Below are 72,089 nucleotides of genomic sequence, written 5' to 3'. Positions count from 1 at the left end.
AGGAGGTAATGCATATTGAAGAATTAGAACAGGTCGAGAAGCCTGGATGGAAACTGTTCTTTGATGGAGCTGCCAATGCCAAGGGTGTCGGAATAGGAGCTGTACTGATTTCTGAGACAGGGCAACACTACCCTGTCACTGCTCAACTCCGTTTCTATTGCACCAACAACATGGCTGAGTACGAAGCCTGTATCCTGGGACTGAGACTGGCTATGGGTGTTCAAGAAATCTTGGTCATGGGTGACTCGGATCTTCTTGTACACCAGATTCAGGGAGAGTGGGAAACACGGGACTTGAAGCTCATACCATACCGGCAGTGCTTGTATGAACTTTGTCAACGGTTTCAGTCAATAGATTTCAAACACATTCCAAGGATGCACAATGAGGTTGCTGACGCTTTGGCCACCTTGGCATCAATGTTGCATCATCCGGACAAGGCTTACGTGGATCCATTACATATTCAGGTTCGAGATCAGCATGCCTATTGTAACGTGGTGGAGGAAGAATTTTATGGTGAGCCATGGTTCCATGACATAAAAGAGTATCTTCGGATGGGAATATACCCGACACAGGCTACAGGGGATCAAAAGAGAGCAATTCGACGCTTGGCAAGCGGGTTTTTCTTCAGTGGAGGAGTGTTGTACAAGAGAACTCCAGATCTGGGGTTATTGAGATGCATAGATGCCAGACAGGCTACAGTTATCATGGCTGAGGTACATGCGGGAGTTTGCGGACCTCATATGAGTGGATACATATTGGCAAAGAAGATCCTCCGATCAGGGTATTATTGGCTTACCATGGAACAGGATTGCATCAGTTTCGTGCGCAAATGTCATCAATGTCAGATACACGGAGATTTGATTCATTCTCCGCCCTCGGAATTGCATACAATGTCGGCACCATGGCCCTTCGTTGCTTGGGGAATGGACGTTATTGGACCGATTGAGCCAGCAGCATCAAATGGACATAGATTCATTTTGGTAGCCATTGATTATTTCACTAAATGGGTGGAGGCAAAAACCTTCAAATCTGTGACCAAGAAGGCAGTTGTCGATTTCGTGCATTCAAATATCATATGCCGGTTTGGGATCCCGAAAGTAATCATCACAGATAATGGTGCAAATCTCAATAGTCATTTGATGGCCGAGACATGTCAGCAGTTTAAGATCATGCACCGCAATTCCACTCCATATCGTCCTAAGGCAAATGGAGCAGTTGAAGCAGCTAACAAGAATATCAAGAAAATGCTTCGGAAAATGGTCGAAGGGTCAAGGCAATGGCATGAAAAACTACCTTTTGCATTGTTGGGTTATCGCACTACTGTCCGCACTTCAGTAGGAGCGACTCCTTATTCCTTGGTGTATGGAACCGAAGCAGTAATACCCGCAGAGGTTGAGATCCCGTCCCTCCGGATCATTGCTGAGGCAGAAATTGATGATGATGAATGGGTTAAAACCCGCTTGGAACAATTAAGTCTGATGGACGAAAAACGACTGGCAGCGGTATGTCATGGTCAGTTATACCAACAGAGAATGGCAAGAGCATATAACAAGAAGGTGCGTCCACATAAGTTTGAAGTAGGGCAGTTAGTGCTGAGACGTATCCTACCTCATTGGGCTGAGGCAAAAGGAAAGTTCGCCCCAAACTGGCAGGGGCCATTTGTTGTAACCAGAGTGTTGTCCAATGGCGCTTTATATTTGACAGATGTGGAAGGAAAATGTGTAGAAATGGCTATCAATTCGGATGCAGTCAAAAGATATTATGTATGATTTCTTTATCTTTGTGTACCTGATTGTATACGGCATATTTTTGAGATTGAAATGATGAAGGCATTTTGTTCTGCTATCTAAACACTTTATCCCTTATTACCCCTTTTGAGCCTTAGTTACTTTCTTGCATACCCCTCTTTCGGAATCAATAATCAAGCTCGTAAGCCCGAGCAAGGAAAGAGAATGGAGAAACAAGAGAAAAACAGTTAAAAACAAAAAAAACAAAAAAAAAAGAAAAAAAAAGAGAAAGAAAAAAAAAGCGAAGAAAAAGAACAGTGAATAAAACAGAAAATAAGAAAGAAAAGAAAAGGCAAAGAAAGTGAAAGGAAAGAAAATAACAGTGGAAGAAAAGGAAAGATCGCAACAATGAACGTAGTCGTTTGAACTACGTTTGACTTGATCCCGAAAGGGTACGTAGGCAGCCTCACTGAGGTTCAGTCATAACAAAAGAAAAATCCAAATAATCCCCGGAAGGGAAACTGGGGCAGAAGTTATGGTTGTTGCATGAGATATGATTCCGAAAGTTGTAATTTTGGACCCACGTTCGAATTATTTTGAGCTTCTATACCTTTCTTTCTAAACCCATCCAAACACATTACGGACCAAAGAAAGACCTTCCGATCAATCTTAACAAATGTCAATACAAGCAGGTAAAGCGATTTTGTTGGGGACAACACTCCGGTGCCAGAAGGAAAATGATGAAATGAGAGAGTCTTATTGGTGAAAACCCTCACGGGCACCGTAAGGCGAAGTGAGTTCGAGAGATATTAGAAATGAGAGAGTCTTATTGGTGAAAACCCTCACGGGCACTGTAAGGCGAAGTGAGTTTGAGAGATATTATTGGTGAAAACCCTCATGGGCATCGTAAGGCGAACATGAGTCTTCAGATGTGCAAATAAGGAAGTCTGTGGTTGAAAGGTGTTTGGAACATGGTGAAGGAAGCAAGGTTTGGGTTTTGTTAAAAGTCGGGCGTGAAAGTGTGAGGCAATGAATGTGGTAAGTAACAATTGATTGGTTGGACATACTAGGTTGGGACCTGAAGTGCATGGCACGATCAACGGAGTCAGCCTTTCCGCTCAGATAAGTCTTGTCTTTTCTCTTCATTACCACTCATGCATTTCCAAAGTTTTCTATCCTCAAAACCCCTGAGGTCATTGCATTTTATCCTCTTGAGATCTGTCTATAAAACGTTTTAGTGTCAGTTCTATTCAAAAACAAAAGAAGGGTGTCAAAGCTAACTACCAGCTTCCCAGTTGGGTGGCACAACAAGTTGGAGACATGTCAAAGGAAGTAAAACATGAAGGATCAATAAAATCAGTGGAATAATCAGACATTTGCGAGGAAAGGGCAAGGTTCAAAGGAAAGGAACAAGAACACCAAACAGTAATATGAAGTAAACATGGGGGTCATCGAGATTTAAGGGTTGAAAGTCAACTGGGAAATCGGGGCAAGTCAAGGCAAGTCCAGGAAGCAAGTCAGGGTGGATGTCAGAAGCGGGAGCATGGCCAACAAGAATGCCAGCAGCTAGTCACCATTTTACATTAACAAAGTTTTCTTTGATTGGAACAGGGGCAGAAATTTTCTTCGTATTTTGTTGCAATCAGGCGCCCACCTGAAGAACAAGGGAATACATTTCAAGTTTTAGCAATCAGGCGCCCACCTGGAGAACAAGGGAATACTTTTCAAGTTTTAGCAATCAGGCGCCCACCTGGAGAACAAGGGAATACATTTCAAGTTTTCGCAATCAGGCGCCCACCTGGAGAACAAGGGAATACTTTTCAAGTTTTCGCAATCAGGCGCCCACCTGGAGAACAAGGGAATACTTTTCAAGTTTTCGCAATCAGGCGCCCACCTGGAGAACAAGGGAATATATTTCAAGTTTTAGCAATCAGGCGCCCACCTGGAGAACAAGGGAATACTTTTCAAAATTTAGCAATCAGGCGCCCACCTGGAGAACAAGGGAATACTTTTCAAGTTTTAGCAATCAGGCGCCCACCTGGAGAACAAGGGAATACTTTTCAAGTTTTCGCAATCAGGCGCCCACCTGGAGAATAAGGGAATACTTTTTCAAGTTTTAGCAATCAGGCGCCCACCTGGAGAACAAGGGAATACATTTCAAGTTTTAGCAATCAGGCGCCCACCTGGAAAACAAGGGAATACTTTTCAAGTTCAGCAATCAGGAGCTCCTGGAGAATAGAGGCACATATTGCAAATTGCAGCAGTCAAACATCACCCGGAGGAATGCGTGAAACATCTACAATCAATGCAAGCAAACAACGCAAGAATTCCGGTGGAAAGATACAAGTTCAAGGCAACACAAAGAGCAAGTTAGAAGACATAGATAGAACTCTTTGTAATTCATAGATCATAGCTTAGTCCAGCTTCTTTTATTTTTTAGTACGTTAATAAGGAGGTCAGCGAGCAGTAGCAGCAACAACAGCAGTGAAATCACAGGCTCTTGGTAGTTCCCAGCTACCAGACCTTCCCGAACTACACTGACCTGATTCCTGTTTAGCCCAGGATATGTAGGCAACCTCTGAAGCAGGGTGCGGTCAAGCTTTTTCAAAAATTGCTTCACACGGATATGCAGAAGGGCCAAAAATCATTCATTTCTGCTCACTTGTCTTTGCACGAAAACTCTTCGCGTTTCCGGGAAAGAGGCAGCTGTGAGCACGTGATTTTTGACCCTAAGTAATGGTTCCCAAAATTTCAAACAAAACAATTTTTTCTAGTATTGTATAAATTTTTTGTGAATTTTGTGGCATTTTTGGTAAATTGTTGCATTATTTTGTGCATTTAATTCATGTAAAATACAAAAATTATGCATTTATACTTAGGTTTTAATCTCATGGTTAGTATTAGTTAGGGATTATTTAGTTTTAGAACAACATTTAAAGAAAATGCACGAAAATAGTTCTTTGCATCGTTAATTATTGCATTTATCTTTAAATAGAGTTTTAAATAATTTTGGGAGTTCAATAGTTTATTAGGTTTTTGCTTTGTTTTAGCATTTTTATAAAATCAGAAAAAATAAATAAATACAAAATATAAAGAAATAATAACAAATAAAAAGAAAGAAAACAATGAAAAACAAAAGAGGTCTTTTTACACAATTGGGCCAATCAATTCATTAGCCCAAAAACGTGTTCCCCCCTGAAACCCAAACATAACACACCCAGGTCCAGCCCAAACCCGCGTTCCAACCCGGTCCGTTTCCCCCCACCCCACCAAACGATGCCGTTTAGGCAGCCATTAATCCCAGCCGTCCATTTTCCCAATCCGACGGTCAAAATGAGTTATAGCATTTTAGATATAACTGTAATAATCCTTCATAAAATGAAAGAACAAAGCCTCCCTTCCTCGTACCCCCTGATAACCCTACCTTATCTCCGCCGGCCGCCATGTCCCCACCGTCCACCACCGTCCCTCCGCAGTCCGCCGCCGGCCGGAAATCGCGCCGCCGGCGGCGATGCTCCGATCAACCCCAAAATTACACCACTGGTTCTCCTCTTTCCCCTCTTCCAACGCCCAAAATATCCTCTTTCGAATGGTAGCCCAATCTGCTCGAATATCCGAAAGCAGGGACGCCGCCTCCGCCGCCACGGCGGCGCCACATCAAACAACTCCATTTTTACATCATATGTTCTCCCCAAGATCCTCTTTCCAAACCCCTGACCAGCTTCATTTCAAATCCTCGTGCATGTTCTCGAATTTCAAATTCATTAATCGGTCTAAAACCCTAAAATACCCCAAATCTCATCAAATCGACATCACATGATCTCCTCCCTCCCCTCATGAAGAATCCACCGTCAGTAGTGTTCGAATATTACTGGAGTTGTTTCGAATTTTAAATCTAGAGACGCAGAACCCTTGGACTCCATAAGTAAGTTTTTCCTTGTTCTTTCTCGTTAGTCTCTTCTTGACTGATATTTCCTCTTGATCAATCAATTTAGGGCTTGAGTTTATTTCTCCTCATTTTTCGGTGAACCAGTGTTCAAATAGGTTAGCCTGTTTCTTATTTGTTATTCTTCATTGTTTTTAAATCAAAGTGAGAATTGGGTCGTTTTCAATTTAGTTGTGACTGAGTTCTTTAGAATTAGGATTGATCATGTTAGGATTTAGTTAAGTTTTGAGTTGCTTAAATCTTCTCCAGGCTTCATGTATGGTTGTTTTTCTATTAGTTGTGTGTGTCGAATCTGTTTGCTTACAGTTTTGATCGATACTATTTGGGCACTGTTTTGACTTTGACTTGTTATTAGTAGTTGTTAATCCGAAAATCAGTAGTTATTTGTAATTTAGGGTTTGCGATTGGATTGGTGGGCTGGGTTAATTTGCCAGAAATAGTTATTTGGCCAGCGGTAGTTAGGAAAGGTTAGTGTAGTTAACGTAGGCTAGTAATTTTCAGGAGGTTCAAAAGGTAGTTTAGGCATGGGAAAAAGGGTACTTTTCATCAGATTGGTAATTTTTAAAGGGGGTAAGGATAGAATAGGGATTGTAATAAGCATAGAACTTTCTAGGAGGGACTATAGTGTAGTCTAATTAAACTTAAGTTAGTTACTTGTGTAACAAGTCAGAAATAATGGGGTAAACACTGAAATTAGATAGGGACTAAGGGCGTAAAAGAAAAATCTGAAATTGGACCCTAAGTTCATCTATAAATAGGCATTCATTTCCTTGATGAAAAAGTTTTTTGGACAGTCCTCTAAACCCCTTCCACAAAGGCATAAAACAGAGTTTCTAAAAATCATTAAAATTCCTTCAAAACAATACTGATCTCAGCATTGAGATCAAGAAATAAGCTGGTTGTGCGAGTATACTGTTCTATATGTGAAAGTAGCTGCAAAAGAGTTGTTAAGGTCTATTTGAATTGCTATAAATTGAATCTGAGTAGTCGATTTGGTTTTGGACTGCATTTGGTGCTTGAAATTGTTGATGTTTTGGTTCATTGCTGGAGTTTCAAACCTATTCCTGAACTTGCTGTGTCGATGAGTTATTACTGGATTTCAACTTCTTCCTGGGCTGCTGTTTGCAAACTGTCACTGCTACTGATCTTTTCCTTTTTCTTTATTTGACATTACCAGGTACACATTTGAATCTACCCTGCTGTAACATTAAGCTTGAAATGGAATACAAATGTTCATCTGTTTGATCTTGAAGTGTGCTGCTTGGACTGTGGTGTACTGATAGTTAAATAGGCGTTAGATTTAATCAGCACAGTGTCGAATCAATTTTGTATGTGTGTAAATACTGGACTGTTAACTGGACTGTATAACTGGACTATATGTATGGACTGTGCAATGAGATTTAGTTCTGAGTATAGCAGTTCACATGTTAGAATCTAATGTCTACTTTCTGCAGTTAATGATAGGATTAGACTGTTTCGATTTTTATTTCATGTCAATAGGACTGCCTATTGCAGTTATTTGTATGAACAAGTGCAATAAGGTAATGTAACACATTAGCCTGATAAGTTGAAGTCAATAAGGATTTGAACCTCTTAAGTTTGATACCTCCATATTATTAGTAATCACCTTAGTCTAGTTATCCCGTATATATTTCTGAAATTAGTTGCAGCCAGTAGTGGATACAATTGAACAACTTGAAATAGGTTCATTAGTATTTTTCCAATGTGAATTCGCTTAAGTTCCAGTACTAATAGTTGCTAACAGACATTAGCTTAAATAGTCACCATCAAACATGCATGAAATAAATAATGAGTTAAATGAAGTAAGTATAAAACCAGCAAAATAATTGCCTGATTTACTGATGCATTGGTATAATTCTCTAGTATACATATAAATTGCATTCTAACGTGATCCAGAGCTGCTCGATAAGCTGAACTGGACGGGCCATCTGGGCTTGTTCTCATTGGATGAAGCCCATGTCCAGGCAGCCTTTCCCGTTATCACAAGCAGCACTGAAATGGCATTGGGCCGAAACTAAAGCCCAATTTTATCCAGAAAATTTACTGACCCTTGAACAATAATGCTGAAAGGTCATTTATTGTCGGCAAAGAATATAGAAAGGTTATAGCCACTTTAGGGTTCCCTTTAAAATAAATGATAGACGAGACGAGACGAGCCTCGCCAAATAAAACACACAAATTGCGGGGCCCTCATTAATTGCTTATATCAAAATATTTAGACTTTGGGATGGGCCATTTAGCGAATTTCATGGCCCCCCACACAGTTAATAAACGCGTAGCTACTTTAGGCGTGCATTTTAAATAAAGTCACCTTCCTAAACACGGGTGCACATTTATGTGACCCAAATCCCAATCTCAACGAAGTCGAAATGTGTTAACAATCACGGGTGCACTGGTGCGACGTGGTTTGAGGCGCATTTCCACGACGTTGCAATTCGTTTAAAAATCGAATAAATAAAATAAAAGCGGTTTACTAATAAAAGCACATAAGCTAGAACGTATTTCGAAATCAGATAAAATCAAATACAACAGTTGAGCGACCGTGCTAGAACCACGGAACCCGGGAATGCCCAACACCTTCTCCCGGGTTAACAGAATTCCTTACTCGGATTTCTGGTTTGCTGACTATTAACAGAGTCATAATTCCCTCGGTTCGGGATTCAACTGGTGACTTGGGGCACCCTTAATCTCCCAAGTGGCGACTCTGAAATCTTAATAATAAGTCATGTTCCGATTGTCACTTCAAGGTGGAAATAAATCCCTTTATTATACCCTTCCGGGGTGTAGTAAATAAAAAGGAGGTGTGACACCGCCAACTCAACAGTATGTGAAACAGTCAGATCCTCTCCCCCTTCGGGTGCTATCAAGGGATCGTATTTCTTCTCGCCCCCAGTTCGGGGGCTCCCTGACGCTTCTGAAATTAAAGCTATTGGATCATCCTTAGGATCTTCCACTCTGGTTCTCTTGGATTTCGGAGGATAAGTCGAAAACCTCCCTCGTTTCTTCCTCTCTTCGTCAGGCTTTGAGGCATCCGCTTCACCGGGCAGAATTTCTCTCATCAAGAACACCTCCCCCAGACCTGCCCGAATACAAAAACAAGCACGAAGAATGAGAATGCAGTTAGCAGTAACTTTGGTAAAATTGAAACTACAGCTGAAAACAAAGTCCCACCGTGATCATTGGCTTCCCATTGAGCCCTGGATAGATCGCGCCACACGCGCTCAGCATATGGGCAAATCGAGTCCAGTTTAGCTACCCAGCCTGAAAGATTCCTAACCGCATCAGGGTACACCCCAGTAGCTGTATCAATGGAGGAGGTCAGTTCATGAGGAAATGCATCCGAAAGAAAGAAATGGGCAGTTAGTTAAGTATGCCTACTTACGCTTCATGTTTCATCTTTCGGGGAACGACATCCTCTCTGCGGGGATCAAGTCCGAAGGCCTAACTCGAACGAAGCGCTCATCCACCCCCCGCTCCTAACCTCGTCACTACAAGCGAAGAGGGCCCTCGAGGCCCGGCAGCGGAGCTTAATTAGGCCCCCACGAAAAAGTCGGGATCTATACATTCTGATCAAATGGTCAAGGGTGAAGGGCATCCCCTTATCATATTCGCATAATACCTGGTCATGTAAACAATACGCCAGAATGACTGATGAATTTGGCCGAGTGTCACTTGATATCGTTCGCAGAAATCGAGGATTATGCTGTCTATCGAAGGCATGGATGGCACCGCGGGGCCAAGGGTAAATGGATCGGTATACACACTGAGAAAGTCGGCCTTATACGTCGTTACATTCTCGCCCCGAGAAGGAACCTCCACCAATACCGCATCTCCCCAGCGGCAGCCGATTTTCACCCTTTCGAGGTCCGTTATTAAACTAATATATCGAGACGCAGGCTTGAACTGCCCCGGCTTCGAGGAAGATCTTTCGACCTTAAAATCAGAGGTCGTCTCAAAGGCCTCCGGAACGCATTCCCCGGCACTAGGAGATGCCACTACTTTACCCTCTGAAGGGAGCGCGAAAGAAAAAGGCTCATCTTCCTAAGGGATAGAGATGGAGGTGTTCGCCATTTTTGCCGGAGGGTTACAAAGAAGCAACAAAAAACTACACTTCAGGAAAGAACACAAGAGAAAGGTAAGAAGGAAGAAAAACTCTGTGGGGAGCCTTATCATGCAGTGGAAAGAAAAGGGCGAAGAAATGAGTATTTATAGAAGCCTAAGCAATTGGAGCAGACCAAAGGACATCCAACCACTATAATTAAATCGAAGACTCCGAGGATTGTATGGACGTGACCTTTAGAAGCCTGTTTGTTGCATCAGTCACTTGGCGGGACGTAACCATTTGCTTCGATGGAAGCACCAGAGGGGTAAGATCTCAAGAACACATTACATTCAATACAAGAACATTCTCTTGGTTTCATTATTTACATTTATTGTTTATATTCATTGTGTTCTATTAATTGTTCATTATTTATTGCTCATTATTGATCATAAAGAGCCGCCATCGCAGCTTTCATAACTGTTAATCCTCCATCGACTGCCCTTAACCGGGCATCCGATTCGACCTCGAGGCCCCGCATACGCAAGCTCTAGGCCTCGATTCCCAGCCATTTCAGTTTGATTATTAAGCCATATACAAACTCTTATTTTATTTTCTAACCTTTTACTTAGCATCTATTGCCTAACAACTAGCATAAAAATAGATCACATATTTTTAGAACCACAAAATCAAATCTAATTGTTATTACCATCTTCAAAGTAAAGACAAATGTTTGCTTTTTAACTCATTCAACCCATTTTAGAGGAAAATTTAAAGTGTTTGAATCCGTTATTAGCCTTCTTCATTCATGTTCTGCTTATATTTGTCTGTATAAAATGGTGTATCAGACAACTAAAAAGCACATTTTTAAACTGTATATATTCATGATTACTTCCAAACTCTAAAGCTCATAGCTGCCACTATCAAACTGTTTAGAAATTCTCAAGAACTACGCTAATAATAGATATTATGGTAATTTAATTTTATAAATTTTCTTTAAATTAATTTGGTAGATCACACACTAAAATTATTTTATGTGGTGATTCATTCTTTACTTGAAATTGTGATGCACAAAAAGTTATACTAGATGTTAATTTATTTCAACAGAGACTTTTTTTTTAAATTAAATCAAATTATTTTACAGGAAAAGATTTATCGAATCATCTTGTAATACCTTTTACTATGGTTAACTTTGGTAATTTTAGTTCTAAAAGCTCTTGATATGGCGACGGTATCAAATGCTACTTGGGTTAGTACAATACGTGGACAATGTTTTATGAAATAGTTTGGTAAATTCGAGTTGAAGAAAAATATTTTGCAAAAGACATATTTTATTTTTGGGTCATATTTTAGTTTAATTGTCTATTATAAAGTTAGATTTCATTTGAAGGTATTTTTATCTATTCAAAATTTTCTCAAAAGATTTCCAAATAAATCTGTAAGTAAGCTCTGAAGAATTCATAAGTTTTTTAAAGTTTTGTTTACTTCGCAATTACTAACTTGTATTAACTAAGAGTGTACTTTATAAATAATCCATATGAAAATGAGATAAATAGAGCACACAAAAAGGTATTAAAGGTTCATAGTTTGTAACTTTGCAAAGGTAAGCAAGATAAAGCTAATGGAAAAAACAACTTTTTAAATACATAGAAATGAGAGTGAATCTTCCAAATATCTAAGGTTGAAACTTTTATAACATCTATCAAGCAACAAAGTACAAACTGAAATTAAAAAAAAATTATTATCATAATTAAATTAGGTATCTAAAAGAAAGAGAGCTAGATTATATTTGAAAGACATGTTTATTTCCTCACTTTCAAGTATTCTTATCTTATCTTAATGTTCTAAAAAGTTGACAATAGAAATACATATATGTTCTTACGATTATTTTTATTCCTCTAGTAGTAAAAAGATAAAAACAATTAGTTAGGTTAATTGAATTTAAAATATAACAGTAAATTATAACAAAGAACAAATTAACAAGTGGAAAAAAAACTTCGCCAAAGTTTAGATTGTTGGGCCTGTGCGTAAGCACGGGCAAAGTAATCTAGTTTAGTCATAACCATTTTAGCTACATGTCGGATAAATTTAACAATGATTATATAACTATGATTTTTTTTTCATCAAAGTCATATAACTATATTTTCTCACACAAAAATCATAAAACTTTCATTAAATCATACAAAAATCATAGTGACAGGAAATACAATTTTCCTGTAGTATTTTCTTATTCTATATTTTATCATTTATTATATTTAGTCTAACAAATAATAATCAAATTAAAATAAGAATGATCCAACCCAACCCGACCCGGTCCAATCCAATCCAATACCCATATTGTGTATTTTGAGGGAATGATTCACTTTTGGTATTATTTTAATTTATGTATAACGAGTCGGCTTGGATCCGGTTGGGTCATTCCTATTTTAATACTGAAAATAAAAAATAAAAAACGTGAAATAAGAAAATACTACCGAAAAATTATGTTTTCCAATCACTATGATTTTTCTGTGAATTATTGAAAGTTAATAATTTTTGTGGGAAAAATATAATTATATGACTTTGATAAAAAAAAATCATAGTTATATAAATATTTATGAAATTTACCCGTTACATGTTTGATATGGCCGTTATCATGGACGTGCAATTTCTCCTCTTTCTCTTATCAGTTCTCCTGAAAACCGTGGAATTTAGTTAACGGCTATTTTGGGAGCAAAATAGAACAATAAACTTTCACATCCAACTCTTATAAGGAAATAAAGAGAATTAGAAAGATGATAATAATTCATACTTCATCTATTCACATTTAATTGTCAAGTTTGGCCTTTTGCAATAAGAAGAGTAACTGGCTAATCTGACCTTATTATTTCTTTAATCTCTGACCATATTAATCTATTTCAATTAATAACTTAACTCTATTTACGTGTCTCTTCTTTTAAGTCAGATTTTATATAAGAGATGAAAGACTCGTGATAAAGCGGTTCTTGCATAGTAAACTCAAATTTAGACCAAGAATTTTTGCACAATGTAAGACCAATAATTAATCATTTTTTAACTTTCTTAAATAACTAAGGGTAAAGTTCGAAAAAAATTAATTTGTTCTTGATTTTCTATAATTAAAAAAAGTATTCTTGAATAACTATTTTCAGTAAACATGACAATTAAACGGGAACAAAGGGAGTACTAATGTATGATTAGGAGATTAATAGGAAATAATTAGGAGCGGATCAATAGTCCATATTAGTGAACCTATGGCCCCTCCGCCAAATTAGGTATTTTATGTACGTATTTTCTAGAATTGGTCCAGTATTATGTATTGGTACCCATACTCCATAAAAGTTGAATGGTGCACTTGGTTCAATAGTTAATTATTTACTCAAAGAAATAGGGATCAATTTCCACTTAGCACTTTTTTTTCTTTTTTTTTTTTTTGTGGTGCACCCATTTTGTAGAAATCCTAGATCCGCCTATAGAAATATAATTAAGGGAAATGTGCACCTAAGCATATACTTTTAAGCTAATAATGTCAGTAAACAAGCAACCATAGACGCTTAATCATCCACTAAAGAAATGACAGCAAAATGGAAGTGGGAGTCATCTTGTCCCTCTGAGCATTTTTAAACTATTTTTAAGAATATATTGAGGAAGTAATTTGGTTTAATATTAATTAACCTGATTTTCAGGGACCATGCCTTATTGTCTTTCTTAGGAGCTTTCTATCAGATCCTTCTGTATTAATCCATTAGACAAGTTTAATCCATTTTAAGTATTATATAATCCAATTTATTTTGTTGGCCAGTAACATTAAAAAAATAGAAGAATAAACCCAAATAGTTAATCATCCAACTGTTTAAACTAAAAATAGCAAGCGGATGCATAAGAGGTGTATAATAAATGGAGTATATAATATGTCATGTACACAGATACAGAGGGTAATAAAATTTGCAACTAGGAGTTAGTTATTTACTTCTAACTTTCTCAGCTTTTCTGCGTCTAGTTTCGAAGATATGAAAGTAATGACGACTTTCCCGACTTATTTATATCAGCTCTCCATCATTTCTCGCTTCACTTACAAGAAATATTAGAATATAAATGCACTTTCTGTGAAAATCGAAGTGAAATCACATGGCTGCGGAGGGGGATTCAAGACTTAAATTATATGGAAGATTCTTAGCATTGCATTCGTTGTATTTTTAAAGTCATGAGTTCAACCTACCATTAGTTGCATTTTACATATACATTTATGTTTCGCGATGAAAATACTAGGTTCAGATAAACTCTACAGCCGCCCCAAACTCTTGGGGAGACTTACTATGAATTCCTAAGAAGATGCTTTAAAAAATTGCTGTAACATTATTTTGTGATTCTTGCATTTTGAATTGGAAATAAGGTGACCCCTGAGGTGTTGAATGGCTATAACTAAGGGGTATACAAATCGAACCGGAAAATCGCACCAAACCGAAAAGTCAAATCAAACCGATTAAAAAATCCGACTAAGTTTGGTTTGATTTGGTTTGGTATTGAGTAAAAAAACCCAAACCAAACCGACATACATATATATATATATATATATGTATATACACTTTGAAGATTTTATTTAAAAAATGTTTAGAAATATTTGGGATTCTCTTGCGGGATATAATATTTAATAGTATATGAAATGCTCAATATGTATTATCCTTAAATAGTGGGTTGTATGATCACTTTCTCATCAAATGTTACTAAAATAGTAAAATGCGCCAATCCCTTTGTTCTTCCATATTCATATCCTATGTTAAAATCTAATAAATTCTTATATCTTTTTCGAATGTGAAGTGATTATTATTATTATTTCGGTATCATATTGACTTTTATGTTTAATTACTAAATTCGGTTAACCTTGAAAGTTTACTTCAACGAAAAATTATTGTCAGGCGACTAAAAAAATAACTATTATGTGTTACTAAGAAAATTCTCCCATAAGAATATTTTAATAGATACTATGTTTGTCAATTTTTGATATTTTTACTAAACATATATTTACTTATAAAAAATTTAATAGAGTAAGATTGAAATAATATTTAAATAACAAAAAAACCCGATAAACTGAACCAATCCGATTTGCGTACACCCCTACCTATAACTAGTTTTAGTAGATTCGTATCATTAATGTAACTGAAAGTCTGAATCTGCTGACAACCTACATTTCACTTTACTTTTCTATTTTCTTTCATTAGCCATTTCCCTCTATATTTGCCCTACTTTTTTCTTTTTTTACCTTTCTCACATAGTTATTGGAATTGATCTTGAGAGACATTCGAAATGTTTGTTTTAACTTTTAACCACTAAGCTTTCTTATTGTACCAACATTCTTCCCCTCCATTGCTGTTTCTGATTGTAATATTCTTGGGCCGGCATTGGAAAAATAGGACAACATAAAGGTCTTAATCTTTTGGCCCAGCTAAACAAAACCTTCAAAAGTTAACCTTTGTTGCCCATCGGGCATACATTTTATAGTCAAACTTCTCTATAACAGTCATTATTTATAACAACACTTCACAATAATTGTCAAGTTTTCTTTGGAACAAATTTCTCATGTTATGTTAAAAAAATGTTCTTTATAACAACACTTCGCTGTAGCAATCAAAAATTATCGGAACAAGCGAGGTTGTTATAGAGAACTTCGATTATAGTTGCAGTGTGAGTAGAAGTTAGTTTTGCCTTTGAGGCAGGATACTGGGACATTTCAACAAGTTACAGACCATTTGAGCGGGGTAAAAATTCATGACCATCCCTTATAAGGGGAGAATTTGCATCTATACCCGCTTTTTGGGTCACGTTTTAACGTATGCCCACTTGCAAAAAAAAATGCAAGCGTACCCACTTTTCGCGTAAACTTCAGGCATACGGGCCTGAAGTAGCAAATGCAATCACGCAAACTTCAGCATTCTAGTAGACGGGCCTGAAGTTGTTTGTAATTGCTGAATTTAAGCATTCTACTAGCTAAAGTTTTGTTCTCTATTTGCTGAACTTCAGCATGTTTTAGCTGAAGTTTTGTCCTGGATTCATTAGTTTTGTCGTAAAGCTTTTTCAAAAACTTCAGCAGAAGATGCTGAAGTTATTTAGTTCATTTGTAAAAACTTCAGCACTAAATAAGCTGAAGTTTTTTGTCCTGGATTCATTAGTTTTGTCGTAAAGCTTTTTCAAAAACCTCAGCAGAAGATGTTGAAGTTATTTAGTTCATTTGTAAAAACTTCAGCACTAAATAAGCTGAAATTTTTTTGTCCTGGATTCATTAGTTTTGTCATAAAAGCTTTTTCAAAAACTTCAGCAGAACATACTGAAACTATTTAGTTCATTTGTAAAAACTTCAGCACTAAATAAGCTGAAATTTTTTTTGTCCTGGATTCATTAGTTTTGTCATAAAAGCTTTTTCAAAAACTTCAACAGAAGATGCTGAAGTTATTTAGTTCATTTGTAAAAATTTCAGCACTATATAAGCTGAAGTTTTTGAAAAAGCTTTCTAACATACTAAATAAATAATCACCTTATTCTTTCATAGTGTATTACTACTATAAAATAATCAGATTGCCAACAGTATCTAAATCATAAATTTTGGAAACAATAAACGTGAAAGCACAGAGAAAAGCAGTTCACCCCAAGCATTTTGATGTAAGCATGTGCACAAATACAAATGATGAAGTGAAGTATCACATTATTAAAAACAAGATGTTCTAAGAGACTGAGAAAGAAAGGAACGCACATGTAGCAGGAAGAAGGAGGAGCCTGAAGTTGTAAAAATTAGGGTATATTTTAAATAATTTTTAAAATGTGGGTATAGATTAAATGGGGGCGACCAAATAGAATGCAATTTTTAATTATAAGGGTCATTCTTGCAAATATCCCGATGAAGACTATTGGTTGAATACCAAACTGTTGAACTTCCATGGAAGAAGCCCAGTCCATGAAAACATGAGCTGTTAGACCATATAGGAGCAAAATGGGCCAAGAAAGCAGAACACTTGGGTTTACATTTTAAAAGGAAATTTTACCTCCTATAGCAGAGGTATACACCTTATTTATTAAAAACCAAAATTATTTTAAATTATTATTTTCTATAGCTACCTTTTATATTTTATAGCAAAATAAGTATTTATGATATATACTACCATTGAGGCATGAAATACGTTATTTATGGTTTTCCTCTCTCTTAGACAGCTGGACATACCTATTTCTAAGGTGATTATCATTACTGTATTCATGAATACATGGCGCGAATACATGTGAATACATGCGCGTACAGCTGGACTGCCCTGATTTTAGACACTTTTTGCTGTTGTATTCATGAATACAGCAACGCGAATACATGTGAATACATGCCCGTACAGCTGGACTGCCCTGATTTTAGGCGCTTTTTGTTGTTGTATTCATGAATACAGCAGCACGAATACATGTGAATACATGCGCGTACAGCTAGACTGCCCTGATTTTTAGGCGCTTTTTGCTGCAGTATTCATGAATACAGCAGCACGAATGCAGCGAATACACTACCGTAACAACTGAATAGTAACGATAGGAAGTAATTATGTATATGATAGTTATAGGAAGTTAATAGCCACTAAAAAAAGTGGTTACTGAAAATTCCTCATTTTAAAATGGGGTAATTATCATTTAGACCTCCTTAATTTTGGAATGTCACTTGAACCTCTGTAATTCGAGTATATGGTGTATATGCCAATTCTTTTGCCAAGAAACCATATAAGACAATAGCAAAAAGACTACCAACTTATGACATTTTGGCCCTTCCTACTGAAAACGTAAAAGATAATCATGAAATTGGAAGTCATTTGGAAAAGGGTTAAGAAATCAACATATACTTTAATAGTACAATTCAGCTCTAACTTTTACGACAAATGTTTGATCATGGTTTCGCATATGCGGTGCAGAAACATAAATTATGAACCAAATGGTAAATGAAAGCATACATCTGGTCGTCAAAAGTACAGTGTTAGATTTTGTCATCGTGCTCCAACAAGCTTTTCCTGGGTCAAAACTTTAACCACACAATCTGAGTTGGTGTAAATACCTGGTTCGAGTAAGTTTTTACATCAGTTCAGCTATGCCATTACAACTGAAAAGCAGCGCCTCTCTTTAATTGGTTTTGTGGACCTTTCCTTCAATTGTTTGTTATTGCTTTCCTATGTATTGTTCCCTGTTTTAGACGGCTGTTTGTTTCTAAATCAAACCAGTCTATATTGCTCCAATATGAGAGCTTGTCAAAACAAACAGCCACCAAATATGACCAGAAATACAAATAGCAGAAACTCCTGGAAGAAAAGTCTAATTAATTGGTTTCTTTCAAAGATCAATTTGCACATACAAACTTTTAAGAGCAGCGTCCATGATTTTCCTTTCCTCTTAAGACATGGACTCCATGTTACAACTCAAACAACAGATTAGTACATTGAATGTAAATAGTGAAGTATCTGAAAGTAAAATGCCCTTGACCCCATGATACACAGGTATGTTTAGCCCATGGCATACTTCTGGGTCCAGCTCCTTGCAGTTGTCTCATACTTGTTCCTGTCTGTCTTGTACATGTGTGCAATCTCCGGGACCAACGGATCATCAGGATTGGCGTCCGTCAAAAGAGAACATATTGAAAGCAACACCTAAAATTTGAAACAAACAGTAAATAAGTGGTGAGGCACATAACAGACATAATTCATGATCAAATGCCCTGCAGATATTTAAAGCTTCAGTAGTGCAAGACATCCTGGTGAAGCAAATGTATCGGCTGATCTTCCTTAGAATTTTTAAGGTATCTGATCAACATTAAATTTGTTTTGAAGGTCCTCTTCCCTTTTTCTAGATCCACCAATAGTGTCAAAGGCAGAACTAGGAGGAGGATTCCCAACAGTTGACACGACTTTGTATGTTGCATCAATGAAGTTTATCCTTCTTATCTAAGATAGAAGGCAGAGGAATTAAATTAAGCATATGTGAAAGATATTTGAATTGGTATTCAAATAGCAAGGTTAAAGGGCAAAGCCAGGCCAACAATTCCAAAAACCTAAACAACTCTAGTTGATTATATGTTTCCAACTCCATTATGGAACTTGAAAAGAAATCCCATAGATTGGTATTGAGAAACTCCCTATAAATTAGTTCCACGATTGTGTGCTACCCATGGCATTAAATGGAACTGCCAAATGACTTTTAACGACTGCAATGTAGAGATCTGAAAAATATAGCTAATCTCATGGTTTTGGGTACTAAACAATAATCAAGTGTTTGGTTATTCAAAGGAAAGCTTTCTAGTGGCATTAAACAAGGCTGCAAAATAAAAAGTTACTGTATGGCAAAAATCTGTTTTTCTTTAACAAACATATTACTACCTCAATCTTTATATTTCTTTCAAAATAAAAGGAAAATAAAGATACAAGATTGCCCCATAGAAGTTTAGAACAATCTATTGAAGTACAGGGGTAATATGAGCTTATGGAAACAAAAGCACTAAAACACTGATCAAAATTTTTATAAGTAGTACTTCAGATATAAACAACTTAAATGTAATAAGAAATGAACCTTGGAAATCGTTAGGGCAGGGCTCCACTGCTCCTTTAAAATGTCAAGGCATATGCTCCCATTGCTGTTTATGTTTGGGTGGAAAACTTTTGTCCTGAAAGCAACCTGCCAGATTCACCAATGGTGAGTGTATTTCAACTTTCTTCATTGCCAGTGACAAGTATTAGAAAGATGATATTTATGACTACAACTTGTTTTAATGGAAAGTCCTTGATCTTTCTGCCTTAGTTATTGTATTTGACATATTTCATGATCCGAAAAGACATTTGACCTGTTTTGTCAGGTTTGTTTAAACCGGATTTGAAATATATTGATGTCTGTTTAACTCAGAAATTTAAATGATCACCAAAAATGAATATTTTATACGTGGTGGTCATTATTTATTCATTTAATACGAATTGCATAAGGCAACTAGAATTGGTTTTCTCTCTTGGTAGACTTGCAACATTTTTGTGCTAGTAAATTTGGTATATCTTTCACTTGCTATACAATTCTTAATGAAACGTTCCCTTTCTGCAATATTCTGTAGCATCACAAGCTTTTTATCTCCTTCAGGCCGCTAAGATTACTAAGTATCAGAATACACTACTTAAAGGCAAAATACATAGTTTACCCATCAAACTTGAACCGAAATCCCTGTTACACACCTTTTGTTTACGGGTAATCTTTTGCGCACCCAACCTTTTAAAAGTGTGTCGAAAACGCACCTTTTTGATTACGTGTCACTCGCGTGTTTTACACACATAAGAGGCAAGTGGACAATTAAAATTATGTGTCTAAAGGCTCATTTTGACAGCATTTGTCCAGCCTTTTCATATTTCATTTTTCTAAATTCTTTTCTTCATATTTTAGAATAAAAAATCCACCATTCTTTTCCATCTTTTTCCATTACTGTACCATCGCCTTCTTCTTTCACCATAGCACCAAATATTTTTGCCAAGATTTAAAGGAGGATAAAAAGAAATTAGAGTTTCATAGTCAACAAAGGAATCGCTGAATGACGGTGTCACGGTTGAGCTACCTGGGTGGCCAAATGCTGAAGGGAAAATTTGTGAAGTTCTTCATATCTGTTTCGTGAGAATTTGTGGGTTCTAATTAGGTCTGTGGAGTTTCTTCCATTTCAGCCATTGATGGGTTGGGAATTTTGGGTTTTTGGGTTCTTTCTTGTTCTTACTGTTGCTGGTGTAAGCAATTTTGGTACCCAAACTATATAATCAGTGGTTCAATTTGAAAAAGGCAAGATACAAATACAAGGAATTTTAGGGAAAATATTTAATTGATAGTGTTGACAGAAATTCAATGTTATCCTAATAATTTGAAAATTAAAATTAAAAATAAAGGTTCATGGTTGCTAGTACAAAATTACTCACTTTGGGTGGTGGGGGGGGGAGGGGGGGGGAGCCATGGTGGTACAGCTTGGGGGAAGACGAAGAAGATGGATATAATTGTAAATTCAAATTTTTTGAAGTCAATAACACGTGTCGCGTTACTATTTGTGCGTGAATATACTTGATGAGAAAAAACTGGTCAAGTACCGAAGAGGTGTGTTTTAGACACACTTTTAAAAGGTTGAGTATATAAGAAGTTTCCCGTGAGGAAAAGGTGTGTAATAGGGATTTCGGTGCAAGTTTGATGGGTAAACTATGTATTTTGCCCTACTTAAAAAAGAAAGTAAAATAAAATGGTCAAATGCACGAGGAAGAAGTTTATTTCATCTATAAAACCAAACACGATTTTCAAACAAGAGATACTGTATAAAGAAAATAAAAGATACAAATAAAAAACTCTTTCATCTGAAGTACCAATCCATCAAGCCAGAACCGTTGGATCTTCAGAAGATATATACCGCAAAAACAACAAAAGCATACTAGCCCAAAATAAATATGAGCTGAACTTAGTCCCTCTTCAACTAACCCTTAAATTTAAGACTAAGGAACTGTGCCTATCATTCTCCCAATTTGACATAAAGGAGCGAGCTTAATCAATCAGGTCAGAATTACAGATCTAGTAAAATGAAACAATGTATCCTAGCACCGATGACAATAGAAAACCAGATTCACTTAGCTGCTAAGTGGTCTAGTGGTCCAACAAAAGTCAATGTTAAACGCACTCTTGCAACTACTTTATGGCCAATTTTGAAACTTCATTTGAGTTTAATGAAAATTAGGCCTAACAATCACCTACACAAATACAAGTTTTGCTATCAAGCATAATAAAATGAACATAAGCTAGGGGGTAAGCTAATCATATCAATTACAGATAAACTTATTCGATGGACAGAACCTCTTTGAACCAAAATTTCTAGGCTGTTAAGGACCATAATTTAACGATGAAGTCGTGCGTATCAACAGTCATTATCAATTTGCTAACTTAAGTAACAACAAGAGCTCAAAATGCACCTTAGGTGGCTTGAATGGATAATCTGGAGGAAAATGAATCGTCACCAGAAAAACACCACCAGAAAAAGGACTGTCTGGAGGACCCATTATCGTTGCTTGCCAATGAAACATGTCCTCAGCAACAGGTCCTGAGAAATCCGGCATAATCAGAAAAACATACAAACAACAAACCCAACAAAAATATCCCCTAGAGAGGAGTTAAAGTTATTGCTCGACAGGGTGGTATTGATGCCGGATCAGACTATGACTTTGATACTTTACAGAATCCAAGCATTGACAAAAGAAGGAAAGAGCCTGCATCACTGGACTTCTGGTTTTGCTTTTTGAAGAAAGTAAAAGAAATAAGCGTATTTTGATATCGAGAACAAAACAATTGTTACTGCAACTTTATTAAAAAAAAAGGATCTGATATTAAGCATATACCGTCAATGCCAAAGGGCAATATTTCTTCTTAGTTCTAGCCCAATAAAATTTGAATACTTATTTCATAGGAATTATTCAAGAGAATAAGAAACCACAAATGAACCGGCAGGTGAAGAATGCAAGGCTCTTTTATAGACTAGCACATCCAAAGGCAATCATAACCCATCTACATAACATAAGAGCACCAACACAAATCAAAGTCCCTACATGATTAATGCCAAACAAATACTCTAGTCGTAGTGCACAATGGAAATTTGATGCATCAGTGCACGTAAAGTAGAAATACATGCTGAATAAACTACTGCACAAGATCGAACATAAGTAGGAATAAAAAACAAGATTTCATTTTCAATTTTTTGCCAGCAGAGAGCTATGCATTCTTACACCATATCTCTTTTCTGTAAAACTTACCTATTTCCTCGCTATTTGATTCAATTATGTCACTGCCAAGCCACTATTAAGCACTTGCAGACATACATATGACGAACAAAAACCAGAACACAAAAGTAATATCTTCCATTCGAGTGACAGAAAATGCAGCCATCACGTGTTTAGGGTTAATAAATCAAACTATTAAACTGGCATGAAGCCGAAAACAAATCTCAGATGCAAAGAAGATGAGAACTTTGTGGCAACCAAATCACACTGATCACATTTCATGATATTTGATAAAGGTACAAGTGAAGGGAAAGCAAACGTGGTAGCTATTGTTAGGTTAGTGTGAAATTTTCTACATTTTAGACCAACAATGATTTCTCCAATGATCCAACCATATGTGGAATAATTCAAATGAAGGATTTCATTTAGCAAACAGAATTCAAACAAAAGCAATGGTAACGTATGTATATATAAAATGCACAAAACCATAGCAAGAGAAATGGGATATTTACCAGCACTACAAGAAGTAGGAGGATCCTTTTGAAGATCTTTGAGCTCCTTCAAGATCCGCTTTGAAGCCATAGCGACTCCTGCAAATTCAACCACAGAAATCTCCTAATAAGATCCATCTCAATATACAACAATTAAACAAAAACAAATATTGATGTAATTTTTCTTAGAAAAAAACAACAACAAAGAATTGATGAAATCGAGGAAGAATTAGACCTGAAAGAGATTAGGATCCTCCTGTGAATGAACAGTAATTAAGCAACGATGGAAGAAGAGAAGATAAAAATGCAGATTCCATCAGGAAAAAGGATCATTTATATAGGCCCCGCATTAAACAGATTTATTTATTTAAATATTTTTTTTTAAACATTTCCATTTTCCGCCGACCCACCATTGTTTATTAAAATATTAAATAAATTCTGATAATCACTCTCTGAATTATTGACACAATTGGAGGTTTCATGAACCTCAATGCATGTATATAATAATTTAAATTCGTATTAAATTAGTCACTCTAAATTCTTCATTTTCATGAGTTGAACTTAGAAATCTCATATTAAAAGATAAAAAAAGTCTAATCATCCACCATATTTCTTGTTACTTGTGAATTATATCTATTTTTTTCTTGTGTATTAATGACTTCGTAACATAATGTAACTATTATTGCAAAATTCTAGTGGCTCTAGTTGGAATTGCATCTGCCTCTTTATATATAAATTTTTCTTTTTTTTTATATGTGACATTGAGTCCTATTGTTCAGACGACATAAAATATTCTTAGAACTAGACGATATCTAAGGAATTATGAGAATATATAATAAGTAATTAGTAAGTTCTAAATTAGGGAACTACTTGTGTTGAACAACACTTGTATGATAACATAAAGTTGAATTTTACATCAAGTCATTATAATAATTGCAGCTTAAAAGGATAGAATTTGTACTTCGATAAGGTTAATCAAAAGAAATATCCCATTTATCATTGTTCAAAAGGTAAAAAAAAACAAACATAAAATAAAGAGCTCTTAAACTATCAGGAATTTTTTTTTTACAGAAAAATAAAGAAAGAAAAGGAAAGGCACCGGATAATACTACTTTAACAGTTACTCAACCTAACAAACACAAAATTATATTGTAACAGATAAGATCCAGGTAAAAAAAAAAGTCATTTCGTCATTTCAGTAATGCGTCATATTCTTTTTTCACTAAAGTTTTTAGATTATTACTTTTGTGGAAGTAATTATAGTATTATTGATCGACTAACAAGTTTAGATGGAGTGATAAGTACTTTTTAAATTTATCGATTTCTAGGTTCGAATCTTTATATGGAGTTACCCTTGATAGAGAATGCTTTGTCCCCAATATAAAATAAAAGATTGAACGGTTTAATTATTCATAAAATACAGTATACGATTATTTAAAGCTAGAATAAAATAGTGTGAAGAGTTGGAATGTTGGATACATAGGAACGTTGGAGGGAAGGTAAGAGTTGGAAAGCAAGGAATGAAGGTGTGAGCTGGATACAGTGAATGGGCAACTGGCCAACTGGGCTCGTGCCTTTCACCGTTTTCTTTTGCTTTCTGTAATTACTAGTTTAATGACCAGTGAGTGTCGACATCCCATTTTTTATCTCCCGCCCCATTATCCCACTGCCAACTTTTCTTTTTCAAAGAAAACAATACATTACATTAATCCTAATGTACACATCTCTCAAACGAGAAACAAAAAATTTATAGCCAGTTTGGTCGTGCTTCTAAAATTAGTTTATTTTGAAAAATATATCTTTTTAATATATTTCTAAAAAATATTTAAAAAAATATATTTTTAGCGAAAAATAGTTTGTGTTTAACTAATCAATTTGAAAAGACCAGTTATTAGTATTTGCTCAAGTTTTTAAAAAGTATTTCCAAGTGTATTTTTTTCAAAATAATTTTTTAGAAAAGTACTTTTGGGAAGACACTATTTTTTTCAACTTTTCAAAAAATAACTTCGTGTTAAGAAAATTAAGTTCAAAGTGACAATATGAAACATAAAATAGACAATAGATGTAGCTGCGGGCCTACAAGCACTTAAATCTTGGACGGAGTTTAGGGGTTCTCAAGGTGATAATTTTGATGAGACTTCACATCTAAATGAGCTTCAAGTTTATTTGTCGCAGGGACTTGAAAAGGAGAATCCAGACGGCACCTTTGATCTTTTGGAATGGTGGAAGACAAGGGAAAAATATTTTCCGGTTCTTGCAAGGATGGCTCGGGATATTTTATCTATTCAAGCTTCAACAGTTGCATCAGAGAGCGCTTTCAGTCAAGCAAGACTTCAAATAGGTGATCATAGAGCGTCTATGAGGGAGAGCTTGGAAAAATCAGTACTATTCAGAGATTGGATCCGCTCGGAAAGAAGAAACTTTGGACTTGTAGAATCACAACCGGAGATAGACGAAGCTTATGAAGAAATGATAGCGGAACTTGCGGAGGATGCTGCTTCGCCCGGAAGCGGTGATGAACAAGCTTCTTTTCCGCCACCACCAACGGAACCTCCTCCGAACCTTGAAGGATTTATGAAATTTGTTAGAGATACAATGTAGATTATGGTGTAACTTGTACTTTGGCATATCTTCTTTAGTTTTTTTTCCTTTTAATGGTGGTATTAGTACCTTGTTGTGCTCATTCCATTGGGGGGAAGAAGACTAAGAAAGATATGCCATTTTTGGTAATAAAAATTATAAAACATACCCTTGGCCTTGAATATCTCTTCGCAATATTTTTTTGTCTTTAACTTGCAATTATTTATAAGGTGTAATATATATACATAACATACAATATATACTACAACAAATTATATAATGGAATATATATACATAACATACAATATATACTACAAGAAAATATATAAGGGAATATATATACATAACATACAATATATACTACAACAAATTATATAATGGAATATATATACATAACATACAATATATACTACAAGAAAATATATAAGGGAATATATATACATAACATACAATATATACTACAAGAAAATATATAAGGGAATATATATACATAACATACAATATATACTACAAGAAAATATATAAGGGTATAATATATTATATATATACATAACATACAATATATACTACAACAAATTATATAATGGAATATATATACATAACATACAATATATACTACAAGAAAATATATAAGGGAATATATATACATAACATACAATATATACTACAAGAAAATATATAAGGGAATATATATACATAACATACAATATATACTACAACAAATTATATAATGGAATATATATACATAACATACAATTTATACTACAACAAATTATATAATGGAATATATATACATAACATACAATATATACTACAACAAAATATATAAGGGAATATATATACATAACATACAATATATACTACAAGAAAATATATAAGGGAATATATATACATAACATACAATTTATACTACAACAAATTATATAATGAAATATATATACATAACATACAATATATAGTACAAGAAAATATATAAGGGAATATATATACATAACATACAATATATACTACAAGAAAATACATAAGGGAATATATATACATAACATACAATATATAGTACACTATACTAGTATACTATACTAGTATACTATATATATTATATTTACATGAAGAAGTAGTACTATATATACTACAAAACAAGATTTTTCAAAATGAGGGCCCCACCCCCAATGACCACCAACGGTCATATTAATTGCACAAATAGCCGATTTTTTTTTAAATTTACAAAACTAACCTTCTCTAACACTATAAGTACCCCCCTCCCTCTTCTTCATTTCAATACTCAATACTCATTTCTCAATCTAAATTTCTCTCAATCTCTCAATCTCCAATTTTCAAGACTTCAAGTCTCAATCTCAATTTTCAAGTTAAATCATGCCTCGTTCGGAAAGAGTGCGCTTATTTGTTTCGCAAATTTTTATGAAGTGCTTGAAGAAAATGAAGAAGGCCAAATATTAAAGTGCAAGAACTGTGGAAGAGTCTTAAATTTTCGTTCAGGGTGTACCACAGGCATTTTAAGGAGGCATATAAAGTATTGTGTTGAGGGTATTTATCCGCAAATTCGTCTTTAAGATTTTTCAACAATTTGTGTTATTTTAAAATTATTAGACGTATTTATGCTTCATGTTGTACTTTGTTATTAATTTATTATGCATGCCAATTTAGTTTTACTATTGATTTGTATTTTACATTTTCGTCAAAACANNAATATAATGCACGAAGGGTCATTCCGTGCCATGTTTTGATTATATTTGCACGAAGGGTCATTCCGTGTCATGTTTTGATTATATTTGCACGAAGGGTCATTCCGTGCCATGTTTTGAATATTTATGCACGAAGGGACATTCCGTGCTCTGATTTGATTATAATTGCACGAAGGATCATTCCGTGCCATGATATGAGAGTTACGTGAGGGAAAGCACGAAGGGTGATGCCGTGCACTTTATTTGATTGCTTTTGGTGAGAATGAGAGTAAAAGCACGAAGGTTGATGCCGTGCAACTGCTGATTTTCCTGCTCTCATTAATTATTGTTATTGCCCTGTTTCTTACGTAAATTGTTGACTTTATATCCGGACTGTACTCCCCCATAGTATGGTCCCCTCCCTCTTAACTGTTTAATTGCTTTGTTCTTTCGTTTTATTGCATATAGATATTGAACTGCACAGGTTGGTTTGGTAGTCCTGTCTAGCATCGTCACTACTTCGCCGGGGTTAGGCCAGGCACTTACCAACACATGGGGTCGTTTGTGCTGATGCTACACTTCTGTGCTCTTTTGCACAGATCACGGTACCGGAGCAGCTTTTGGACCACAGCAGTAGTATATCGATCGGGAGCTGACTTCAGTCCAGGGACTTACGAGGTAGCCTAGCTGGCGTTCGCAGGCCGGAGTCTCTTTCCATGTTTTCAGTTTGTTTTCATTGTACCGAGATAGACATTTATGCATTTTCTATTCAGACTTGTTTGTAGCACTCTTTAGTAGTTCGTGAGATAGCGACTCCAGTCTTGGTAGTGAAATATTAGACTTCCGCATTTTGGATTTTCAGTTATTTATGTATTAAAAGACTTCCGCATTTATTTAAAGACTCGTTATTTTATTATTGTTGTGTTGTTATCCGAAAATATTTAAATGTTTGGCTTGACTAGCTCCAACAGTAGGCGCCATCACGACTCCCGATGGTGGGAAATCCGGGTCGTGACATTGCGGGTAAAAGAGTAATTGAACAAATATTGAATAAAACAGTACCCGAAGGTTCACAAGCGGCTGAATACTTATTCCAGAAAGGTTTATTCGACCTAATTATACCATGTAATGTTTTAAAAAGCGTTCTGAGTGAGTTATTTAAGCTCCACGCCTTTTTTCCTTTGAATCAAAAGTCTAGAAAAACTTTTAATTCTCGATAGGGAAGCCCCATAAAATTCTTCTTTGTTGTGTTGCTGTCGTAAAATAGCATTCTTCGTTCCGTCGTCGATCTTCCAATTTCTTCCGGTATGCCGCTCCGCCAGCAAGGAGCGAAAGAACCAAGTTTTTTGTGGTGATGTCAGAATTCGCACCTATTTGTATCTATTTAGTAATCAGTCCGCTATTTCTTTGCTCCCACTCGGTCTTCCTTTTCTATTTTCTTCCAATAGTTCGACCTATCCAGAAAAATTATCGGCCTATGAATCTGGTTTCGATCCTTCCGATGATGCCAGAAGTCGTTTTGATATAAAATTTAATCTTGTTTCTATTTTACTTATTATTTCTTATCTGGCCGGTGAACTTGTATCGCGTCGTTCCCCGCCGGAACAATATCGACATGAGCAGGAATACGGAATTTAGATCGCAGGTCAGATATTTGTTTCGACCCCATGATTGATTGTACCTGTTCAGGAGCAGAGGCGGGTTATTTTGGGAAGTCATTTCTGATCGACGGGTTCTGAGGAACAATCTCCTCCACGGTGGGAAAACTTTCATCTTCCGCAACTGTGGGTTCACCGCCACCGGAAGGCATGGCTACCGACAAAGGGGTGGCATCGGAGACTATGTCAGAAGAGTGAGGGGAGTTTGTCATTTCTGCAGTAACGTGTATACAGTAGAGCCGAAGGAGAGTATCAACGGGAAAAGAAACCAGAAGCTAGAGCTGAAAGCGGAAGGAAATCAGAGACAAGGGTTAAAGAAGAAGCAAAAGAACAAGCAGAGTGCAAATGGAATATGAAGTGCGAAAAGTTTCATCTTGAATCTCCCTTCCTCTATTTATAAGATATTATGGCGCCCAAATCGATGCAAGACTGCCATTGACACCAAAATCGAAGCGACAGAGGCACTGGAAACAACGCATTGCATCGGGAAGATGCGTAATGATGACGCGCGTGGCCATGACATCATCTTATGTTAGTCACATCAACCACAACCTTTGAGCCGATCCGTCATCAATTCGACATCGACCAATTCAGCTCGATTCACCACAACGGAATGTCTTGTTATTAGATGCAGATAAAATCCGCTCATTGAGGACTCCCAAGAGGACGACCTCAATAACGGAGGGACTAACTGTATGGGTCAAAATTAGGTTGAGTTTAGTGAATGCAAATGGACGAGCGGAGGCCGAGGTCGAAACCAAGCACGGTCCAGTGGCGAGGAGTTGCCCAGAGAGAGAGACCAGTGCCAAGGTCGAGTAGAGAACAAAAAGCAGGAACGGTTAGAATATTCCTAGGATTATGAATAGGAATATTCCATTAAATATTCCACCAATTGTACTTTTTTAGGGTTTTCTGGGAGTATTCCTTATAAATAGGAGGAGAGAGGGAACAAAAAGGGGGGCCTCTGGACTTCTATGAGAGAACATCTTGTAAAGGGTTGACTATCAAGAATATACAAAAAAGCTTGTCTTATCCCCTCTGTTCGATTCTATTACTAAACATTCCTCTTTCATTCACAAGATCCAAGAACACTTTGTTCATTTTCATAGTCTGCTGTCACACGCTATAGTCAGAAGAAGGAATCATCCATCTCATTCAACATTTGGGTGACAAATTCCTTCTTATTACATTTAATGCCATTTATAACATTTATTGCATGTTTTCATTCTCATATTTATTAATAGTCATTGAAGCATTAACTTGGCATTCGTTGACTTGAACACGGTTCCGTACCATCAAAGTTGTCGAACTTCAGATCTGGGATTTATTACATTTAACTAGGATTCACCCTTTATCTATTTATTAAATTGGTTTAACAAAAAGGGCTTGAAACTTTTTGGTCAAACCACTATAACATCAAGAGTCATTAATTAGGACCCGTTTGGCCATAAATTTTGCTAAAATAAACTTGGGTTTTATTTGGCAAACACATGTTTGCCCATAGATTTTGTCTATATTTGGCTTAGTGATGTCGAGCTTCATGTATGTTGATGCTTATTATTGTTCTTCTTCAACCTTTTTAAATGTTTTTATTTTAAGTTCAAAGAAATATATTTATTTGAAAATAGCTTCAAATTTGCTCATAAACTTTGCGAAATAGTCCAAATTTATTTTCTGTTAGTTAATAAGAGAAAAATAATAATAAATTCTTCAACTTACATTTAGGTTGATTTGAGATTTGAGCGTGATGCAATTGATTATTGTTTGAGTTTTACTTGGGCTAAATTTGAGGCTTAAGGGTGATGCAATATTAACTATAGTTTGAGTTGTATTTGGATAGATTTGAGGCTTAAGAGTCGTGAATTTAAGGACCCGTTTGGCCATAGAATTTGATGGCTTTTTTTGAAAAAAATAATTCAAAATAATGTTTGTTCATAGAATATGTTTAGTTTTGAAAAAAGTTTTGGATTTTTTTTCAAGTTCCCAAAAACTGATTTAAGGTAGTTTTTTGGCAAACATTTTTCTAAACTCACAAAACTTTATTTTTTTCAAATAAATACATGCTCAAACACAATTTCAACTTTTAAATATTATTTCTGCTTCAAAAATATATTTTTCAAGTTTCAACAAAAATTATGTCCAAACGCTAGCTAAGCTTGTGCCTTGTGGGACAGAGACCTATTGTCAGAGGTTCTTAGTTCTGAAGCAGGTCGCTGTTAGAAGAGGGACCATGTTATTCAAAGTTTAAGGGCAAATTTAGGTCACTTTGCATAGTTTAAGGCCTTAAGGGCAAGTTCCTTTGGCAAAAATTATTGGAAAACTTCTGTTGTTAGTTTGTGAAGGCAAAATTAGCATATTTTTGGTAACAACATGGGTAGATTTAATTATACCAACAATTACCATATGACAAATTTTAAATCGTTTCGCTTGAGTTTTTAGAACAAATTTGATAAGTTACCCTATTTATATTCTTACAACAATTCTTCCTCTATAGATAGAGTCATAGAGTCAATTAGAATGTTTGGCAACAATGTATGCGTCAAATTTTGACTGAGAAAATTCAGCACGAAGAGGTGATTATCATGAGCAACTAGGACGAGGTCGACCAGTGATTAACGGAACGCGTCACCAAGCAATCAGTCACAACCGAGGTCGAGTATTATGAGCAGTAGTAACGGCTAGTTTTGTATTGGGATCCTTAGAGGGAATATTCCATTGAATATTCTCTGTATTTGTACTTTTAGGGTCCTTTTGGGGATGTCCCATATAAATGGAATGAGAGATAAGGGAAAAGGCATGTATTATGGATTCTTATAAGAACTCTTTTGAAAAGTTTACTCTCTAGAAAAATTCAAACACTACCTTTCTAAAGAGATTCGATTATGTTGTTTATTTTACACTTTTCACATCAGATCCGAGAAGTCTCCAATATTCCCATAGTTATTTGTCTCGAATCATTGTCAGAAGGAGGAATCATCCACCTCATTCAATATTGGGTGAATCATTCTCTTTATTTACATTTAGTGTCATTTATTGTTATTTAATGCTTGTTATTCTCACCCCATTATTAACCTTGAACATTTAATACATATTGCATTGTATCCATTTTAACACTATCCTGCGTTATCCACATAAACCGATTTTAGATCTGAAATCATTATCTTTAACTAGGATTAACCCCTTATTTTTTTATTTAATTAGTTTAACCAAAAGTTCATATTATTTTTTGATCAAACAAACAACATTCTATGTTAGGGTGGAGGATTCCGTCCTTTTTAATTGGGAAAAAGGCCAAAATTGTACCTCTACTATTGAAAATATCCACGTTAATACCCCGTTCTACTTTCCGGCTATAATACCTACCGTTACTAAAGTAGGAGAATTTGTACCTAAATCTAACGGACCTCCTACGTGGCAATCGGGACCCCATAATAATGTGCCAACTAGGCTTTTTTTACCCCCCCCCCCCACTTTATAATAACCCGCCCCGCCCCACTTTATAATAATTCCCCCTCATAACAATTTCAGTCGAATAAAAATAGGGTGCAGGCACAAATTCTTCAAATTCTCTTTCTTCTCCTTTGCTCGACTCTATCCTCTCTCATCTTCATCAATGTCGTAGAGCAGTACTTCTTCTCAGAGAAGATATCGATGTGGTATTATTGCCAACCATTTCACATCAACCACTCCCTCTAACCCGGTAGGAAATTTTACAAATGTGCACGTCCTAAGGTAAGGTGTCGATGTGGATTTGTCTAATCTTTATAATCTTTCTAGCTGTTTTGATTTGAAAAAAATTGAGTCTTTTAAATGTTTCTTTGGCAGAATAATTCATGTGGTTATTTCGAATGGGAAGATGAAATATCCGCGGATGGTTCCCAGCTTGAAATAAGAGATTTGAAGTCGTCTTTGAATACCGTACGATTGAAAGAGACAAGTTGAGAGAAAAATTAATTGACATGGAAGCCATGAACAAATTTGAAGCTGCTAAAGTCAAAAAATTAGAAGAAAGAGTTGTACAACTAATGATGGTGATAATTGGTTCTTGGGCAATGTTTGTTGGATTTTTTGCTGCCTGGATAATGAAGTAGATTTTATTATGGTTCTTCCTTGTTTAGTTGATTGTTTAGTTAATTATCATTGTGTAGTCAATTGACATGTATTGTTTAGTTTGCTAGGGAACTAGTTAATTATCATTGTGTAGTCAAGTAAGTAGATTTTCATGTAACTGTTTTTTGGACTGAATTTTACCTTCTGTTTAGCTTCTGTTTTCTGTGTTTTTTGGACTAAACTAGTCACTTTTAGCTTCTGTTTTCTGTGGGAACGTATTACCTCAAAGTTTTCGACCAAATTTACAACCTCAATGAGAACATATCAAAATAGTGAAATGAATATGACTGTTAACAATGGTTAGTAATAGTTAATCGAATTAGTAACACTAAATCAGCAGGTTAGTAGGTGTTAATCACATCCTATTATAGCACCCACATGTGTTCAAATTTAACACAAATTGTTAATAACATTTACATAGCAGCATGTTACTAAAATTTAACACAAATTGTTCAAATTTAACACAACAGCAGGTTACTAACATTGACATCAAAGTACAGTATAGAAAAGGGAACATAAGCTGTTAATAACATTGAACACAAACATTTAACATATACCAACTGTTACTAACATTGACAGCAAATTAACAGCTAACTGTTACTAACATTGTTACCAACTGTTTTAACATGTACCACACCAACTGTCATAACATTCTTAACACCAACAAACATTAAACACTAACAGTTACTAACATTGACAGCAAACTAATAACACCAACTGTTTTAATCACATCAACCAGCAAAAAAGAGATGCAACCAGCAAAAAAATATACTGTCATAGCAGTAATTACATCGACCAGCAAAGGATAACAACAATACTGTCATAGCAGTAATTACAAGCCTTCTAAACTTCAAATTTACAAAAACTTCCACTACACAAAAAAGCTGTCCACCTATAGTTCAAGTCACATTAGTTTTGTGACTTGCCATTACCCTTTCTTGTCTTCAACTTGGCCATATTCTCAAGCTGGTTTCATGTTATAGCTTTCTTTCTCACACCAGATGAGTCACCAACAAAATTGATGGTTCTTGTTATAGCCGGTATGGTTCCTTGCTGTCTCTTAAGCAGTCTTGTCCTTTCTTCAGGTCCTTGGCCTAATTTCTGGGGCAGAATCTGATTCAAAATCAGGAAACTCAAAATCTGGTGGGACAGTGTTGTTGGGAGGTTTCCTTTGCACTGATGGAGTTGGCATAAACTGAAAGTTTGAGTCTTGTACTGGATGACTTGACTGACTTGCTTGACTGAACAGTGGTGCTGAAGTTCTATGTCCTCCTCAACTGGTATACTTGCAGCAAGTGGTGACATGGGTTGTTCATCATTACTGTCTTGAGTTGTTAAACATCTTTGCCTCTTTTGCTTGGTTGCCCTTTTTCTTACTTGCCATTGGTTGCTTTCCCTTAGAATGCTATTTAACAAATATGTAAGAGTAAATAGGTAAATAGAATATGTAAATAGGTGAATAAAATAGACAGTATTGAAAAAAAAGTATTACCTTTGCACAACCCTTAGCATTGTGTCCAGGCTGACCACATGTGGAACACTTCATTATCCTCCCATTCCTGGACTGCATTCATTCACCTTGTCTGTTGACTATTTCATTTTTTTTCTCTTGTTCTTTTGATTTAGGCCTGCCAGCCATCTTAACAAATTCTGGTGGTTCCATTGCATGAGGTGCTTCAACCTTCCAGAATTTTTCTCCTCTCACTGGTTGAAGTTTATGTGAATATGCTAGGAGATAGGCCTCTTTGGAGTACCATCAGTGTATTTCAGTCAAAGGATTTATTTTGCTGTGTTGCATTGCTTTGATTTCATGAGGACAAGGGATTCTATTAAGGTCCCATGTCCTACATGTGCATCTCTTGTTGACCATATTCACTGTGTGTCTGTCACCATCTTCACTCACTTCATACCCTTCTTGACCATTGGAATGAACATGACACTTGTTTGCAATCTTCAAGTATTGGCTATACAGTTGCATTGTTTGGGGACTGAAGTCATTACTCCATGACATCACATCAGATTCATGTTCCCTTAGCATGTTCATAACCTTTACTCTAATATCCTCAAGCATCTTGATAATTGGCTTGAATCTTGCTTCCTTGATCCATGAATTGAAGGACTTAGTTAGGTTGTTGTCCACTGAATAGTTCTTGCAAACAGTGTCAAAGTATGCTCTACTCCAACTTTCAGGTGGGTACTTCATCAAATCTTCAACAGCCTCCTTACCATCTTCATCCACTTGTGCCATATTCCTTAATTGGTCTTTAAAATCTTCCTCATGTGTGCTCCATGCAGCCCACCATAAGTACTTCTTATATTCCCCATGTTCCCATCTTTTGCACCAATTTGCCTCTATGTGTCTTACACAATATCTATGGTGTGCTTCAGGAAGAACCCAGTGGACTGAATCAATCAAACCCTTAATGTGCTGGACTATATTATGAACATTAATACTTAACTCACACTCATCTACAACAAAGAAGTCAATAACATTAAACTGATCACTAACCAAAGACAGTAGACTCCTAACACCTTGATCACTTTCTATTTCATAATATCTACCACTAGGCCCATTCACAACTACTTGTTGAACCCCAATAAACTCCAACTTAGAAGTAATTCATTTACTAAATAGTTATAAGACAATTGGTCAGAGTTAAAACCTTTAACAGTGTGCACAAGCTTCCTTGAGTATAAGACTTGTGGATTATATATCCAATCACCACCATAATGAAAAATCAGATCCAATAAGACCATTGCATATAAGTTGCAGAATAAGAAAGGGAAAAAATTAACAAAAAAGTAACATTACAACCTATATAATATGCTGACAAAGTGGATCATACAATAAAGACATAAGAACCACATAAAGTGAAGACAAAGATACATAAACCAAAAAAAAAAAAAATAGTGGGCTGCCACACATGAAGACACAACTACAATAAACAAAGAGATGATGGGGGACGAAGTATATAAAAAAAAAGATTCTGACCCACTTGTCTCTTAACTCAACGCATGTGTATAAGAAATAGGGGACCAAACACCCAAAATAAGAGATCAAAGAAACAGATCCAACACAAAGGGGACCCTTTTTCTGTCAAATACCATATATGTAGGACCACAAAAATTGAAACCCTAAACCGAAACAAAAAGAAAATACCAGATAGGGATGATTCCAATACAAAATACAAACCCTAAACCACCAGTAATAAAGACCAATAAAAGGAAAATAAATTTAGGGTTAAATCGAGTATGAACAGACCACATGCAAATAAAAACAACAGAAATCAGACACACCTCCTAACTAAAAAAATACATATCTACATGAATCAGTCAAAACCCTAGTCAAAGAAACAAAATATCAAAACTAAATGCAACGATATGCTTCCGTCCATACAAAAAACAAACCAAAGAAATGACGATTTACTAATTTAACAAGGAAATAGGTACCTTCGTATGCATCCACGATGAAGATGATGAAGACGATTTTTACAGTGAAGAGAGAAGGCGAGAGATTTTTCTGTAAATGAAGGTGAAAGGTTTTGACCGGGGTTGAAAATATTTTACTAGGCTAATTAACAAATTAAAAGTGGGGCGGGTTATAAAAAGGTGGGCGGGTAAAAAAAGTCTAGTTGGCACATTATTATAGGGGACCCGATTGCCACGTAGGAGATCCGTTAGATTTAGGTACAAATTCTCCTACTTTAGTAACAGCAGGTATTATTTTAGCCGGAAAGTAGAACGGGGTTTAACGTGGATAATTTTCAATAGTAGAGGTACAAATTTAAACTTTTTTCCTTTTTAATTTGAAAAGTTTAGTAGACTCACTCAACCACTTGAAAATATAGTTCCTTTAGTTATTTTGTGACGGTACTGTTGAAGGAAGCAGAGTTTCTTCGTTCTCCTTTAGGTCAAATTAGTTCTTACTCGTTTTAGAAAGAAAAAACATATATCCCTCGAACATGAAAAAGATATGCTACTACTAACAAATAAGGGCTCGCTTGGTACGACGAATATGCGATTATAAATTACAAAATTAAATTTGAGATAAATTTATCTAATATTTAATTGAGATACAATCGTTGATATAACTAAGTAGTGTTTTATTATCCGGGATAATTTGTTTCGAAATTATCGGGACATAGGAAAAGTGGGTCCCTATGAGAAGAAAAGTGGGCCCTCAGCTGGCACGCCAGGTGATGTAACAATGGACGACAGCTGTGCACGCTTTCTTCCCCCACCGGCAAATAAACAAAATCAAACCAACTTTTTAAGACATCGGCACTTCGGCCTAACATTTCTTCTCCGGCATTTTCGTATCTCTTTCCACTAACCGTTTCGTCGCCGGCGATGTCACGTTTTCTATCAAATAGGGGAGAAACTCAACCACAAAAGATTCATTTCGATGACGACACGATTCCCGACGATGGCGAAGTGGGTGGAAATTTGAAGTTGAGGCTCTCCGATAGCAATGTGACGGAAGATCAAGAGCCTTTTATGGGATTCAAAGTCCGTAGAAAAGCTTCTATTCATAGAGATTATTTGGGTGATTATCTTGACGTGCCTTCTCGACCTTATCTCATGAAGATTCTCGAGAAGCAAGGTATTCTAAGATTCTCTTGATTTTATTTTTGGTTATCGTTTCGATTCAATACTAAGGTGAAGTTAATTTGGGGTTTTTTAAGTTAATCTCAATGCGTTAAGTTTGGGCTTTTATCTTTGACTTAATGTGACCTGTGCTTAGGTTTTGAATTTCAGCCGCATGTTTCTTGCTAAAGACCTGTTCTTTGTTAACCATGTACTGAATATGAGCCTGAAACAGCTCGTTTACAACGTTTAAGGAACTGAGAAAAACCAAAAATCTGATTTACATCATTTACCTTATCGAGATTACACCTGCAAAAAGGGTTCAAAAGCTTCTTGCGTCCAAACCCCCCTTAAAACATCTCAAGTTTCTCTAACTCCAGATGATCCTAAAATGTCCGCTTAGAATGGTTTGCTATTGTCTTTTAACAGCTATCGAGTTACCCAATGACCCCAGCTGATATAGGATTCACTGAAGGATTGTGGTTTAGAAACATGTTCTTATATGTCTAGCTGCAGGGTGATACAAGAGAGTTGATTCATATCTTCTGCATTTGCGTTGCATAAGTAGCATCTGCTGGTTGGGATGAGATTCTTCTTTTCTCACATTGTCCTGTGTAAGATAAGCCTCCTGTTGAAGTATCAAATTGAAGCATGCTATGTTCTCTGCGCATTTGGTTTTCTGAGTAAATTCTGTTGCCAATCTTCAGTTATGCTATTCCTATTAATAAGGAGTAGTAACATTTTAAACGCAGTATCTTCTAGTTCTTGCAACCTCTATTGCATGCCTTCACATCACATTGTTTATGTTCATCAAGTTCGAATAACTGATTTGCTTAGAAGGCTGTCAAAAACTATCTTGGTGGAAGTTATCTCCACTCTCAAGACAACAGTTGCTAAAGGAGATGAATATTCAGGGCTGTTGTATATGATAACTTGGATATGTCTATGTTATTATATGGAATTTCTTCGGAGTTGGATGATATATCTATTGGAAACTCAACAAAAATATATGTCCAATCTACGGTTAACATGTGAACGAAACAGAGCACATAAACTTTTTCATACAGGCCACCAAACCCCATGTTTGTCCCTGTGTCAAAGAGTAGGTGAAAACCTTAATTCCAGGCCCTTCTGTAGCAAGTGATGCATGAGAGTAGTCGATAGTACCCACAGTATTATGAAATCAGCTTAGCTTCTTGTGTGATGAGCTTAGCTCCTAGATAGCTAACCAATTAGACTCAGAGTGCAGCTTCAGCTGCAAAAGTTAGCCAACCTGTGTAATTTAATGTGAGAGAATACTGCTTCTTGTGCCCCTATCAGATTTAACTTGGTGGAATTGATTCTTGTGGATCCTCCATTTTACATATTAAAATTTCTCATTTAGGTTGATCTATTTGCCTATTGCAGGTGACAAAAAGGTTCTATTTGCAGACAAAGTTCTGAAGTTTACAGGCTCAGGGAAGATGAAGCAGCGGATTCTCCTTATAACTGATTTCGCCGTCTACATTGTAGACCCAGATTGTGGTGCACTTAAAAGGCGGATTGCCCTGGCAGCTGTTGAGAAGCTCTGTCTAAGTGAATTAAGTGACAATTTCTTTGCAATTATTGTCCCGACTGAGTATGATCTGCTCATGGCCAGTACACGGAAGACAGAAATAGTAACAACCTTAGTAGAAGCTACCAAGAGTCAATCTGACTATGAACTTGATGTTCTCTTCTCTAATAGGTAACTTCAATGGTGCAATGTCATTTTCTAATTCATATTTGAAGTCCAAATCATTCTTTTAGTTGTATCTCTTAACTAGACAAACTTTTGAGTTGCAATGTGGACAGACATCTCCAGATATTGTAATAGATTCTTAGGGCAGTGTTGTTGAAGAAGCGTGGATGATAGGGTCAAGGTTTCTATAGTATGAGATAAAGATTGAAGACTTAGAATGTTTACCTCAATTTTGGGACCTGCTCATATCCCAGCAAATAACTGTCCACCCTCATATGAATGCTCTCAATAGTTTTTGGTATATCGCTTCTAGACTGCTAATATGTCCAACTATCATGATTGTAGATGCTGACCTTCCAATTTGACCTCATTTTTTTTCTCTAATCAAGCACTTTCTGTTGTGACCTTCTAAGAAACAATGTACGATGTAGACCCATTTTAACGTTTTAGATAGAATTTATTGAGTTTCTCGAGGACGATACATGGGAAAACTGAATCATATGATGAATCTTAAATCAAAGGAGCACCTTTGTAGGTGATGGAAAGGTTGAAATTGCTTGTTCTGGACACAGAAAAAGGAAATGGGTGTGGGGTCGGACGGGGTTGGAGCTATGTTATCACATGATTAGAGGTAGATTAGCATGCTATTGTCTCTAGGCATCCGATGGGAACTTGACACTGAGATGCTTGCTTGTTTGAAATTTTGGTGCTAAAAATTGTGATATTATACACATTTCAATTAACACAGATTTCATATGACATGATCAGTCTAGCATTTGGGACTGCTATGTAATGCTTGTTGCTCGTGATTATATATATATTGTCTTTAGCGCACATGCTGCTAATTTTCCTCCACCTCTACCTTGGATATTTTTTGTCATTTCCATTCCCTTTAGGTTTTTTTCTTTTAATTACCTAATACTTATGTTGTTTCATAATCTTAATCTTGTAGGTTTGAGTACAATGCATCTTCTGTACTCGTTAAAGAAGTTCAATTTGAGGAAGTTGAAGGTTGGTTATGGTTTTATGGCATTTTCTGCATTCTTTCTGTATTACTAACTTTTTCTGCAAATTGTGGTTGGGCTTAGTTTGGCATCTGAACTATTTCTCTTATGCTGTGAGATTTTTTTCTCTTCTCAATTTCAGGGGGTGTGAAAACAAGAATTTTGCGGAAATGAGCAACCCTTAGTGTGTAATGGTCTAAGAACATCAACTGCTCCACTAGCATGCCTGCAAATGTGTGTCTTGCTGTTTGACAATGGGAGCCGGTTGTATAATTCAATGTGGAAAGGTGATCGATTTTTACTTATTAGAGAACAGAAAAGTAAAAGGGACAAATTGTATTATTTTTATCATATAAGCTAGTTTCATTGCTCTAGCTATGCATGCCTGCCCATTTATATAGCTTGTTGCCCTGTTGTAAATCTTTAGAAGTTTTTTCCTTGTCATTTATTTTCTATTTTTTCTTCTCCAGCTTTATTTTGTAATATTGTAAATTTCCCAATTTATAAGATGAGATTCTTTGGTGGCTATAATAGTTGGAAAGCACAACTTGTACAAAAGTTTCTCCACCTAAGGGTAGATTGACTTAAACCGTATAAAACATCGGAGGAAACGACCATTGTGAATTTCATATATTAGGAACAAGACAGCCCATTTATTGATAACAAATAATTCCTCCGGTCCACAATAAGTGATTAATTTGCTTTGGGCACACTCATTAAGGAAATACTAAATTATAGACAAAATAGTTAGTGTGACTAAACTACCCTTTATTAAATGTTGCAGCATAGTTATAGTAGCACTTACTTCTCTTCTTAAATGTGAGGAGTAAATGACTTTTTAGGGATACAATTGAATTTTTTCTTGATTATATAAATGGACACTTATTTTGAACCAAAATAAAAAAGCAAATTGGTCATTTTTCTTGATTATATAAATGGACACTTATTTTGAACCAAAATAAAAAAGCAAATTGGTCACTTATTGTGGACCGGAGGGTGTAAGAGAATGCAGGCAAGTTGATATTTTAAAAGAGAAAAAGGTAAGAGTGCTCTGGACGTAGGAGGCTTCTTTAAGGCACAGTAATGGCTAATGTGGAAATGTATTACTTAATACGTTCAGCATTCTGAAGTCTGCGCAACCATGTGCAAATTGATTCCATTACAATAGTTGTGCCTGTTTGGCTTGTACTCGCAAAATTATTTTCTGATAATTTAAATATGTGACTATTTGCTAATTGATTAAAATAATCAATCCTGCTGAAGTAATATGGTAATACCGTCTACCATCTCTATTTACTAAGTACTAATTAGGAGTCATTAGGTTTAAAATCTTGAATAGTAATACAGTAGACTTCTCTAATTTTCATGTTATGTTATAATTTATGTTTTATATAACAACACTTCACTAGAACATCCAAAAATATTCGGAACAAGCGAGGCCGTTATAGAGAGATTTGACCGTATATACTCAAGGTTAGGGACAAGTTATATACCGACAGAAACTGTATAAACATAAGAAATGGCCGTTGTGGATTTAATATAGTGCAGTAACTAGAAAGCCTACTCGTAGTAAATAATGTCGGTCAACCACTATCATCTATTGCAACTGGGGATTTCAGTACTGCAAAAAGTGGCCCTGCTCCAAATGTAGAACGGACCACATACAATAACAACAACTACTACCCAGTAAAATCCCATATAGTGGGGTTTGGGGAGGGTAATGTGTACGCAGACCTTACCCCTGCCCCGATAGGGGCAGAGAGGCTGTTTCCGATAGACCCTCGGCTCAGAAAGTCGAAAATAAAGTAAGAAAAAATAAGAGGAGAGAATTCATTAGTAACTCCAGTAGAAATCATAATAGTAACAGAAACATAAAAACCGAAAGATGAATGACATGCAATAACAGTGACCATAATCTAAGGCCCGGGGCTAAGACAAACAACAAGAATAGTGTGGGTCCAACATAAACTGTAAGCCATCTAAGACCAATCCTAATCCAACCCCGCCTCACCCCCGGAATGAAGTAAGGAAAGCTTTACTACCCCTATCCTACAACCCTAATGCTTGACCTCCAGGCCTTCCTATCAAGGGCCATGTCCTCGGAAATGAGCAGTCGAGCCATGTCCTGCCTGATCACCTCTCCCCAATACTTCTTAGGTCTCCCTCTACCTCTTCTCGTACCCACCACGGCCAACCGCTCACACCTCCTCACCGGTGCATCGAGGCTTCTCCTCTGCACGTGCCCGAACCATATGAGCCTCGCTTCCTGCATCTTGTCATCCACAGGGACGACGCCCACCTTCTTCCGAATATCTTCATTCCTAATCTTGTCTATCCTAGTGTGCCCGCACATCCACCTCAGCATCCGCATCTCTGCTACTTTTATCCTCTGGATATGGGAGTTCTTAACCGGCCAGCACTCTGCCCCATACAACATGGCCGGTCTAACTATAGCTCTATAAAACTTACCTTTGAGTGTCGGTGACACTTTCTTGTCACACAAGACTCCAGATGCAAGCCTCCATTTCATCCAGCCCGCCCCTATGCGGTGAGTGACGTCCTCGTCGATCTCTCCATCCCCCTGAATCATCGACCCAAGGTACTTGAAGCTATCTCGCTTGGGGATGGCCTGTGGCCCAAGCCTCACGACCCCGCCTACATCCCTCGACTCAGCGCTAAACTTGCATTCCAAGTGCTCTGTCTTAGACCTGCTCAATTTGAAACCCTTAGACTCGAGAGTCTGTCTCCAAACCTCCAATCTCGTTAACACCGGTCTTCGTCTCGTCAATTAGAACTATGTCGTCAGCAAACAACATACACCATGGCACCTCCCCTTGAATATGGTGTGTCAAAGCATCCATCACCAAGGCAAATAAGAACGGGCTAAGCGCTGAGCCTTGGTGTAATCCCATAACAACCGGGAAATGCTCCGAGTCGCCTCCCACCGTCCTAACCTTAGTCTTAGCTCCATCATACATGTCCTTGATCGCTCGGACCACATACGGACCACATACAAATTGATGTTCAAATAGAAAACAAATTGAGCTATGTAAATGGTGTAATTTTCTCCCTTTGAAGAAAGATAGCTCCGCTCCTGACTAGAAGCCTATTTTTGCGCCCCAGCAATTACTACTATGGAACTGTTATACAATGTAGCATCAACCAGTCCAGCATATTATGAAATCTGCCCTACCGTGCGCAAATTCATTCCATTACAACTCAAAGGTACCTGGTATATTTTTCCTGTTTGGTTAATATTATCAAAATTCTGACTGATTGATTGATAATTGATTAAAATAATCAATGCTTTTCAAGTACAGACACTTTGGTATTAGCATAAAAGTAGTACTAATTTTCTTGTATTAACCACAGACTTAATGAAGTGATTCAGTGATTGAATCAGTTATATTGAAAATATCTATATCAAACGGACCGATATACTTTTCTGCGAACAAGCTTAAAAGGAGAGATCAAGAAGAGAGAAATTAACTATTTAGCATCCCTATTCAATTTGATAGCTGAAACAATAAAGAATTACCAGCCATGTCTTTGAACTCGTAACAAAGAAACAAATGGACGATAGACAACAGTAACTAATCTCTAAATAACAAGAAATATCAATGTATAATAGAAGACGACCTTATTTCAGTCATTGGTGGTGTCAGGTTGGGAGTAGAACCTTCAGAGGATGGCCGAGTCCCTGTATTCACTCTTCTAACACCCTCTACCATCTTTACTACTTGCGACATTTTTGGTCTCTGGTCTGGCATTCTGGCTACACAGGTCAAACCTATTTGTAACATCTCCACCATTTCTTCTTCTATATTAGGATACTTCAAAAGCTCCACGTCGAATACCTCTGCAGTCCACTCCTCACGAACGACAGAATGTACCCATCTGACTAAGTGGACAACCTCATTCGTCCCTGTGGCATGTATAGGTGATTTTCCGGTGAGAAGTTCAAGCAATAGGACTCCAAAGCTGTATACATCGGAGGCTTGGGACACTTTTCTTGAATCTGTAACTTCTGGGGGTTGAAAACCTGCAGCCCGCATGACTGGTGGAACAAGCGGACTCATTATAGTTGCCAAGCCAAGATCAGAAATACAACCGAACCCTTGGGAGTTGAGGAATATGTTTGAGGATTTTATGTTCCCGTGGACAAGCTTTCCCCCTGTCTCTCCGTGTATATGAGCAATGCCTCTAGCTGCACCAATGGCAATTCGTAGTCGGCTATCCCAATCTAGAGGAATCCGATCAGCAGACCTCTTTGCTGCAATTGGAAAGTGCATTAGATATATACTGATAAGAATACTTGAAAGAACCAAATTCTTGTTGGTGATTATTTATGATTAATAAAATGTTATTGTGAGATCTCATATGCCTTATTTATACTCTTCCTCAAAATCTACATACTATGTGGTGCAAGGGATTCCCAGCATCTTGTAGAGAAAGAGTATGTAATGTAGAATTTGAAGAAGAGTTTATGACTTTCACACCTAAGACACTATCCACCTAACAAAGATGAGAGTCGACTATTATGCCAAAGCAAAGTTCTACTCAGGGCATTATTTCACTGATATATTTATCATAGAAGCCAACAGTGAAAACCTCTCGAGGAACAGGATATTCTTGAATTTTGACAAGTTAAAACCAAAATTGCACTTAAACTGGACCTAAAACTGGCAGTTAATATTATGACTTTAGGATGCTTATGCTGTCCTATAAGCTAATGATGATAAAAACTATCAATGAGGATTACGACAGCAGATACTCCATCCTAGTGGATTCAATGCTAATTGGTATTACAGTTAGAATTAGCCTGCAAGCAGGGGAAAATGCTGAAAAATTGCAATGTTGCACAAGACACATGACTAGAAATGATCTGAACTATCTTTTTGGTCCTGATAATCAATTCTCTAGGGATTGGTTCAGGAACAACAAAAGCAAGATTAGCAGAAATTAGGTGGGTGATTAGCATACCATGCAGCATTGCAGATGCATTCCCTTGGCTGTAAAAATCATAGACCATGAGCTTCTCTTCTTTGGAATAGTAGTATGCCCTAAGTGGAGCCACATTCTCGTGCCTGATATTGCCAACAACCTCCATCTGTTGCTCGAAATCTTTTCTTCCAACACTCTCCTTCAACCTCTTCACCACAACTGTTGTAGAATCCTCCAAAGCTGCCTTATACGCAGTGCCAAATGTTCCTTTACCAAGCACCTCCGCTGAAGCTCTCAACAGATCTTCAAGGTCAAATGCGAGATTACAACCCTCAAAGAATACAAGATTCCGTTCTCCGTGCTGACTGCTGGAAGCTCCCTTCCTAAACGATGCTTCTTTCTTGACTGATTTCTCTATGGCCCCATTTTTACCCTCTTTCTTCGAATAGCGCATAATTAGCACTGCAGCTATTAGCAAGAAACCTAAAACACATCCTCCAATTACGATCCCAAGTATTGCAGGTTCACGGAGTTTTAAAGATTTCTTTTTTGGTGGGATACTTGGAGGAGGAACTGGAGGAAGTGAAGGTGATAAATTTGCAGGAGAAAGCCGGTTACCAGCAAAAGCCGAACCAGGAAATCTTTGAAGAGAATTGGGGACATTTCCAGTAAAGTCATTGTTGGAAAGATCTAATAGTTGCAAGCTAGGGAGATTGAGATCAGGAATATTCCCAGAGAGTGAATTATTAGCAAGAACAAGAGCAGTCAAATGAGTCAAGTTTGAAACTGAAGACGGTATACTCCCACTAAAATCATTATATGACAAATCCAAAACCGAAAGGCTTTTCCAAGCAGAAAAATCAGCAGGCAATGAACCATTTAAATTATTGGACTGAAGATACAGAGAAGTCAAATTTCCAAGGTTTGCAAACTCAAAAGGGAAAGGTCCACTAAGACTATTAGACCTCAAACTCAAGATCTGAAGAGCAGATAAGCGGCTTAGAGTGTTTACAGGAATCGAGCCGCGGAATCCAACTCCAGGTAATCTAACTGCTATAATTCTTGAATTATCATGATTGCAAGTGACTCCGGTCCAAGAATTGCAAGCAGAAGTTTGCACATCCCAATTGAGATAGCGAGAGTGGTTAATATTATCAAGGAAATCAAGAAGCGCTTCTTTGTCTTCAAATGGTTCACTGCTTGCTAACCAGAACAGAGTTGAGCAGAATAAAACTGACAAGAAATGGAACTTTGTGCCCATCTTTTCCTCCTCTAAGCTAAATTACAAAAGCATCAACTACTAGTAACGGCCCCCCTTCATTACTCTATCTGAAGATATAGAAAAAACGGAATAAGAGTTAGAAACGGCATAATGTTCATTATTCAGTATAAATAATTACCATTAAAAATCAGAGAACCGTTTTTTAGCCATAAATATAGAGTTTATAAGGTAACTAATGTTACGTAGACACTTAAAAGACTTGTTTTTTGGTCAACCAAAGCAAACTAATAGAGAACATAGCTAGAGAAAAGCAAGAGTTTGGTAAAATTTTTGCCCACATTTACTGACTAATAACTCTTCAACTTTTTTCCCGAGTCTTCTATTTGAGCTGCAGCTAGAAAAAGAAAAAAAGAAAAAAGGAACTAACAGGCATTTCGTGTTCTTCACATATTTCCGAGTATAGACACATAAAAAAGGTTGAACTTAATGTTTCTTGATCTTAAAGCAAAGAATGCAAAATTTGAACTGTCGGTAGTAACAAAAGAACATTGGAATGAACCTGAATATCAATACCCATGTGGCCAAATAGCATCACACGGAGATTAGTTCCTTCTCAGATAGCTTTCCCAACAAAATTCAGCCAAGATCAGAACTTGAATAGCAGTTACCAAATATAGCTTTACTGGGGAATAAAATCAAACAGCTGGAAGAGTAAACGGAAAGGAAGGAGTAGATGAAGGGTGCTGTAGAGGAAAATGATGGAAATAAATGGTGCAATTAGTAGCTTTGGGCAGAGGAGGAGAAAATGATTAAATGAGGAGGGAGGGGGGGGGGGGTAGAGGGGAGGGGGTGGAAGGGGGTAGGAGACAGAACAATAAATGATTGAGAGCAGGTTGAAGAAGAAAGCAATAAGCAAAGCAAGCAACAAATAAAGAATTTGGTTTTACAAAGAAGGCGAAAAGAGTGGGAAATGCACGTGCAGACAAAAGCGGAACAACTATGAACAAGTTATTAACACACAAATAACTACTCTCTTTAACAATTCTTGGATTTACTATATACAATAACAATAGTGATAGACTGATAGTGAAGAAAAAGGGAAAAGTAAAGGATTAATGGGGGCTAAAGAAGAGGGAAGTGGGGGAGGTGCACGTGGTGCCAGTGGGGTAGGGAACACCAGAACAGCATTATCCACCATTTCCGCCATTTTTAAGCTGCTCGCTCAATAAAGAAACACACGTTACAATTGAGAAAATTAAAGGAAACTTACCACTCTTTAATCACGTCCCCCATGTTAGTAAAATCTAATTGGGTGGAGCTTTATTTGGTGAAGAGAGTGGAATACTGCACTTTCACGTGACTCATAACTTACTCTTAGGTGATATCTTGGTTCTCATACAGAAAAGTATGAGACATTTCATTTTCTTTGTCACAAACATAACTTATGTCAAAAAAATATATTACACTTAATTGGCAAATGGTTTAGTGGTCCTGTTTAATTATAAAAGAATAAAAACACAAGTAAAAGTTTTCCAATTTCAGACAATCAAACAAGTAACCCCAGAAAAATAAGACACATAATGTAAAAGTTGTCTCCGTGTGATCGGTGACAATTTTTCACAAGCGTTGTCACTATTTCTAGCAATAGGCCAGTAACCATCAAAAAATATTTGTGGAGCCAAGGGAGTCTCAACCACTAGACTATTGAACTATTTCATGCAAGTAGTGTCACTTTTAATGATTTTATCTTGTATTTCTGTTTTACTTATTATATATATATATATATATATATATATATATATATATATATATATATATATATATATAGNAAAGATTCGACGAAGCGGTGTCCCGTGACACCGCTTGGGTCCATGTAAATCCGCCCCTGCGTGTGATCTATAGCTCACGGGTTCGATTGAGCTGTAGAATCAACCACCGATACTTGCATAAGGGTAGGTTGCCTACATCACACCCTTTGGGGTGCGGCCCTTCCTATGCTTCGTGCATCGGGCTGCCCTTTAATGTGTCACTTCCAAAAATAATAGCCAACATAATATATATAATATACATATTTTATACATTTTTTAGCCAGCGACAAGGGCGGCCCAAGGGTGAGGTTGATAGATCCATTGCCTCAGGCCCCCGAAAACTAAAAGGCCCCAAAAAATAATAAAATATTAGGAGTATACTATATTATTATGCATAAATATAATTTATTTTGTATAATAATTATTAAAAAAAGATTTCAAGTTTTAAATAATTTATTTACTTTGTTGACTATTTTATTTTCTGACTTGAACTCATTATCTCTGACTTAGCTACTTTATTTAGTCATATATGTTTTGACTTGAACTCACTATCTCTAAAAGCAAATTCTTTTGTATCTCATTATTATATGAGTTTTACAAAATAAATTGAAAAGGTCTCTTAATATAGCTTGGTTTTAGGCCACTATATCCGTTGAGCCGTCTCTGGCTAGCGAATATAATTAATTTAGCCTCACCGATAAATTTTGTATTTTATCAAAAAAATTACGTATCATCTTTGCTGAATTGATATGTGTGTGGGCAGCTGGTCTCGTTTTGGCATATGCCCCAACGAGAAGCATATGTGTCAAAAGAAAAAAGAGTGTTACTACATCCTGTTACATGTATTAACAAACAACAGTTCATAGATTAGTTGAAATGCATGGTTCGAACTTCGAACACTACTACTATAATGAAACAGTAGCAACTTTATGTTATTTTTCTACTATTTAATACAACAATTTAAGTGCATTTTTAGTTCTTCCCTAAATTAGTTTAAAGTGCACTAAGCAGGCACTTAACTAGTACTAGTATGTTAACACGACACCTCATTTTCTGCATATTCGTTGGCCTAACTTTGACAATCGCAAATGCCCCACAAACAATATGTGACATGTATATAGGATGGTGGAGATAATATAATAAAATAAATAATTGACTTTTAGTTTTTAATTCCCACGCATCCTTTTCCTTTGTCTTTTATGTATAGATAACACTTGATGATGGAAATAAAGCTTTAAGGATACATTTTCTCAGTTTATTTTAATTTTACGGCTTTCTGCTGGTTCCCACTTACTAAAAGAAAGGTTTGATGACATTATTTTGATAATTGGTTCCCATACAAAAACAAACATGTCAATTATTAACGTCTGAAAAAAAAATAATTCAAACATCAGGACGAAGAGTTTTTTCTGCATAAAATTACTGTAAATATGTGTTTTTCTGCTTTCACAAAAATTGAAAAACTTTTCTCTAATATATTTGCTTGAAACTTTTCCAATATTGAATGTAATTTTCGGGGGAAAAAAATTCTAATATTCTAGAAACAAATATCATTGTTACGTTACGTAGCCCATGTTACCTACTCAAGCATATATGCCGACTATGACGACGGGAAGCCACAGATAATTACTACTCCAAATTATTAAGCTGAAGAAAACAAAAAATAGAAGGAGAAAGGGATATATATACATTATATATTAAATCCATATTTACTGTTAGGAAAAGTAATAATAATACATAGTTAGTACAGGTACTACAGATTTAAAATTCTAAATTTGCTCCTTAATTAGGGAGAGGAAAACTTGCATGCATAAGTACTGTCATGAAATCCCACTGGCTGCCTAATATTGTTTAATCATCCGTGTCAGAACTTATCATTTTCGTTTGTCATCTGAGGCTTTTTCTATGGTTAATCATAACTGATGACATTATTAGTGCTATAAATTTCATAATTCATTTTATAATATGGTGGTCAGACTGAAATGCATGTTACAGCTAATTGACGAAGGACAGTATGCGTGGTCCTGTTATTTAGTTTATTGTTCTTCATATTCGTTGCCTTATTTATAGTTCAACTATCTGTGCTTCTTGATTGATTGTGGTTCCAGCAACGCCAGTCTGTTCAATAATTAAGGTTTTGTTTTAATACTCAATATACATGATGGTCAAAGTTTAAAAAGAAAAAAACAGTTACTTCTTCAAAGATGGATCACAAAATTTAAGATAATTAGTTATAATGCCTTGTGTTAAAAGAACTTAGCTTAAACTAATCCAATTGGTATAATTAGGGGTGTACATGGACCGGATTGGTTCGATTTTTGTCACAACTGTTTAACCACTTCGACACATGGCGGCCTGTGAATATCTCGCTAATGTTATCATGACTTAAGCACTTTAGGGATGAATTTTGACCCATACAGTTAGTCCCTCCGCTTATTGAGGTCGACTTCGTGGGCGGGTTCGATGAGCGGATTATGTTGTTGGAGGTCGATCTAATCAAGCGGACCATATGGGTCGTGGTTGTTGCGGCGAGCAGGCGACGTGGCCCTCTGTGAGCCGCACATTTCAAATCCTTCGAATTTCCCCGGTGATTTGCTGGAGTTACCCTATCCAAGGGACATCATGCGTCATTATAACGCATGTTCCCGATGTGTGGCTTCGTTTCGTGTGTGACCTTCGATTAGACCTGCCGCTTCGATTCCGATGCCCATCATGATGAACCATTTTTGGTTTTGGCGCCATGACCTCTATAAGTAGAGATCCTTGGACCTAGTTTTGGAGTTTAAATCCTCTACCGTTTCGAAGCACCATACTTCTCTCTTGCTTTCTCCTTCTCTGAGTATCTTTTCTCCGTTTCATTGACCTATATTGTTCTTCAATCCATCTTGTTTGTTACTCTCCTCCGCTATGTTGAATCATGTCAAACGTATCTTCTGGTGCTAGTGAAGGGAGTCGTGTTATTCCCTTAGCATTGGTGTTCCCTCCACCCCCCCCCCTCCCCCATGGGGAGGGCGTTTCCTCCATTGTTGAGGATGAAGCTTTCCCGTTTGTGGAGGAGATAATCCCACGTAACCCTGATTCCAGATCTGATTTTACCAAATTACCAAAGGATGCGCCTGGAGTTTTTCAATCAACGATGACGACAAAGGAGTTAGTGGAACTCAAAGCCATAAAGCCATATTCGGCCTTCCCAAATCATATCGAGTTAATCCTGGCCAAAGGGGACATGGTACAGATTCACCGCCTTGGGTATTGCGCTCTCTACACTTACCCCTTCCAAATCAGCTATTCTTTCCCCCTCTTTCCACTGGTGGAGGAGTTCTGTCGCCACCACGGCGTTTGTCCTGCTCAACTCACATCGTACATCTATAAAATTATAAAGATGCTCACTAAGTTTGCCGAGCTGGCCGGGGTCAAACTGACATTGCAACACTTAATACATCTATTTTCCCCTAGCTTTTATAGGGGAACGATGTTGAACCTTCACTACCAAGGGGGAAAATTCTTGGTGGTGAAGATGGACGACAAGGTCAGTCGTCAATTCTAGTTTAACTTTTTTATTGTCCGAACCGAGGACGTTGTGACCAATGTCAATAGCTTTCTTGAGGCTTGGAAGTACACTCATAAGTACCTTGTTTCTCCTCTTTGTTTGTTCAGTCCCGAATTCTGATTTCTCACCTTTTTCCTTTGCAGCCAATAGCCACCCTCCTCCTTTGGTCACTCACATCTTGGATTGGGTCGAGCGGCTCCTCCCCTATATCATAGGAATTCGCGATTAGCCGAGTTTCTTCAAGAGATTTAAACCTGCCCTTCCTTTGATAGGTAATCTTTTGACTATGGTCATTCCTCTTCCCATTGTGTGGATTCATTTTGCTAACTTGAGGTCTTTTTCTCGGGCAAGGGATCTTCTCGGAGGAGCCGGGCACCATTACCCTCTTTTCGAAGGAAGGCTGCTGCTCCTTCAGCTTCTACCCCGGTGGCGACTCCTACGTCTTTTGTACTGGTCTCATCCTCGGCTGCCGCAGTTCGAGAGTCTATTTCTGTTCTATCTGCTGCTTCGGCTCCTTAACTTTTATCATTAGTCGATGAGGATGACGTCTCTCCTGACGACGGTGGTTGCCTCGTAAGAGGAGAGTTGTGGATTCGGGAGGGGTAGAGGGGGGGTAGAGGCTGGTAGCCATAGATTTGAGGGATTGTGGCTTTGTTCTTCGAGATCCAGCCACAGTGCACATTAGGGAAAGCCCCGAGGCTCCACGCTTGAAGGAGATAAGCACACGTCCTTCGGGGAACACAGCCGAGGGCGAGGTGCAGAATGATGGCCTTGCACTTCCAAGACAAGAAAATGCCTCATCTTCTGGGTCGGTGGACATCTCTCCTGCGACTGGTGACAGAGGGAAGGTCGTCACTGAGGAGGATGTCGGATCTGACTCCGACATGGACGTGGACAAGTTGAGAATGATTGACGAGGGGCTCACTCAACTCTAAGTGAGGTTGGAAGGAGGCTCCAGGACTATTGCGATCCCAATGGATTGTAATCTTCTTGTGAACACCGCGGAGATAGTCCCCTCCATCGGTCCTCTTTGTTCTGAAATTGAGGGAACGACCCTTGAGAATATAAATGAGAGCACCCTGTCAAATAACATTGCTGGTCTTGCTCTTCGGGTAAGTACACATGTTCTCCGTTCTTTTCCTTATGTTTTGCTTCCTTTCGCACGCTCTAATTTATTTGTTTTGTTTTTCAGGCGGTCATTTTGGAGATCGAGAGTGCTCGTTGGGAGAAGAAACGTAAAGATATTTACGTGAATTTGAAGGGAAAGTATTTTAAATGTCTTGCAAAGTATCGGGAGCTCCGGTATCGGCTCCGCGAAAGCGGCAATATGCGCCAGCTTAGGGAGGACTTGAAGGAAAGAGATGAGGAGCTGATGTAGGTTGTGGGAATGTGCAACGTCCTGGAAGGGACGTAGAGGAGTAAAGAGGGGGATCTTGAGCTTAGCAGGGGTGTAGAAGCCTAGTGCAGTGATCTCCAAGCCCAAGTGGTCCTGCTTCAAGGCCAACTTGAGAAGTGCCAATTACGGGCGAAGGCTCTTAGCGGCGAGGTCGTCGAGAAGATGGAGGAGCTAGAGAAGGCGAAGTCCGCTTTTTCGGAGGCTCAGAGAAGGGAGGAATCTCTTGAAGTGGTGAACCAAAATCTTTTCTCTGAGCGAGAAAATGATTTGTCAACGACGAAGCTTAAAGAAGAGGGGCTTGACGAAAGGATTGGGGAGTTGGAGAAATAGACCTCTGATCGGGTTGCCACTTTGGATGCTGAGGGGGCCAAACTACTAGTGCGTCCTTCTTCTTCTAAGGCTTCTGGCTTCCCCAACGTTCCTTGCGAGTTATACGAAGAGTGGATTCATGCCGAGTCCCGACAGGACGTGCTGTGTGAATTACACATGGCGGGTTCTGTTCTTGCCGCAAATTTTGAGGATGCTTGGGTCAAGGCTCGGGTTGTTTGTGGCTATGACCCGGCTCTGCCTCGTCCTGGTGAAGAAGATGAGGATGGTGAGGAATATATAGATCGCCTTGAGGACGAGGCCTGGTATGATTCCATATACCCTCCAAGCAAGGACAGAGAAGGCGTTGAAGGTGAGGCCGATGAAGGTGTCGCGGGTCGTGATGGTGGTGGCCAGCAGTATTCTTTGCTTTTTCTGTCGTTTTTATGTATTTTTGTTAGCGTCTTCATCAACCTTTGTAAGAAACCTTTGTTTATAAATATCGGAGTTGGTTTTGCTTTCATTTGTACCTTTCTTATTTGTTGTGGTTTGTTTTTGCACTTTGCGTGTTTTGTTGCTTCATAATTTCGTCTTTGTCCTTGTATATGTCAAAGTTAGTCAAAACGTGGTTGAGGGTCAATGTGTGTTGTTTGAGTAAGGTCGAACTTGAACTTTTTGAATGTGGACGAGGGCCGATAGGTGTTATTCGAGCGAGTCGAACTTAACCTTTTATTAAATTGCGGCTGAGGGCCGATAGGTGTTGTTCGAATTGGGTCGAACTTAATCTTTTATTAAATTACGGCCGAGGGGCGATAGGTGTTATTCGAACTGGATCGAACTTAACTTTTTATTAAATTGTGGCCGAGGGCCGATAGGTGTTGTTCGAACTGGGTCGAACTTAATCTTTTATTTAAGAAAGAATTACAGCCCATGTCACTTGGCCTAATAGCCCAACCGAAAATGGCCCACATTTGAAGCTCTTACCCTATTTAGCCCATGTTGTACATAGCTTGAAAAAAACTTTTCAGCCTTTAGCCCACTATTAAAGACATACTTTTAGGGTTTTTATTATTTTCTTCTTTCTTCATTCCCTTCTCTCTCTCACCGTCTCTCACTTCTTTTTTTCTAACCCACATAGATCCTTCATCCTCTCTTAACCTAGCCCCCGCTATTCCCCCTCCTCTACCCCCCACGCAGTTCTGCCATTAATGGCTCGAAGAAGGCTCGAAGAAAGACTCCGTCGTCCATGGTGGCAAGCAGAAGAAAGAAGAAGATTTTTGAAAGAAACATGAAAATACACACAGATCTAAAAATAAATAGCTCTCAAATTTGATTTGCACCAAAAAATAACCACTAATGTTGGAAAATTTTGAAGTTTGAAGTTCTGGTCATTATTATTATGACCTTGAAGTCTCGAATCTGAAATTGGGTTTGGATAAAAATCATAACTATGTAGCAGTTTGTATCAACACTGTATACTAGTGTATAATTGTGTATATGGTATACAAACACCTCTTATACACTATTATACATGTTTATACAAAGTTATACAATATTGTATAATTGTGTATATTTGTGTATAATATTGTATAATTATATATTTTTTCAGTTTATAAGGATGTATATACATTATTAGTGTGTAAGAGGCATCTACAGAAGTTTGACACTTCCTTCTCTTCTTCTTTTTCGTTTAATGTGTTGTATGAGTGTTGGAGGGATTCTACAATTCATTTACCAAGTTTTTATTTTTCTTTTATCCTGTTGGATTGCTTCAGCAATTGCACATAAAAGTGTTTGAATTTCTTACCTTCAGATAATATGTATTATTAGGATTTTTGAGTTGCGTTGTGGCTGATTTGCATTTTTTTTTTATCAAATGCTTAATAATCAAAGGAAATCAACAGAATGAAAACAACTGGTTGTATACAGAGGGAGCAAAATAAGTTGTCTTTCGGGAATTAGCCTATTATTTTTTGGGCTATAGATTTGCAAAGTGGTATCTAGGCTATTATGTTGCAAGTCAGGTGTGTGAGTTGTATTTATGTGAAATTATCCCTTTATTTAATCGCGACTTAGGGTTGGTGTTGTTCGAACTGGGTCGAACTTAACCTTTTGTTAAATTGCGACCGAGGGCCTATAGGTGTTGTTCGAACTAGGTCGAACTTAACCTTTTATTAAATCGCGGCCGACAGCCGATAGGTGTTGTTCGAACTAGGTCTAGCTTAACCTTTTATTAAATTGCGGCTGAGGGCCGATAGGTATTGTTCGAACTGGGTCAAACTTAACCTTTTATTAAATTGCGGTCGAGGGCTGATAGGTGTTGTTCGAACTAGCTCGAACTTAACCTTTCGTTAATCGTGGCCGAGGGACGATATATGTTGTTCGAACTGGGTCGAACTTGACCTTAACTCGAAAGGATCTCTGATAAATGTAAGTTTCTTATTACTTTGACGTTGCTGCTTCTAGTTACATGATTGGGGAGATTTACAGATTTTGGGCTTGCTGGCATTCCAGTCCCCGTTCTGGCCTACCTAGTCCTTTCATTGGTTGGCTTAGAGAGTATTGAGGAGTCAGGCAATGAAAAAGAAACAACCCCTCCCTCGCATACTTCAATTTTCAGTGTTCGCTTTGCCATCTCGTTAAAAATCTCCTTGAGAAAACCCTATTAGGACAAATCTCAAGTGAGGGAAAAAGAGTACGACTTGGGGGATACTTCTTCCCTTAGAAATTGAAGTATTTGAGGTGGCTGATGTTCCAATTATTTGGTAATTGATTTCATTGAATCTAACTGGAATGAGCCCTTGTTTGCTTTGGCCATGATTTTATATGGACCGTCCCAGTTTGTTCCCAGCTTGCCTTCTGTGGGTCTTTGCTTGCTTGAGTTTTGGCTTTAAGTACGTAGTCGCCGACTTTGAGCGGTTGGACCTTTGCTTTCTTGTTGTAATAACGTTCTGCTTGCTGCTTTTAGGCGACCATCCTTATGTATGCCATATCTCTTCGTTCATCGATTTCATCGAGTTCCAGTCTTCTACTCCCATCATTTCTAGTACCGCATTCATGGGAGTATCTTAGGCTAGGCTGTCCGACTTCGACTGTATAACTATTTCTGTCCCATAGACTAAGGAGTAGGGAGTCTCTCTTGTGCTCGTCTTCGGAGTAGTCTTATACGCCCATAATACTTCTACCAGTATCTCCGACCACAGTCCCTTGACGTATTCGAGCTTTTCCTTCATGATGTTTAATATGGACTTGTTGGAGGACTCTGCTTGTTCATCACCCGCTGGGTGATACAGGGTCGATAGTATCCTCCTAATATGCCATTTCTCAAAGAATTCGGCGGTTTTCTTTCCTGTGTATTGGGTTTCATTGTCGTAGCTGATCTCCTTAGGTAGGCCAAATCGGCATATGATGTTCCTTCATATTAACGTGATTACCTCTTGTTCCCGTATTTGAGCGAATGCTCCTTCTTCCACCTATTTATACATATAGTCAGTTAAAACCAAAAGGAATTGTACGTTACCTTGCCCTGCCGGGAGGGGGCCCACGATGTCCATTCCCCATTTGATTAACGACCACAAGGAGGTGACTGGGCGGAGGTGTTCGCCTGCTTGGTGAATTATTGGGGCGTACTTTTGGCATTGTTCGAATTTCTTCTCAAATTTTAAGGCGTCCTTTTTCATGGTGAGTGTTGCACCCCATTTTTCCTTTGCAGAGTCCGGGTTTCGACATTTCGGACAACTCCTTTACTTTTGGGATTGGGTAATGGATTTGAAGAGTTGCCACCTAACGGATTAAGGTGCGTTAGGGCACCTAGAACAATTAACTCATGAAACCAATTTACGTCACCAGAAATTGGGTAATGCTCGAAATTACCTTAAGGGGAAGGTGTTAGGCACCCATCGGGTCCACAATGGTGGGTCCGAGCCAAACTTAATTAAGCAAATTAGTCTTAAAGCGGCATAAAACAATTTAGACAGACATCATTCCAAAACAGGAATAAAAAGGGTCTTGGATTTTTTAGCCTACAGGATCATTTCCATGCAATACTTGGTAACTTTCCCCAAATTGGGGTGTTACGCATAGCATTAGTGCACAAGTCATCATTTTCTTTACTACCCAATTACTATCTTTCAGTTATTACCTAAGCGTTCTAGTAGCTTCTAATGCGTACCTTATGCGTGCACTACCCGTCCCTTACCTATAGTCCTAGAGGTGTTTAGGACTTCTATTTTGGATGGATCTAGACTTACCTATGTTGCTTAAAATGAGAAAACTAAGCGACAAACAAAATTCATATAGGACTGTCACATAAGAAGCAAATAAAGGCTCATGTTGACCTCCACAAGTAGCCAACCAATGCACGGGATTCAAACAAACAAAGTTTTTATAGTTTAGGATCCTATAGACAAGATATCTAGATGAGCATTAACATAATATACAACAACTTTATTAAAACGAGCATTGGGACCTACGGGTTTGCCTACTGATTTGATTAAGCTCTGAATCTAGGCATATTTCAAGCAGCATGAGATCAGAGTTTTTGGCCCAGAATTCTTAATAAACCTACAGGTTTGCCTATTGATAACCAGAACAGAATGATATCTAAAAGTTGATTAAAGCCCCTATAACATGATTTCTAAGCGAATTACTGATTTTTAACTCATGAAAATAGATTTTTATCTCCTTACATCTTATAGGTATGCTTTCTAATTTGCAGAATTAATTAGCTCCTATAGACATGATTTCTAGGTGTCAAAACTGATTGCTTTTGTTCCTATAGGCATGGTATCTAAATTGAAACTGATTTTACCTCCTATAGGCATGATATCCAACTGATTGAGTTAATAACCCTATAGGCATGATATCTAACTGATTGAGTTAAAACCCTATAGGCATGATATCTAACTGATTGAGTTAAAACCCTATAGGCATGATATCTAACTGATTGAGTTAAAAAACCTATAGGCATGATATCTATGAACCAGATATGGGCAGAAATCATACAGATTACCAGAAAATCAAACACAGAAATCCTATAGGCATAATCACTAATGCACATTTAATAGAAATATGTGTAAATCCCATTTGCATGATTGCTAATGGCAGAATTAACGGAAGACCTAGAGGCAGTATTTCTAGTAGGCCAAGAATGTGGAAATATAGAGTCGCAAACAGAATAATCCTATAGGCATGACCTCTAAACAAGTAATAACATTCACATAATTAAACCAAGGAACCTATAGGCAGGATTTCTACCCGAGTTTAAAGATATAAGAAAAAAACCCTTTGATAGTAAGCCCCAAATCTGTTTATTACAAAGATTATTACAGCCCAGAATGAATAAATTATAACAGTATCCATTACACTATAGGGAGCCTTAGCAGGCTAATATAAACCTGAGAGCCAGGCCTTCAAACCCAACAACTCTGAAACAATAGCAGGGATCCACAACACCTTAAACCAGGCTTCCAGTGTGTCAAAGTTCCCAAAGAGCCTCAAGGACCCAGGGCAATGCTCACACTAGAACCACACTTTCAACACAGAATTTAGAAGAGATTGGAAAACCAGCCCCAATGTGTTAGAGTTCCAAGGAGTCTCAGGGACCCTAGGCAGTGCTCACACTACGGGTAGTAAGAACATAGATAACTAAGAGTAGAAGTTTGAAATCCAGTATGTAGAGGGTAGGGGAACATGTTTAGAAGACAGCTAATTTTCAAAAGGATAAGGGTAAGGGGACAGATTCAGAAACTAGTGCATACAAGATAGTAACAGAACTGCATAAACAGACTCATGTTCAGCATATAATTCAACTAAGTTGACATTGGTTCAGACTAGATACTCATACTAGCACTTAAAGTGACCACAAAATCTAACATACAAGATTAGCCATACCTTGCTTGCAGTCTCTAACAAATGGTCAGAACAGGAAAGCATACAGCTGAATTTGGTAGGGTTTCACATTATAGCTTAGTTCAGTATTGTAACTAAGTGGAATCACATAGTCAAATAACAAACAGAATCATGCTGAGATTTTAAACTAATAAGGACATAGGGTTTGAATAGAATAACAGAGACTAAAGCATACCAGTTGAGAAAGTAGTAATAGAAAACATGTCAAGGTTGAAATAAACTATAAGACAGATAACAGAAACTGAAACATGCCAATTGAGAAAAGAGTAAACAGGAATCATAGATCACACAAAAACATGCTAAGGCTTGAAATAAGCTAACTAAATAAGCACATAGAACATAATAGAATAACAGGGGTTAACACATACCAGTTAGGAAGAAAGTAAACAAGAATGTAATGGTAGTTTGGGTCAAAAGAGTTCAGCCTTGGCTTCCAGCTGGCTAAATAATATAGAAATCAGAGTAGTTGCACACAGAAAGAACTCAAATCCTTTGAGGAAAAGTAGAGAGCTATTGAGTTGTAAAGTGAGGAAATTGTATGAGTGCGTAAGGGTGAGTGTAAGTCTGTAAGCGTGTGAAAGCTTGCGTGTCTCAGCGTGTATGTGTCCGAGTCTGTGTCCTTTGAAAATTAGAACAATGAAGGATTTTATAGCATATAGTAGAGTAAAACCAAATAAGGTAGGAGAATTAATGGTACACAAACAAGGCAATGAGATCAGTTAATCAGTCAATTAGGGCTAACAGGAAACAATTAATAGACAGAATCATGGAAGTATCACTTAAATTAACACAGAATCAATCAGCAATTAAGATTAAGGTCTAAATAAGGTAAGTAGTAAGTCCAGAGATCAACTAAAAGTCAGAACACAAAATCAGGCTAGTAGCACGAATAATTAATCACATAAATAAGGTAAAAACATGGTAAAATATTAACAAGGAAATGCGGGTACTAAATTCAAACCCTAATTTGGGTAATAAAATCAATTAACACTTAATTGACAGAATTAAAGGTAAACGGGCAAAAGACAGTAGGATAAACAGTCAAATAATCAAAACCCTAAGAAATACAAAGACATATACATGGAGCTTGATTAAATCAAGTAGAAATCAGTCGAAAAGTAAATAAGAAAGTCAGAGATGAAAACATTTGCAGAAATCCATCAGAAATCAAAACCCTAGCTTTAGGGTAAACGAAACCGGTCAATAATAATAGTAAGAACATAAAATCTTAAGGGAGAAATACCAAACAAACACAAAATTGTTTCAGATCTAAAGAGATCTAAACAGATTCAACTAGAAAGTAGCTAGGTTCATAAGAAATAGACAGAAGCGAATCAAATCTGGTTTGAACCAGAGGTTTGAAACCCCAAAAATACGAAGATACTCGTACTCACAGGTATCGGAGTGAACATAGACAGAATAATCGAGAAAGGAGAGACTTTGAACCAGATTTGGTTCGAGTCTCTTGAGATTTACATCAAGCAGCGTAGAAATCGTATAACCAGTAGAGATAGTAGGCCAGATAAGGCCCAAGATCGAAGAGAAACCCCATGGATTGAAGGGGTTCAGGTGATGGCGGGCTAGGGTTAGGGGAAGGTTGAGAGAGAAGAGAGGAGGAAGGGATTCACGGGCGGTGGATTTTTAGAAATGAGGTAGGGTTTGTGGGGTTGGTGTAACAAAAATGGAAGGTGGATCCTGGACCGTTGATCTTCTGAGATCAACGGCCAGGATCAATTTTTGGCCGGGGCGGGTTTAGATGGGTTATGGGTTACTTTAATTGGGCTGGGGGTGGTAATTTGGGCCAGGTCCGAAAAGAAATCAAATTAAAAAGAGGCTAAATGTTATACCCAATTAATTTGATAAAATAATTTATAAAATAGATAATAAATGATAAAAAAATGTTATTTATGCATGGAAATGATTTAAAATAACGTAATATTATAAAAATATAAAAGGTCATTTTTCGTGTAAATAATGTAATTATGCATATAAGGGCTATTACTGCAAAGTCATTGCAATTATAGCCTAAAGATATAAATATATTTATGCATAAAATGATTAAAGCTTAATATAAATATCAATGGTAAAAATCAAGTAATAAATCATTATAAAATTATTTGTGATGCAATTAGTAATTATTTAGATAATAAAACGCTGGAATAAATTACTTAAAACCCTTTTTTTTAAAAAAAATTACAGAAAATTTAGGAAAAATACTGGTTGATGTTCATCCACTTTTAAAGTATATAGGCATTTGAAAATATATGAGGGAAAAATTGGGTATCAACAAATGCCCCTCTTTACCCGGGAAGGATGAAAGAGTTGTCGGGTAAAGAGATGATGACCAATTTTGACCGAATGGGGTGTTTTGAAAAATATAGGCCGCACCCCGGTCTCTGAGCTGCCTACATATCCCTGGTTTTACACGAATCAGGCCATGTGTATTTCTGGACCCACCGGTGAATGAAACCGATGGAATTGTTATAGGAATGGTAGTATGTTTCGGAAAAGGTTCTTTTGTGAAGGGTGGTATTGGATGGGTTTGTGTGGAATTACGTAGGCGAATCTGAATTGTAACAGACGTATCACAGGGCAGGTATCTGAACAGTCATGAAGTGAAGGCGAGTAATTGATGGGAATCGGTTATATTTGAAATGATGGCAAGGTGCAAATGGTGTGAGCGAAAACCGGAGTGAAGGTTGCTCCCGTTTGAAGAACGGTCACCTCGTGGGTTTCCTGCAAAACTTAAACACAATGCATGCAAATACATAGATTACTGCGATAATTTAAGCATGATGCAAATTCCCTTTGGACCATAAAGGTTGTCTTTGGACAGTGAAGATGACGTCCTTAGACCATGACGTCCTGGGCCATGAATCATGAGATAAGGGATTCGCAGGCCAGGAAATGATGTTCTCGGGCCATGAAGATGGTGACTCTGAACCATGACATCTTTGAATAATGATGTGCAGTATTGAGAGATCCTCAGGCCATGACATGGTGTCTTCAGGCTATAAGGATGATGCCTTCGGACTATGACGCCTTCGGACAAGTTGGCTATACATCAGCCCATGAAGTGCAGAGACATGGTACCAAAGGTAATAACAAGACAAGCTTAGTCTTGTGCAGTGTTTGGGGGCAGAGCTTAGCCCCGAGAGAAGAAGATAATGCAAAGTTTAGAATAGAGCAACACCCATTTATAGGGAGACAAAGCTTAGTCTCACGAGAAGGCAGTGCTTAGCCTTATGCAAATAAGGAGGCAGGGCTTAGCCTCATGCAAGATGTGAGACAGGGCTTAGTCTCATGCAAAGAGAAGGCAATGCTTAGCCTTATGCAAATATGGAGGCAGGGCTTAGCCTCATGCAAGATTTGAGACAGTGCTTAGTCTCATGTGAAGAGGAGGCAATGTTTAGCCTCATGCAGTAGACAAATAGCAAATAGGAGCAGAATATTTCTTAGCTGGAGATATATTTGCGATTGGCAGCCCGATTGTTATGAAGGTAATGGTTTTAAGGCGTACGTACTTGTGGTTATTCTTTGTCCCTGCATTCAAAGAAAGATCGTAAGTTTTACGGGGAGGTTGGTTCGTGCCTTTGTCTGCTTGCTTTGCTTTGCTTTGCTCTGGAAATCCTGTTTGAGTTGCCCAGGGTAACACCTGGCTACCATAGAAATATAGTTTTCGAAAAATATGCACTTATTTGATGAAATAGAATTATTTTAGAAACATTGTGGCTTATAATGTCAAGTAAATTAGATGAACTAATGAGGGCGACACTTTAGAGACATTGCGGCTTTCTTTGCGTTAGAATATTGAGGGTCCTCCTCAAAATTCTACCCCAGTTCAGTAAGTGATCCTTCGGTCATTCTGCATGTAACGAAGTTCGTTGGATCTGCTCCTGAATTTTGAGAATCCTTCTCAAAATTCTACCCCAGTTACTTAACCGATTTCTGACTGTCTGGCATATGATGGTGTCGGCTGGCCTTGCTCCTCCTCCTCAAAATTCTGCCCCAGTTTCTAGTTCTGGGAAAATGAAGATTTTATTAAGATGTGACCGAACCCACAGGGTTGCCTACGTATCCCCTCTTAATCGGGAATCAGGTCAAGCGTAGTTCAGTTACATCAGATGGAGAAATGTAAACAGTCTAAACATAGTATCTCTTGACTGCGTCTGAATTGATAGGTTTTAGCCAAATTTCTCCGTCCATTTCTGCAAGTATGAGTGCTCCTCCTGTTAGCACCCGGTGAACCATATAAGGACCTTTCCTGTTGGGTGAAAATTTCCCTTTGGCTTCATCCTGATACGGGAAGATCCGCTTCAGCACCAGCTACCCCGACGCGAATTGTCTTGGTCTGACCCTTTTGTTGAAAGCCCTGGACATTCTATTCTGATAAAGCTGACCGTGACATACTGAATTCATTCTTTTTCCGTCTATTAGGATTAGTTGTTCATAGCGGCTCCTTATCCACTCTGCATCACTGAGTTCGGCTTCTTGTATGATCCTCAAAGAAGGAATTTTTACCTCGGCTGGAATGACAGCTTCGGTACCATAAACCAATAAATAGGGCGTTGTCCCAATTGATGTGCGGTACCCCAATAGGGCAAAGGGTAACTTCTCATGCCATTGTTTGTGATTTTCTACCATCTTCCTCAGTATCTTCTTGATGTTCTTGTTGGCAGCTTCCACAACGCCGTTCATTTGAGTCCTGTATTCTGTAGAGTTTTTATGCTTGATTTTGAAGGTTTCACACATGGCTTTCATCAGATCACTGTTGTGATTGGCGGCATTATCAGTGATAATGGACTCAGGAACCCCGAATAGACAAACAATACGATCCTTGACAAAATCTGCGACAACTTTCTTGGTTACAGCTTTGTAAGATGCAGCCTCTACCCATTTTATGAAATAGTCAATAGCCACTAAAATAAACCGGTGCCCATTAGAAGCGGTGGGCTCGATCGGACCGATGACATCCATTCCCCAGGCAACAAAAGGCCAAGGTACACTTGTTGTATTGAGCTCGTTTGGTGGTACCTTTATCATGTCTGCATGTATCTGACATTGGTGGCATTTCTGGACATACCGGATGCAATCTGTTTCCATGGTCATCCAAAAATATCCAGCTCTAAGTATCTTTTTGGCTAGAACAAAACCGTTCATATGTGGTCCGCAAGTTCCGACATGTATCTCCTCAAGCAATCTGGAATCCTCCTTTGCGTCAACACACCTTAACAATCCTAGATCAGGAGTTCTTCTATACAGGGTCCCTCCACTTTGGAAGAAGTGATTGGACAACCTCCAAAGTGTGCATTTCTGAGTATGGTTTGCATGCTCCGAGTATTCTCCTTTTGCCAAGTACTCTTTGATGTCGTGGAACCAGGGTTTTCCATCTGTTTCTTCTTCAACATGAGCACAGTAAGCCGGCTGGTTATGGATTTTCATTGGGATGGGATCGATGAAATTCTTGTCCGGATGTTGTATCATGGATGACAAAGTAGCCAGCACATTTGCAAATTCATTTTGAGTTCTGGGCACATGTTTTAATTATATCTTTGTGAACCTCTTCATCAATTCTTGCACATGATATAAGTATGGTAGTATCTTGATGTTTTTCGTAGCCCATTCTCCTTGAACCTGATGTACCAGAAGATCCGAATCGCCAATTACCAGCAACTCTTGTATATTCATATCGATGGCCAAATTGAGCCCCATGATGCAAGCCTCATATTCTGCCATATTGTTGGTGCACGGAAACCTAAGCTTTGCGGACACCGGATAATGTTGACCTGTCTCTGATACCAAACTGCCCCAATACCCACTCCTTTGAATTTTGCATCTCCAAACTGCCCCGTGCTTCGTAAGGTGTAAACTTCTTACTCAAGTAATATATGGCTTGCTCCTTTCTTCCTGTCTCGTCATGTTGTCCCAAAACACATCCGAAAGCTCCATCTAATACGGACAGATAGAGTAGCAAAGGTCTCCCAGGTTCTGGCGGGACTAGGACTGGTGGCGTGGACAGGTATTCCTTGATTTTGTCAAAAGCCTTCTGACAATCCTTGGTCCAACTGGTTTCAGCATCTTTCCTCAACATTTTGAAGATGGGTTCATATATTACTGTGGACTGTGCTATGAAGCGACCGATGTAGTTGAGGCATCCTAGGAAGCTCATCACGTCCTTTTTGCTCTTTGGTGGTGGTAACTCTTCTATAGACTTAACATTGGACGGGTCTGATAACTAGGGATTTTGACCTGTTTCATGCTCCTTCTTACTTACGCTTTGATTATAAATTCTTACAAAATAGACCCAAAAAGGCTCATAAGTTGTGCTTGATTGTAGGTTTGATCAACAAAGTGACGAGATGTCAAATATCGGCTCAAAAGGAGTGAAACCTGCACAAGTATCAAAGACAAAGGGAACTCAGGACAAACTAGCCTAATGCGGCCGCAGTACATTCTGTGCGGTCCGCACTAGGGAGATTCAGAGACTGCATTTTTAGGGCATCAAAGCAGTGCGGCCGCAGTAGATATTGTGCAGCCCGCACTGGAGACACCGCGGCCGCATCACCATATTATGCGGTCCACGGAAGCAAACTTCAGAGAGATATCAAGTACCAAGTTTCAAGCCTGTGCGGTCCGCGGTCGTGTTTGTGCGGACCGCGCTAGATGCCTCCGCGACTGCAGTCCATTCTGTGCGGTCTGCGAAGCCTGGGTTCAGAGAGTGATTTTTCAGTATCAAGAGCCTAGTGCGGCCGCACACCATTTTGTGCGGTCCGCACTGACCCCGCAGGGGCATTTTTGTCCAGTTTTTCCAGCTTAGTATAAGTAGAACATTTTTCCATTTTTTAGGGTATCAACTATTATCAGATATTACAGAACAGTAGCTGCGCTCGTGAGAAGCTATTTTGTAGCCAATTTGGGCACTTTAACGTAGTTTTAGCAATTGAATCATTATATTTACATCAGTAATTTAATATTATGTCTTTCTCTTCATCTATTTCTCTGATTTTATCTTCAAGCATGAGTAGCTAAACCCATTAGCTAGGGTTGTGGCTCAACCCTAGTGTGGGTAATTGATGGGTGTTGTGATTTAAGGTTAGATTGATGATGGGTGTTTGTTATTTGGGTCAATTTTATGGTTTAATTTATGAATTAGTGGTTGCAAACACTAGTTTGTACTTAGTAGACTTTGGCTCTTCTTGAGAAAGAGAGCCTAAGTCTCCAAAATTGACTCAACAAGGAATTGTGATGGACTCAAGAGATTTGATAGTCCCAATTAAAGGGTTTGATGTTCTACACGTCAATACCACACAAGAGGGGGGGGGGATGATTTGTGTGGTACCTAATTTTCGCACTAGAAGAACCTGGTTCTTCTAGATGTACTTACTATTACTGTTTGCGGAATTAAGAGTGCATAAAATAAAGAACAAAGAGATTTTTACGTGGAAAGCACCTGGCTCAAAAGGTGAAAAAACCACGACCTACTACTCAGTAGGATTTTCCCAAACTTCCACTAAAATCACCGAGCCAAAACAGCATTTACAAAACTCCTGTAAACCTAAGGATTAAACTCTAATCCCAGTGTGGCACACAGCCTCAACTGCTGCGACACTTTCAAGTTAACTCTAACTTGAATACTCAAAGTACCTAATACAATTGCTTCTATGAAAGCTGAAAGGTACAATATGAAAACACCTACTACAATTGAACTAGAGATAAAGAAAGACACAATGGAATTGGTTCTTCATTTTGTTCATGTAGTTTCAGGAATGCACACTTGAATCTCACTTAAATTGCTTGCAAAAAGCCTTTCTATTTTGCTCTTCAATTTAGTTTCACTTCTGCGTTTGTGCAACCCCTGTAAAAGAGAACAATCATTATTATTCATAGAGTTAGTAATCAGAGTTTGATTAAACTCGAATTGCTGATCCTTCATCAAATTCGAGTCCTAGAACAATTCAAACTCCAATCCTTATTCTTGATCTGGATGTAGTTCTCTTCACATAAGGAGACTTCAACTGCTTATCCTATTCAACCTTTTCGATCAACTCAGAAGATATTGTTGCTGACCCTTGAGACTTATCTTCACACGTATGTCACATGTATAAGTATATCAACACTGTGTCTGTCTCACATGATGGACCTGGTTCATGATTGAGTTCATTTTGTCAATCTTCAAAACTTCATCTGAACTTGGTCCAACAAATTCCCCCTTTTTGATGATGACAAACTCTGTGCTTTTATTGATCAGAGACCCTGTGGAACTCAGCTTAATTATCACAATTTAACTTATCATTAAGGACCAGGTTTAATCAGGTTATAAATATCACTTTATTATCAGAATACAAAGTAAAGCACAATATCTCTTCCCCCTTTTGGCATCATCGAAAAGTTGCATATTATATGAATCCCAGATGTTAATTATTACTCATGGCCACTGGGGCAAGTGCAAGTGAAAATATGATTCAGTTAATCAATAATCAACTTCACAAGAAATTTAGCTATTAAGATCAGAAGTTTCATAGAACAAGAGAAAATAAAGCACATTGTCATTGATTAGGAGGTGTTTCTACAAAACAGACCACAAAAAGAAAAACAAACATCCAACCATGAGCAAAAAAAAAAACAGAGAAAAGTCCCGAATCTGGGTCATTGAGGGGGTTTCTAAACTGGTTCTAGGGCTTGGAGGAACTAGAGGGTTGGGATTGAAGAAGATTAAGCATTGTTTGGAGCATCCCTTCACTCTTTTCCTTTTCCTTTCCTAGCTCAGCTTTGAGGCCATTTCTTTCACTTTCTAGTTCAGCAATGCGAGCCTGGAGCCTAGCAATTTCTGCATCTTTTGTTTCACACTCTAGAACCAATGCCCTAACTTTGCTGTTCACAGGAGTCTTCAAGGATGAACCAGGTTCAACTGGGGTTACACTTAGCAGATAGTCACAAGCCTGCAGAGTTTTGATTCCAAAATGCTCTTTGCTGGAGGCCATCTCCCACTTTTTCAATGGCACATCTAACTTGGCCAAGACTGTTGTCAGTATAAACCCATAAGGTGTGGCATGGGCCTTGGAGCCATTGATGACTCTATCCAGCAGCTTGACAATGAAAGCAGGCCAGTTAATCTGCTTTCCTCTCACAAGACACTCCAGAAGGACCAGGTCTATATAATTTGCAGTGTGCCTTCTCTCCTATCTGGGCAGCAAACACTTGTTCACAAACTCAAAGAGCACCTTGTGCTCAGGCTTCATCTCACTCTTTTGCACAAACCTAGCCTCAGGCACTTCTTCAGCAGACTTGGTATCACAGAAATTTCTGGTGATTTGGAGAGCAGAAGGGAGAGAATCTAGACAAGGCCACCTTTGCCTAGTATAGTCATCATAGCCCTTACAGGGTATATCTAGAATTCTGCCCAATTTAGGTGCATCAAACTGCACCTCTACTCCCCTCACCAAGATTGTAACAACCCCATTCACCACCGTGGCATTTGCCATAAACTCGATCAGCTCTTTCCTTGCCAGCCTGCCATCCAGTTGAAGAACCATGTCCTTCCACCCCTGTGCATTCAGGGCATCAACCAATCTTTTCATGCCTGGCTCCTCCAGGTCTTTCAGAATTCTTCCTTTCAATATCTTTCTCCTGCCAAAAAGGACAAATCTGTCCTGTTCCTTTTCAGATTCCTCTTCTTCTTCCTCTCCACTCCATGCTTCTTCTTCTTCAAGAACTTTCACTTGTTTTCCTTTGACTGCAGACCTGGTTCTTTTTGCCAGGGAGGGTTCAACTGATACAGATTTTGAAGACTTCTTGGTAGAAGTCTTGGATCTCTTTGGTGTAGGAGTGGGAACCTCCTCAGTTGTACCTCTTTCCTGATGGACCAATTCTATCTCCTCCTCCTCTTCTTCTGCAGCCATAGAACTTTCCACAACTTTAGCTTTTTGCTTTTCCTTCTTCTTTTTCTTGCTTGCCTCTAAGGCTTTCTGCAACTCAGCCTCACTTTGCTTTACCCTGCTTCTAGTAGCTTTCACCTTTGGTACTGGAGGGACAGTAGACTTAGGAGATGACACCTTGATCTTCTTTGTTGGCTTAGAGGCGGTTGGAGCCTTTTGAGAAGAAGCTTTGCGCTTCTTGGGATCATAGCTTGCCCCAACCTTCTTCAGAATGTCAGCCAAGGTTTCTTCCACAGATGAACCAGGTTCATCTTGTTGTTCACTCGGGTGTACAAGGCCTTCAGCAGCCTCCCCAGTTTCACTTCCCCCTAGCTTGTTGCCACTCTCCTCTATTCCTCCACAAATAGCAAGAATTTTATCTTTCTTTTTCATTCCCTTTCTACTCGACTCTCCCTCATTTACATCTCTCACAGAACCCACCAACACAAACCTATTGTCTCCCTTCTCAACTACATAAAAAAAAACATAGCATGTATTTACCTCCCTAGGGTTTTCTTGATTCTTGTTTGAGTTAGAAGACCCACGTTCTTCTCCATCGCTTGCAGAAACAAACGCTTCAGACTCAGAACTCGAGTCAGATGATTCCCTTTTAGAGCTCTCCTTTTTCTGGCTGGCTCTCAATTTTTCGTTTAGAGCCGTTCTCGGAGCACTAGTAGCCACAGTCTTTCTTGCCAACATTTTTTGCCGGCGAAATCTTGGTTTAGGATTGTCGCTAGGAGGTGCAGATGAGGGTGTGTTGGGAGATACTGGTGGGGGAGTTCCTGGATTTTCTTGAGGAGTAGTCATTGTGAAGAATTTCTGGAGAATTTTGGGGATTTTTGGAGATTTTTAGAGAGAAGGGTGATGATTTGAGGTTTAAGGCTTAATGACGGTTATGGACTAGAATGAGAGTATGTAGAGTGTATTTAAAGTGGAGTATGATTAGGTTCAGTAGCAGCCTTTTTGCAGTGGTCAATCAAGAGTCTAATCCCTTTAAGACTTCGGTCTTTTAGTGATAAATAGGTGACGCTTGGTTTTAGAAAATAGTCTCGTTTTCTTTAGAATTCTAGGAGAATGAAACTGGTTCAATGCTCAACGGTTATATTTTTAGGATTTTGGTTAGAACAGGACTTTTGCTCATAATTGGAATATTTATTTTTCTAATTGTGCAAAGTATAGAAACATACCCGACCTTTTCTCATGAGCATATACTGATGAACCAGGTTCTTCAAGTAGAACTTCTCTTGATTATGCCTCAGATATCAGAATAGAAAAAAAACTTTGTAAGAGATCAATGAATTAATATAAGCACACGTCACAGGAGTATACTGATTAGAGTATGAGACTGAGTAAGAATTAGTTAGGTGATCTTAATCATCCCTAATTCCAACCTGTTCCTTTCAAAGATTTCCCTATTCAGTGCTTTGGTGAAGATGTCAGCTATTTATTTATCAGTAGCACAGAATTCTATTGAGATTAATTATTTCTCATAATTATCTCCAAAAAGTGGTGTCTAACATCTATGTGCTTGGTCCTTTTATGATGAACAGGGTTCTTTGCTATACTTATAGCATTAGTGTTATCACAGAATATTGGTATGCATCCCACTTCAATTCCAAAATCTACCAATTGTTGTTTAATCCATAGTAATTGAGCACAACAAGAAGCTGCAACCACATACTCAGATTCAACAGTAGATAGGGCTACTGAATTTTGCTTCTTGGTAGCCCATGATACAAGACATGAACCAAGGAAGTGTGCCATACCTGAGGTGCTTTTTCTATCCACTAGGAAACCTGCATAGTCAGCATCAGCATATCCTACTAGATTGAAATTTCTACCTTTAGGGTACCAAAGACACAATTCAATAGTGCCTTTCAGATATCTCAATATCCTCTTGACAGCAGTCAAGTGAGACTCCTTTGGATTTGCCTGAAAACGAGCACACAACCCTACACTCTCTTGTACCCATGCTCCAGTAGGAACTTTGACAGTCTTTCATACCATGTTCTTGGTGCCTTTTTGAGTCCATAGAGAGCCTTGTCCAGCTTGTACACATGTTCAGGACATTCTTTGCTTTCAAACCCTGGGGGTTGTTTCACAAACACTTCTTCCTTTAAGTAGCCATTCAGGAAGGCACTTTTGATATCCATTTGATGAAGAGTGAATTCCATATGTGCTGCAAAGGCTATGAGAAGTCTGATTGCCTCTAGTCTTGCAACTGGAGCAAATGTCTCATCATAGTCTATTCCTTCCTCTTGGCTGTAACCTTGGACCACCAACCTTGCCTTGTTCCTTGTGACAGTTCCATCTTCATCCAGTTTGTTTCTAAAGACCCATTTAGTACCAATGACTGATCTGCCCTTGGGTCTTGGAACTAGATGCCAAACTTGACTTCTTTCAAACTGGTTTAGTTCATCCTGCATTGCATTCACCCAATCTGCATCCTGCAAAGCCTCAACAATATTTTTAGGTTCAATGATAGATAAGAAAGCATCAAAAGCACACAGATTCTTTAGTTGTGATCTGGTTTTGACTCTAGATGTTGGATCTGTGAGAATGTTCTCAATAGGATGAGAACTTTGATACTTGTGAGGTTTTACAGCCAACTGGCTTCTGCTGGATGTTTCAGTCATTTGATGAGGAACAGGTTCATGAACAGGTTCCTTCAAGGAGTTTATTTCAATTCCTCTATGACTTCTTCCCC

General features: G+C 37.8%; 3 protein-coding genes across 3 annotated transcripts; 1 reads left to right on the top strand and 2 right to left on the bottom strand.

Annotated features, from left to right (window-relative positions):
- Positions 18,035-23,320, bottom strand: LOC109223496 (SUMO-conjugating enzyme UBC9-like). The gene is made up of 5 exons (XM_019387833.1): positions 23,227-23,320; positions 23,013-23,090; positions 21,700-21,827; positions 19,301-19,405; positions 18,035-18,384 (listed from the first exon to the last, which is right to left on the bottom strand). The coding sequence occupies exons 2-5, from the start codon at positions 23,080-23,082 to the stop codon at positions 18,241-18,243; spliced, it is 447 nt and encodes a 148-aa protein (XP_019243378.1). The 5' UTR covers positions 23,083-23,090; positions 23,227-23,320; the 3' UTR covers positions 18,035-18,240.
- On the top strand, positions 37,230-40,860 carry LOC109223495 (myosin IB heavy chain-like). The gene is made up of 4 exons (XM_019387832.1): positions 37,230-37,624; positions 39,016-39,334; positions 40,281-40,339; positions 40,475-40,860. The coding sequence occupies exons 1-4, from the start codon at positions 37,372-37,374 to the stop codon at positions 40,504-40,506; spliced, it is 663 nt and encodes a 220-aa protein (XP_019243377.1). The 5' UTR covers positions 37,230-37,371; the 3' UTR covers positions 40,507-40,860.
- Positions 43,801-47,320, bottom strand: LOC109223494 (probable inactive receptor kinase At4g23740). Its single transcript, XM_019387831.1, has 3 exons — positions 47,058-47,320; positions 45,316-46,605; positions 43,801-44,605 (listed from the first exon to the last, which is right to left on the bottom strand). Exons 2-3 carry the CDS (start codon positions 46,535-46,537, stop codon positions 43,950-43,952), a joined length of 1,878 nt encoding a protein of 625 aa, XP_019243376.1. The 5' UTR covers positions 46,538-46,605; positions 47,058-47,320; the 3' UTR covers positions 43,801-43,949.

This window comes from Nicotiana attenuata, chromosome 3 (genome assembly GCF_001879085.1).
Source record: "Nicotiana attenuata strain UT chromosome 3, NIATTr2, whole genome shotgun sequence".
NCBI classification, from domain to species: domain Eukaryota; kingdom Viridiplantae; phylum Streptophyta; class Magnoliopsida; order Solanales; family Solanaceae; genus Nicotiana; species Nicotiana attenuata.
The sequence above is the reverse complement of the archived record's forward strand: the minus strand, read 5'-3'. Positions and strand labels throughout refer to the sequence as shown.

Bases quoted from the DNA above. Each gene is read 5' to 3' on its own strand.
- LOC109223496 (XM_019387833.1), bottom strand. From the start codon at position 23,082: ATGGCTTCAAAGCGGATCTTGAAGGAGCTCAAAGATCTTCAAAAGGAT. The intron at 21,828-23,012 runs GTAAATATCCCA...CGGATTTCTCAG, and splicing joins TCCTACTTCTTGTAGTGCTG to GACCTGTTGCTGAGGACATG. The intron at 18,385-19,300 runs GTTCATTTCTTA...TTCAAATTTTAG, and splicing joins CTGCCCTAACGATTTCCAAG to GTGTTGCTTTCAATATGTTC.
- LOC109223494 (XM_019387831.1), bottom strand. From the start codon at position 46,537: ATGGGCACAAAGTTCCATTTCTTGTCAGTTTTATTCTGCTCAACTCTG. The intron at 44,606-45,315 runs GTATGCTAATCA...TTCCAATTGCAG, and splicing joins TGCATCTGCAATGCTGCATG to CAAAGAGGTCTGCTGATCGG.
- LOC109223495 (XM_019387832.1), top strand. From the start codon at position 37,372: ATGTCACGTTTTCTATCAAATAGGGGAGAAACTCAACCACAAAAGATT. The intron at 37,625-39,015 runs GTATTCTAAGAT...TGCCTATTGCAG, and splicing joins GAAGATTCTCGAGAAGCAAG to GTGACAAAAAGGTTCTATTT. The intron at 40,340-40,474 runs GTTGGTTATGGT...TCTCAATTTCAG, and splicing joins TCAATTTGAGGAAGTTGAAG to GGGGTGTGAAAACAAGAATT.